The sequence below is a fragment of the Cavia porcellus genome, unplaced genomic scaffold (genome assembly GCF_034190915.1).
Source record: "Cavia porcellus strain 051 isolate PalLab524CR breed Dunkin Hartley unplaced genomic scaffold, mCavPor4.1 scaffold_29, whole genome shotgun sequence".
Classification (NCBI taxonomy): Eukaryota; Metazoa; Chordata; class Mammalia; order Rodentia; family Caviidae; genus Cavia; species Cavia porcellus.
This window is the reverse complement of record NW_026947512.1, coordinates 19020329-19090451: the sequence shown is the minus strand read 5'-3', so window position 1 is coordinate 19090451 and position 70123 is coordinate 19020329. Positions and strand designations below refer to the sequence as shown.

Here is a 70123-nt window from a genome sequence, read left to right as displayed (position 1 = left end):
GGGGCCGGCGCGCCCGGCCCTCCCCGCCCCCCGCGCCCCCCGACGGGCAGGCGGCCGGCATTCCGGAGCAGCGCGTCGGAGCGGCAACTTCGCTGCCCGGCGGGCGGGAGACAAAAGCTGCGGCGCCGCCGGAGGCCGCGCGGCCAAGGTGTGCTCGCTAATTGTCAGGAAATGTGTGTGTGCGCGGCCGGGAGCCCGCAGGGGCGGGGTGGGGGCGGCCGGCGGAGCGGGAGAGAGGCAGAGGCGACCACACCGCCCCCAGCCCCCGCCACTCGCCAGCGCCGGGCACCCGAACCGGGATTAGAGAATAAATTATCAGCTCTTCTCTCATTGGGCTGTGGCTGAGGACGCCGTCGGCGCGCCGGGCTGGGAGCTCGCTCGCCCTGCGCTTTGCATTCACCGCACAGCTCCGGCTCGCCTTGCTTCGCGGGGGCCGAGAGCTCGGCCTCGGCTGCAGACACCGGAGGACACCAGGCGGCTAGCTGAGCCGCCCCTCCCCCGCTCGACCTGCTCCCCCTCCCTTTCCAATTCTCTTGGTGTCGCGGGGATGCGGGGACTGAGGAGAGAGGCCCAGGGGCTAGGAATCGCTGTGTTCCTCCCCTTCCCCTGTGTGCCACGTTTTCTACTAGAGAAGAAGATTGTGGAAGGGGGGGAGGGGATCTGGGGCCAGTCACCTGAGCCAAGCCACCTCATTCAGAGAGGGCACAGAGAACCCTGCAGGAGGGCATAGAGCCTTCAGTGACAGAGGCCCATGTTTGAGGCCCTGTCCTGCTCTCTCTGCCAGTGACAAAGAGAAGGCAGTAAGGATCTTTGCTTTTCTCCTCTCTCCAGTCTGCTCACCTTCCCCACTTCCCGGGCCCACCTGGGAGCACAGTACCTTAGCTGCGGAATCCCTGTAGGAATTCCCTGCCAAGAACTCATTCATTCATTCATTCGTTCATTCATTCATTCATTCATTCATTCCAGAATATACAGGGCTGCCCTGGGCAGCATAGGCAAGATACCAGGAGCAACGAGGGAGCAGGTTCAGATGAGACAGTCAAGTGAAACGAATACCAGCTGTGCAGGCGCTGCTGTGCCACGGTTCAAGCAAGGTTTGAACCTAGAGGCAGAACTAACTCATTTCAACCACTGTGCCACACAGAGCTGAGCATCTCTTATGGGCCAGGCTCTGTGCTGGGCTTTGGAGAACCAGAGGGCGTGGTGCCAGTTCCCTGGAGCACACAGTCTGATGGACAAGATGGACACTGACCCATGTGGTATGAGCTCATCAGGAGGCATGGAGGTGTGTGAGACTAATAAAGCCTCTTCATCCACTCCAAGAGAGCCCACAAAGCCTTCTCTGAGGAAATGACAGGTAAAAGATGAAAGAGGAATGGCTAGTAAGATGGGGTAGGAAGTAACAGTCCTGGGCAGAGGGGACCTATAGAGAAGCCCCAGGCTCCTTAGCAGCTTTACAGAGATGGAGCAGAGGGGAGCCCCACACCCACCTCATATTTTGCTTCTGGACCATGTTTCCTGTGTGTGCTGGAGAGAACCCAAATTAAAGAACATAGCTGATGACATTCCTGCTTCAAACTTATCACTTAGCTCACGATATGGAGGATTTCTACTTTCCAGGAGTCTGGGGCCTCATGGGGAGAAGCCATCCTTTCTATGGGCTGACTTCTTTCCACGTGCTGGGATTCTATGCCTTCCTGGCACCTACACCCTTATTACTGCTAGATACTCACAACAGCTTGGTGAGTTAAGTTTACCTCACTAGACAAATGGAGAAACTAAGTTAACAGGAGCCAGTGGTCTTCCTAGTGCCATGTACAAGTTCAATGGCCAAGAGGAGTCTGGGACTCCCCACTTCTGTGTGCTAGATTTCAGACGCCTGCCAGCCTTTGCAGCTCTTCAGGCCCACTGAGTTTAGGGGCTATGTGATCCCCTGCCTCAGCTGGACCCTTCAGCACCTGGGACAGGGCTCTGTGCACCCAAGCTCTGCCACCAGTTCTGCTGTGGGGTGAATGGCTGTGCTGAGAAGATGATTAAAGAGCAGATTTGGGAGCCTATTATAGCAGAAACTGGAGTAGCTTTGGACTTGCACACAGCTTGATTGGAATTGTCACCATTACTAACATGTTCTGCACTGCACTTGACTTTCCTGAGCCACGATTTCCTCATCTGCTCAGTGGGATTCCCGATAGCCATTTGTAAGAAGGTTGGCATCAAGTGGGCGTGCATGCGAGCAATCCCAGAACTCTGGGAAGACAAGGATCACAAGTTTGAATCTGGCCTGGTCAATTTAACAGCTCAGCAGTACTTGTCTCAAATTAAAATTAAAAAATAGAAAAGGACCAGCACAGTACTACCACCATCACCAAATAAATAAATAAATAAATAAATAAATAAATAAATAAATAAAGGCAGTCATAAAAGTAAGTAGGATACATGTATACATGTGTGGGTGGGCTATGGAAAAATACATGAGACAGTGATAACAGTAGTTACTTCTGGAAGGGAGCTGGGGGAATACAGATATGACATCTGCTCTTCATGATTTACCTTCTAGTAGCTGGGATGTTGCATCAAGTGTGTGTGTTACCTATCCCAAATGAATAGTGCAACATAATAAAGCAACACAACAGCAACAAAAGAATGCACTCCAGCACCTTGGATAAACTAGGTGGAGAGTCATAGTTTGAAAAATCAGGATTCGCTATCAAGAAAAGTCAGTCTCCATTAGAGGGCAAGGGCGGCTGAAGGGTTTTCACACTAACATCTCCAGGCAAGTGTATGGGTGGCTAACCAGGTATGATCTTTTCCAGCCTAGCAGTTCTATGGTTCAAGCCCTCAGCCCTCAGTCACAGAGGGAAACAGCATCTCAGCAGGCCTGCTGCTCTAGTGGGAAACGCAGATCCCAAAGGTAACAGGTGATTGGGGACGACGAGGAGGAGGAAAGGCATATATGAGCAGCCCCTCGGCATGCCCCATTGTGTCTGGGAGGGCAGGGCACGGAAGGACTCGGTCTGCTACGCTGATGCCACACTTTCAAGGCCTGGACAGCTGGCTACCTCCCAGGACACCTTGTGGGCCCCGAGGAAAACTGAGAGCAGCAGGTGCGCAGCCTAAGGAGGGGAGGGGGCTTTCTCCTGTTACCCTGCAGGTTTTGAGGGCCCAGGACAGGACAGGGCGGCCATTCATAGCCAGCACAAAGACACACTCTCAGCTGCTCAGAGACCAGGCCAGGTCACCTCAGACACTGGGACATAACATCAGTGGGAACGTTAGAGGCCTAAAAAAAAAAATGAAGTTCGGACTCTCTAACTAGTGGTACTAGAGGAGGGCCGGGACAGAAAAGAAGCATTTTCTAAGAGATCCTGGGGAGGGAAAGGTACACAGTGACCCCAGCCTCGATAAAACAAGGAAGGGCAGATATGACCAGAAAGAAAACCCTAGGAAAATGGGAACGAAAAGAAGTTAACTAATTTATTCTGAAGAAGAAACAGCTAAAGAGAAAAGGAAGGAGCCAAAGGCCCAGGGCTGGAATGGCCATCTCCAGGTCTAAGGAAACCAGATGCCACTGCTTCTGCTGAGAACTTTGCAGACAAGCTGAGATACTTCCATCTAGACCAGAGAGGTCCAGCAGCTCCAGCGCTGGCCAGGTCACCTTCCTGACCTGTGTCTTTGCCTCTGGCCCATCTCATTCTAATTGAGGTAAAACTCAAGTGCAGGCTAGTCTCTAGTTAGTCTTGAAAACAAAAACGAACAAAAAAAAAATGACTTTCATGGAAGGAACAAACAGTCAACTATTCCCTAACAGGCAGTCAGAGGTGCTGAGAGACTGTCATCATGCCCAGGATTCTGAGCACTGTTATGTGCAGTGCAGGGCGAGGTCTGCTCCTGTTATGTCACCAGAGCATCAAAGCTGAGATAGGAATATAGAGGTAAAGCCACAGTGTAGATCAGTGATATGCCGTGTACCTAATACAACACCAGACACCGTGAGGATCCAAACATTCATTTCATTTATCCTTACGATCAGTATAGTTCTCATATTTGCCAGCCAAATGCTTTGGACTATATGTATCTGTGTGTATGTCTGCATTCACACTATGCCCTTCCTCGTGCTCACCAAGAACTCTACCACTGAGCCAGCCACACTTCTAGCCCTTGATGTATCTCTAACTGATCACCCACCTTCCTCAGTGAAGTCAGGATAAGTCCCACTGGCCCATGAATTACAATTCCCAGCATCCTGCCTCATCTGCAATCCCAAAGCCTGGAATTCCCAATGCACTCTGCACAACAATCACCAGGATCCCATTACCCATCTCTCCCTGTGTCCCCTGAAACTATGGCTGCTCCTAGCCGATGCCCTTCTGTCCTGAGACTGTTCCCTGAGTATTTCTGTAAGCCTTGTTCTGTTGATCCTGTACTCACCCTGCAGACATGGCCCCTGCAGCAGCCTTGCCCTAGGCAGATGTGGTGTGAAGAAGTTTCCACAGCTGCTTCGTGGGCTGCTGGATTTCTTCCTGCGGCAAAAACTCAGCGTCCTCACCAGTCATCATCTTCTCCAAGCCTGTGACCAGATCCTGCTGTCTCCTCCCCATTCTCTGTGTCTTCAATAACCTCATTCTCAAGCATCTGTCACCAATGCCTCACCCCACTTGGAATTCAGTTTTGTTGAGACCGTCCTTCCGGCAGTGCTTCCATCTCTTGGGGACCTAAACCACCAGCCAAATGTACTGGCCATCCACCCTGTCTGTGACCACATCTGTGTCCTCCACCACTTACTCCATGGCCCTTACTCTCTCTCCCTCATCTTCCTTGCCTCTCTTTCTTTTGTTCAATTGTACTTATTGTGGAAAACCCCAATCCTGGTTAAACCCAGCTGCCACCTACATGTCATCTGTCCCCAAGGAGCTAAACATTACTAAGAAAACCATGCAATGTGCTTACAGACAGGTCTCATTCTAAATTTATCCCTTTAAATCTCAAAAGAGCACCCAACTCTACCCAGCAAGCTTTCTACACGTCCTTGTTGTATTTCTTTTTCCCTTTGTCTCCAAAAACTGTTTTGTGTCCTCTCTTTTATTTTCTCTTTAGACCTCTAGCATCCCCCATACAACACTGCCCCACATTTTTTTTTTTTTATCAGTACTGGGGATCGAACTCACGACCACCTGCTTGCAAGGCAGGCGCTTATGCCACTGAGCTAAATCCCCAGCCCCAACTGCCCCACATTCCATTGACATAATTAACACAAATCAGTGAAAAATGATTAATATTCTTCATTCTCCCATCACAAAGTGCTTTGAGATCTCCACTCATGCACTCCACCTTCCTTGCAGGCATGAGCAATGAAGTCTGTTGCTCTCCGGAGCCGATCTCCACTGTGCTGTGGATTCCTCCTCCTTCTTCCTCCTTGCAATTGGCCCCCAAGTCCTGAATCATCAGCCTCTTCTTCACCCCTGGATTATAACAACCCATGTAAAAATACACCTTAGGATGTCCCACCTTAAAAAAATACCCTCTAGCTGGGTGTGGTGGCACATGCCTGTAATCGCAGCACTCAGGGAACTGAGGCAGAAGGATCCTGGTGAGTTTGAGGCTAGCTTAGGCTACATAGTGAGTTCAAAGCTAACTTGAATTACACAGCAAGATCCTGTCTCAAAATAAAACCACACACACACACACACACACACTATATATATATATATATTCATTCATTCATTCTCTGGTCAGCTCACTCCAGGATGATTTTTATCCCCAACACCTGCTGAGACCTTTCTTGTAAAAGGTCATCAATAACCCCCATCTCCCCAAAGCCAAAGGCAAAACTGGCCTGGTTGTACCCATCATCAGTGAGTGACATGATGGACTCTCTTCTTGAAACACTCCCACGCCTGCTTTGTGGGCCCTTCCTTTGTCTTTCCCTGGGTGCACTTCTCTCCCTACCACAATCTCTAGGCAATCACATTTCATCCAAAGACTTAAAAACAAATACCTGCTTGATCATCCCACATGGATGTTGGATTAGCTTCCCAGGGCTCCCATAACAAAGCACCTCACACAATACATCGTCTCACAGTTTGGGTGGCTACAAGTCTAAAATCAAGGTGCTGACAGGGCCCTCCTCCCTCTGCCTGCAAGGGGAGACTCCTTGTTGGTCTGTTTAGAACTCTTCCTGTGTATGTGGCAACATCACTACAGCCTGTCTCATCCGCACCTTTGCTTGGTGGCCTCTCTGTGTCTTCACATAGGGTGTCTGCCGTGTCTGCCTAGATCCAGTGCTCATCTTCTTATAAGGACAGTTGTCGTATCTGAGGAGGGCCATGCTTGGGACTCTGTTATAACTTGATCACGGTCACAAAGACCCTATTTCCAAAGAAGGTCACATTCATTGGTATTGGCAACTAGGACTCCAACAGGTCTTTTGAGGGGAGCTGTAACAGACGTCTGGTGAGTATTTCTAGCTTACCATGTCCATAGTGGAATTCATGATTTCTAGGCCTCTCATCTCCAATGTGTCATCTTCTGTCTCATTTACTGGTACCCCGGGCTCTGCCCACACCTAGAGCGCACCCGATTCCTTTTTCTCACCCTCTATAGCGAGCAGGTCTAGGTTCTCCCACTTTCCTGGACTGCAGCAGCCCTTCCCCCTCCCTCTGCTTGCCCTTCCCTGGACGTCTACTTTCCTTCTAAAAGCCAGAGTGAATGTTTCAAAGCATAAATCAGATCACATCCCTCCCACTGCTTAATTCCTCCCAAAGACTTCTTACTGGAATTAGAATAAAATCCAAGCTTCTTAACTTGGCTTATGAGGTTTTCACATGATCTGACCCCCTTCCTCTCATTTCCTACAATTCTCCCCACACTCAGCTCCTCCCCAACTGTCAGATCTTCTCCTGGCTTCCTGGAGTGTTCCAAGCTTGTTTCTGCCAATAGGCTTTTACAACTACTGTTCCTTCTGCCTGAAACACCCTTCTCCCATGTTGGCATGCACACCTTCCTCATCAACCCAGTGGCAAGTCCCAGGTTGCCTGCTGAGAAGCTTAGCTGTCCTCACTGCTGGCAGTGACTGTCCCATTCCTCTGTCTTGTTTTAGTCACAGCTTTCTGACAGCATCTGCTGGCTTCCGTGTTTAGGTCCTGACTCTTTATTAGCATCCAAGAGCAGGGCTTTCAGCTGCTTTTGTCACTCTTGTCTCACCAGCACCGGCAACACAACCGGTAAGCACTCTGTAATATTTATTAAATAAATCAATTTGCAGCCAGACATGACAGCGAATGCCTGTAGTCTCAGCACTCCAGGAAGCTGAGTCAGGAGGATTGGGAGTTTGAGCCTAGCCTGGGCAATTTAGCAACTGATACCCTGAATCAAAATAAAAAATAAAACTGGCCGGGGGCTGTAGCTCAGTGTGAAGGTCCTGGGTTTGATCCCCAGGACTGCAATAAACAAAACAAAACAAAACAATTTGCTCTTATACACCAGGTACAACAGTACACTACCAGTAGTTGTAGAGATTCAATAATAAATTTTATTTTTAAATCTGTTTTTTTTTCCATAAACAAGGCAGAGTCCTTTGTTTTGCTACACATCAAACAGAAAAGCTGCAAACAATTTTTAGCAGCACCATCTCCAGGGATGATGGCTGCCCATTCTGGAGCACTGAGCCACGCAGACTTCTCCAAACCTGCACCCTGGTCCTCCCTCGCCTCCCACCTCAGCAGATGGTCTTGCTTTCTGGTTCGCAGAGAAGGTGAGGCCTGGACCAGGAACTCAGATCCCCACCTCCTGTCCTCTCTCCCCTGTCTTCCTTTCTGCTGGGCTCTGTATTCAGGCCGGTGGAGGTGCTCGCTTGGCTGGTGAGGGACCTCGGAGCGCTGTTTATCTCCTGCGTCTCAGTGGCCTCCCTTGTGCAGTGGTCATGGTAACACCTACTTCCTCAGGCCAGCTGAGAAATTAAGGAGCTAACCTGCGCCACCACGTGCCTGTCTTTTCATCGATGCCTGTCAGTGTCCACTCCACCCCTACCCTGCCCACCCTGAGAGATCAGTGTTATCTTGCCTGTTTGGTGGAGATATCGAGACTGACGGCAGTGTGCTGACGTCCGGATAGGTTGATTTCCTCACCCACAGTCACGCCCTGCTCAATTCAAGCCCGGGACTCAGGCTTCAGGCCCAGAATCACACTGCTACTGCAAAAAACAAATATAAACAGAGTCTAGTGGTGATTGTTGTTGTTTTGGTTTTTTATTTTTGTTTTGTGTTTTGGCTTTTTGAGACAGGGTCTCACTATGCCATTCAGGCTGTACTTGAGCTCACTTTGTAGTCCAGGCTGGTCTCAAACACACAACACTCCTCCCTTCCTGAACGCTGGGAATACAGGCCTATACCACCACACCCAGCTCTAGTGATGTTTTAATGAAGTCAAATTAATTCGATTTAAAGGATCCTTTAGTTCTGACATTTTGTTCATCTCTGTGTGTTGTGTGTGCCTGTGTTGTGTGTTAGAATGTCCTTTATCTTAAGATATTATTGTTGTGCTTTTTTCCTTACTTGGAAAGAAAGTAACTACACAACATCCATCATCACTAACAAAAATAACTCAAATATTCTAAATAGGCCGCCCCACATTCCTCTCCAGCAGAAGGCTGCCCCCAGCATTTCTATGTAAGACAGGCTAAAGGCAGTGGTTTTGATGGATGTTGGCATATTTTCTTGAATCTGGTTTTATAACTTTTACATGTGGCTTGGAAGGAGTCATGGAGAACTTAGAGAAATCAGAACCCCCGCCTACCCCCATCTCATGGCAATGCCCCAGGGCCTCAGGCACAGCTTTGTGGAGCCAGAGAGCTGGAGCACTCTGCTGGGACCGACAGCATCCTCCCTGTGGTTCTCCTTCCTACCAGGTGGGAAGATGGTCTCTGCCATCCTCTTCTGGATCACTCTCAGCAGGCCCCATGGGGAAAACTTTGGATTTGAATGAGGGACATAAAAATGTGATCAGAAAAAAGGGGGGATGGGGCTGGGGATTTAGCTCAGCAGCATAAGCACCTGGCTTGTAAGCAGGCGGTCGTGAGTTTGATCCCCAGTACCGATTTAAAAAAAAAAAATGTGGCTAGCATATTGGCCCTAGTATTTTATTTTCTTTTTTCCATGCAACTGGCTGCAGGAGCTGACTGACAAGTTGGGCCAAGAGCACTGAAAGCCTTGTCTCAGCTGACCCATAACTCCTGGGTTGCATAGACCCCAAAGGACCCTGCAGTCAGGCGGAGAGGCTGGAAGCAAAAATCCAGCAGGCTGGAAGCAAAGAACTCACTGAGTGCAATGGAGAAGGGGCTGCTCAATCCCACAGCTGCACGAGCTGCAGAGAGCAAAGGTGTAACAGCAACTTTGGGATGAAATAAAGTGATAGAGAGATGGCAGAGGGCTGGGGTCTTTTCACCTGTACAACAAAGGGGCTGGATTCAGTTCATCTGAAGTCCTCCCATCAAAGAAATCTGGGGTGTCCTTTGTAATGCAGGTCAAATGTAACACAGCTGATAAAAGAAGACATCAAGACAGGAAAGGTTTTGAGGACTCCAAAAAAGCCAGAAGAAGCATGGCAAGGAAAAGGAGGCATCTCCAGTTACCATCACATTTATCCTCAAACTAACAAGTAAGGTCAATATGATTACCCCAGTTTTACAAAAAAAAAAAGAAGCCAGGATACAGAGACTTAACTTCCCAAGATCACAGAGGTGAGCACTCAGGCCCAGGTTTCCAAGCCTGACTGAGAGTCTGCACTCTCTCTCGTGAAGTCATCTTGCCTGAGTACACCGCGTGACCAGGAGACCTCTGGGGAACACACGTGTGCAGTCCTTATCTCTTTACTCAGAAGGAGAAGCATGGCAAACAGATGTTCACCATGGATTGTCTTTTCCAAAACACACCTTTGTGCAGAGAGGAATTTGCGCATGCATGTATGTGCGTATGTGTGTATTTGTGTGTGTCTGTATTTGAGTGTGCGTGGAAGTAGATGGAGCAGACACATCCGAGAAGCATATGTATGAACATATTCAACAGGAAAAACTGAACTCCTGCACAGGGACTGCACTCCTGAACTCAGGGATTGCAGGGGACTCAAAAGCATCAAGTCTAGAGACCTCACCTGACAGAAAGCTCGGGTTGTCAGTGTGGCAAGGCTTCTAGAAGGTCCTACCACAGGGCCACATCCATAGAAGGGAGGCATCTTGAGCCCAGGCACATGTTGGGATGAGTTGCAGGCCCCTTGCTGCCAGAGAGGCAGGGATAGGCTGGAGAGGATGAAGAGAATGGGGCAGGGGATGGGGGCCTTTAGGAAGAAATGAAACACTCAGGATCAAAAGAACCACGTGATGTTGTTCAAGTTATGCCATATTCCCTGCCTGTCCAGGGCTTACCAGTAGGGTCAGCACGGAGACTAAATTAGGCAGTGCATACAAAGCACTCAGCTAGGAGCCCCACAGCTACATAGCTGTTGTGAACACTGAACACACCCACCTCCGACAAGGGGAGCCAGCAGAGACATGGCTGAAGGTTTAAGACAGGGTTCTCCATGGCATCACTCCACGGCCTCCAGCTCTGAGGACTTGGGTACACACACAAGGTGCTAGGTGTTGTCCCTTGTCCTACGATGTTAGTGCTGCTAAACCTGAGCAGGCCATTCTTCTTGGTGACCTTGGTGAGCCCTCTTGGTGGTCAATCAGAGGAGTGAATGCTTAGGAGACAGGAGCATACATCTCAGGTCATAGGAACAGACAAGTACCTCCAGGATCACTAAGCTCTATCCTCAGACTCAGGGCTTTCTTGCTGTACTAAGCATAGTGTTATTGGGGAGCTCACTAAAAATACATATTTCTCCCTTTTCTAAGAATCTCATTTGTCACTGGTTCCAGTGAGTGATAAGCTGGCCACCAGGGTGGATACTTTTACCACTGCTGACTGCTGAGTCCTGAGCTCCACACCGCCTGTGACTACACAGTGACAAAGCCTTTGCCCTCAACAGTTCACAGTCCAGCTGGAGAAAGATGATGTCTCCAGGGGCTGTGAGTGCTAAGGCCCTGGCTGTTGGCCTTCCAATGAGAGGTCAGAGGCTGCCTGGCCCAGTGGAAGGCTCCAGGAGTTGAGGTTTGAGCAGGGATATGGCAACCAGGCAGTTTTCTTCTCCAAGCAGCTAAACTCTGCTTCTTAGTGAAGGTGCCCAATTAACCAAGCTCATGAATTCTGCATGTCTAGCTGACTTTCATCCACCTGCCCCTCCTCCCTTCAGCGGAGCCCTCTGCTCCCTGGGACATAATTACAATCTCTGGTCTGTTTTAATGAAGGCAAAAATATTCAGTATTTGTATGTAGTTTCTCCCATGCTGGAGAGGGCTGGAGGGAGGCAGGGTAAGGAGGCAGTGCTGTGGGAGATGAGAGAGCAATAGCCTCTCACTTCCTCCGAGCATCCCACCGTACAAACCTTGGCCATATATATTTTCTGCAGCCTTATCACAGCAGCCATGTGCCTTGGAGCCATTTGTGCCTGAAAGGTATGCCCGGGTGATTTCCGAAATGATGTTGACATTATGTCAGCTCTAGTAAACCAGCATTTCCATCTCAACCAACTCATATAGTTGGGCACTCCCAGGCTGGGACATGGGTTAGCATACATGATGCTATCGCCAAAAGGATTTTACTAAGGAGTCAGTTGTATTTCTCTTATTGTTCGTAGTGATATTCACTGAGTTATGTAACCCTAGCATATTCCACTGAACTTCAACACTGATTGTAATAAGCAAATTACTTTACAAATCATCACAAAAATAAGGGACACTGACAATTATTATATGATTAGTGGTTGTAAAATGGCTGCCATTTCAAAGATACTAAAATTTGAAAGAAATGCATTTAGAATTTATTAAATTTTCTAGATGACAGAGAATACAATAGTATACATTAGTGCACCTGACTTAGGATATGACTCTGTTGAGTACTAATCCCAACTCTACAGCAAATGAGAACAATGAGAGGAAGTATGCAGTTCATCAAGCTGTAAGACCATAGATGATTTTTTCTTAAGAGCAACAAGAGCTCTAGTGATAAAAATATTATAGTTCCATTGCACAGATAAAATTGTCAAGGCTCAAAGATGTACCCAACTACTCAAGGCCACATAGGTAAGACTAATGCAAGACTCACTGTTTCAAAACTGATTCCCCTAAACACTCCAAACATCTGCCAGCTGATGGATAGATGGGTGGATGAATGGATGGACAAAACATGCCATAATGGTACTGCAGAATATTTAAAGGCAGAAAAAAGAGACTGAGGTACTGATTCATGCTGCAGTATAAGATATCAGAGAAAAAAAAAAAAGAAGTCAGACATAAAAAGTCACAGTACGTATCTGTTTATGTGGGATTCTCAGAACAGGCAAGACCCTGGGTACAGAAAATAGATTAGCGGTTTTCAGGGTTTGAGAGGAAGCGGAGGCAGGAAGTAACTTTTAATAGTATGGAGTTTCCTTCTGATGACATGCTCTACCTGACACCCAGTGATAATGTACATCATTGTATTAGTCTGTTCTGTTACTATGACAAATATTTGAAATAAATCAACTTAGAAACAAACTCTATCTTGGCTCGCAGTTTTAGAAGGTCTGGTCCCTGGTCTGTGGGAACTGTTGGTGGGGGCCTGTGCTGGAGCAAAACTCCTCACTTTGGGGTAAACAGGCAAAAAGGAGAAAGGGGAAAGAGCTAGGGTCCCCCTGTCCCACCACACACAGCCTGAAGAAGACCGACAATGTCCCTCCTCCTAGACCCCATCACCTCCCACAGCAATGCTAAGTGGGCAAGCATTTAACGGATGGACCTTTGTGGGGGTGCTCAAGAATAAAAGTATAGCAGTTGTGAATATACTAAATGTCATTAATGATAAATTTTATGTTTTTTTGTATTTTGCCATAGTTTGAAGGGTAGGGGAGAGAAACACTCTGGAGGGCTGAGCAAGAAGATGGAAAGTTTGAGCTCAGCCTGGGCAACTTAACAACTTATTAACACCCTGCCTTAAAAAAAAAAAAAAAAACCAGACCCTGCCTCAAAAATTAAAATAAAGGGTCAGGGATATAGCTCAGCAGCATAAATGCCTGCTCGGCAAGTCCAACATCCTGAGTTCAACCCCTGGAACCAAAAAATGGGGGAGTGCTGGGTGCAGGGAGCGGCAGCTGTATAGTGAGCAGGCGTTGGCTGTGGTCTAGGGAATTGCCAGAGGCAGGAAACCCCTAAAGGATGGCTGTCAGCTGCTCTGGAGGTCACAGACAGGAGGCCAGGAGTGGGGGACGGTGGGGGCAGAGCAAGGGAGAAATGAGCAGGAAAAGCTACAGACAGACAAGGGCAGAAATGGAGAGAGAAGGAAGAAGAGCGAAAAATGGAAGAGAAAGGGCCTCTTCCCAAGAAAGCCAGGCAGGGAACAGAGAAGAAGAGGACGTAGAGGGTGGCAGGGGAGAAGGCTGGACAGCTGGAGAACTTCGAAATCAGAGGAGAGGGCACTGGGCACTTGGCAGCCCGCCCTGCTCCTCCAGCAGCAAGATGCACAAAGCTGGCCCAGGATCATCTGTCTTCATTATACCATCCCCACCAGCTCCGTCACTTCTTGCCTGAAAACTCATCAATATTCCCCTGTGGCTGGGCAGAGCCACCCTCCTTCTTCCCCTGTCCCCATGCCGCCCCTCCTGTCCTCCCATGCGCCTGAACCAGCTGATGAGCACACTCTGGGGTCCCTGATGCTCTCCGGCCCTGCCCTCCTCTCTGGCTCTAGGTGTCTGCTAGGGAGGAAAATGACATCTTTTTTGGAGGTGAGGCCAGTGTTTCCCAGGACAGCCTGGAAGGTGGGTGTCAGGGTGGTCTCGGATGTCTCGGAAATCTCAGAGCACCACAGCCCTGTGTGAACCCTATGGCTGCTTCATTCTGGAGTCTAAGGCCTCCACCATTTCTCCAGTAGACTCTCCAGGAATGCTTTTGTTTTTCCCACTTCTCCCTCAGGACAAGGGCCCTGGAAGGCAGGACTCAAGCAAGCACACTCAGTGACCAGTGCCCACAACAGCAGAAGAGTGCTGGGGACACAGTAAGTGGACAAGAACCAACGTTGGGAGCCAGGTCGGCCCCGTAGCAATATTAAACACTCTTGAGGCCTAACAGTCCCACTGAAAGCTGGGGTAGGGAGTCTCTCTACTCCTGAGATCCAGTAGCAAGAAACTAATCAATACATCAGACTAAAAGCTCTCTACTCTCACCACCCAGTGGCTTTTGTTACCTTTGAACAAAATCTAATCTATTTCCAATGCTGCTCGACTTGACGAGGCCCCTGACTGTGTCTCTGATCTTGTGTCTTAGTGGGCTCTGCCTCATTCGCTAAGCAAAAACTACTCTGGTTCCGACAAGGTGGCCCCAACACGCTGAAGTTCCTCCCCACCTGCTCCCTGCCTGGTACGGTTTAATCTGGAATGTGCCCCCCATATCCCATGTGTTCAGATGTGGGGCCTTATAATCGTGATTAGATCATGGGGTGCTAGACTCTTCCTTAAAGTGAACCAGTGAAGAGTTCATAGCTAAATATACTGTTGGGACATGAGCCTTGGTTGCAACAAGCAGGTCACTGGGGTGTGACCAAGGAGAGTGTAATGTGTTTCTTACCCCAGCTCCTCCCTCTGCCTCCTGGCCACCATGAGCAGCTTTCGCTTGCCTGGATCTTCCATCCTGCCATTTCTGCTTTGGAGCCAGCTGACCCTGGAATGAATCCCTCCAACTGTGAACCAAATAAACCTCCCCTCCTTTAAGGGCTGGGTGTCAGGTGGTTTGTCCCATTGATGGGAAAGTCAACTCACACAAAGCCTTCGCTCTTGCTGCTCTGGTAGCTATGCTCAAATGCAGACATGCAGCTGGCTTCAGACAGCCTTTCGCTCGTTTCATTTAGATCTCAACTGAAATCCTCAGGATGCTGCCCTGGCCTAACACTGCCTCCCACATCTCCCTCCTCCCTGTCATTGCTTTATTTTCCTGCCTGGATACAGAGCACATGTGTTTGTCTGCAGCTCTAAGCACACCGTAGCTCCTGAGGGCAGGAGCTCTGGGGCAGGTGCAATGGTGCCCACTCACCTCTGCCCTAACCACAGCAGGCTGAACTCCCTCTGCCAGCATCTGTGTCTTTGTCAGATGACTTCTACCTGCTGTGCCTACTTGGCTTGCCTCAGCATCAAGAAGAAGAGAATTAACAGAAAATTAACAGACACAGCCAGAAGCTCTCAACCAATGGCTGCTGGAAGTTGTTGAAAACGTCCCATAGCCACCCGCCTGCTCCTCAGGTGGGAGAACTCCAGAGTACAAGTTCAATGCAGGCTGCAGAGCCGCTCCGCTGATCTCTGGCTTCTATGACTCTCAGTGGTAATTGCCTGATAATGATCCGCTATTGGCTGCCTTCCCTTCTTTCTCTCCCTGCCTGTTTTAGTTACTTTTCTCTCCTTACTGAGACAAAATACCGTCACCCAATGTTAAAGGGGGAAAGGTTTATTTAGCTTACAGTTTGTAGAGGTTTTGGTCCATAATTGGCAGGCTCCCAGGTAGGGTGGTGTGGCAGAGAACAGTGTATGGCCAACAGAAGGTAGCAAAGCAATAAGGACCTTCACAGCATCTTTCTGTCCCTTTTATATTACATCTAGACTGCTGGGATTAGGGCAGTGCCAAACCAATCAGTGGACTGCTTTAGTAAACACACATTCTTAATTCCAGCATCACACATTCTAGATCCAGCCATCTCCAAAAAAGCCCCAGCTGTGACCACATGAGGTTTTGGGGGACCTCTAGACATAAGCCATAACACTGCCTTATGCCTCTACCTGTGTTCCTAGGATCACTTCCTAAGCAAAATTTTACAGTAGAAATCTTACCTCAAATTGCCTCATACATTACTGGTGGAAGAGTAATGTGGTGCAGATGCTTTGAAGTTTGGCAGTTTCTCAAAATGTTAAACATGGAGTTAGCATATGATCTGAAATTTCTACTCCTAGCTACACACTCAACAGAAATCAAAATATGTTCAAACAAACACTTGTACACCACTGTTCCTAACAGCATAATCAACTACAAGCATAAAGCAGAAACAACACAAATGTCTCTCAACAGATGAATTGATAAAATGTGCTACATTCATATAGAGGAATATTATTCAGCCATAAACAGGAATCAAATACTGACATGGGTGCACTTAGATATCCTAGGAGAAAGAAACCAGTTACAAAAGGCCACAAACTGTATGATCTGATATAAGTTTCTTAGAATAAGCCAGGCATGGTGGCCCATGCATGTAATCACAACACTTTGGGAAGCTGAGGCAAGAGAATCCCAGATTTAGTCCAGTCTGGACAACTTAGGGGACACCTACCAGCCCCCTTCATATTTCTGTATGGCTCATGAATCCCTAGCTGCAGAATTCCTGCACTGGGGTTCCCTCAGGAGGTCACTGTCCGTTCTATAGGGCGGCCTCAGGCAGCAGTCTCTCAGCTATCTGGTAGCCCTGTCTTTCGGGGGTGGGCATGGAGGGCAAAGAAGAAAAAAGGGAACCAACTCTGAGTAGGTGTGGTGGTCAGCAGCTCCCCCAAACTCCAGTCATTTGTGCACTCCTAATGATTAGGGATTGTACTCAGAGCCCCGCCCACAATGGGAGAGGAAAAGCCTCTGCTTGGTGGACTCTGAACATGGTCACCTGCACAGTTCCACCTGTCCCCACCCAGGGGTGAGATCAGGGTAGCTGCCTGTCCATGAGGCTGCACTGTGAATGGAAAGGGCAGGGGTGCCCGGTGTGGGATCCCCATCTCCTCATTGCTAGCTGGGGCCCAGAACCCTGCGCTGCAGACATTGGGGGCCCTGTCTCACGTGGGGAGGCCCCTCCCTTCCATCATGTAGCTGTCAAGACTGCCAGCCCTGACTGCAGCCCTTCCAGGGGGAGAACCAGCAGTGTCTCCTGAAATCCACGCCATGTTGGAACTGAGGACGCTGTGAAAACAAATAACCATCCAGCCTCCCTGCTTAGCAATAGTGAACCTACTGCTACATGGCCTAGAGTCAAATATCCCACTTCCCCTCTCCTCCTTCTCCCCCCCGCCCCATTAGCAAATGGGAACCAGAAATCTGAGCATCTCCTGGGACATTGACCATAACAAATAAGGGGGACTTCCTTCTACCATTTCTTTGAAGGCAAATATTTTTATTACTGTTTTGCTCTTTTCTGATTAATGGTACTGCTCTATTCAATATTCTGTTTTGATAAGTTCTATATTTCATCTCATTTTGATATAGGTGATTGAAAGAACAACTATTATAAAGATAACAAAATATTCTGTGATACCTATTACTGTTATCCCGGTAACCTGCCGTGAAGTTCTGTACCAATTTCACTGTACGATCTTAGTTGGCTTTATTCTGACTTGTTCTGTTGTATATTTTCAAAATAAAATAATAAAAAAAAAAGACTGCCAGCCCTGTCCCTGCACTCCAAGGCTCCAGGGCTTCCCTCTGCCCTGCCCTGCTTTCCTACTTGTCCCTCAGGGTCACACAGGCTGTCCCCGAGCCAGAAGCTCAAATCCCCCACTCTGGCTCCAGACTCTAGCTCGCTGGGCTCCTGCCCCAGAGCAGATTACCTGCCCTGGCCTGGCAGATGGCCAGGGCACCCTCGGGTCTGAGAGCAGGGAAAGAAGCATAGCACCATGATCAGGTGGTCCCTGCCTCCTGCAACCCTGGCATCTTCCTTTGGACCCCAGTGGCACTGGTTCTCTAGCCCTATCCACTGGAGCACACACTGACTATTGTTTAGTCACTCATCACTCAACAAATAGTCTTGGCTTGCCTGCTCTGCTCTTGCCTGGCAGAGTGCCAGGGAGGGACCAGGAAGTCAGTGTCCTGCACCCAACAACCTTGGGGGTAGGAAGAAAACTAACTGTGACATAGTGTCAAAAAGGCAGTGACAATGCTCAAAACACGGAGCTGACTGGGTCATCAGTGGCACAGACCTGCAATCTCAGCTACTTGGGAGACTGAGGCAGGAGGCCACGTTTTAAGCCATCCTGAACAACTTAGTGAGACCTTGTCTCAAAATAAAAGTTAAAAAAGCCTGGGTACGTAGATTACTTGCCTAGCATGTGTGAGGCCCAGGGTTTGATCCTTAGTACCCCTGAAGTACAAAGCACACCTTGTAAGCACCTTAAAATACAGAGATTGGGGTTGGGTTTATAGTTCAGCAGCACAGCACCTGCCTGGCAACATAAGTCCTGAGTTCAATTGCTAGTTCAAAAAAAAAAAAAACCAACAGAGCCTGGTTTTTTGCAAAAGTCTTTGTGTGTGTGTGTGTGTGTGTGTGTGTGTGTGTGTGTGTGTGTTTCCTTTTTATCGGCACTGGGATCAAATTCACGACTGCCTGCTTGCAAGGCAGTTGCTTATGCCGTTGAGCTAAATCCCCAGCCCCCAGAGCCTGGTTCTTTGTTTTGTTTTGTTGTACCAGGAATTGAACTCAGAACCTTGCACTTGCGAGGCAGACACTTAGCCTCTGAACTATATCCCTGCCCCCAGAGCCAACCTTTTAAACAATACATGACTGCACCAGATGAAAACAGAACCCAGGGCATAGAGGTGGATATCCCAGGGCGTGGAGGATGGCAAGGGGTTGCTGGCTGTCGGCCCCCTCTTCCCAGACACCCTGAGCTGCTTCCCCAAGGCTCTGAGGACCTAAAGCTGGTAGGGACCTGGAGCCTCCAACTCAAGCCCTTGACCATTCGAAGTCCTGAAGAGCTGTAGGGGGCAAGGTTAGCTTGGCATGGCAGGGTAGGGATGGTGGGGGTGGTTCCGGGTGCCAAGCATCTGTGACCATAAGGCATCGTGCCTTTGTCACCGCTTGAGCAAAGGGCAGCCCTGGGGGGTCCCAGCGAGGCCTTTTTCCTGTTTATTTCAACCACTCGACTATAGTCCACACTTTCATACTTTATTCCTTTTCTTGGTGGTGGTGGTACTGCAAACGGAACACACAGATTTCACACTGAGCTCCATCCCCAGCCATTATTATTTTTTATTTTGAGACCGTGTTGCCCAGGCGGGGCTCAAACTGGTGATCTTCCAGCCTCAGGGTGCTGGGATTACGGTGGGCACCATCACACCTGACTCTTCATTTTAATTCGCCACACTTTATCTTCATCGTTTCTGTGCTGGTATGTCTCATAACTCTCCAGGTTCAGCAGGTGGGGGCTGTGCGCTTCCAGGGCCTCTAACTGCCTGGTGCGTGCCTCACATGGGAGATCACAACCTTCTAAAGTCTCTGAGCAGACAGGTGGAGCCAAGAGGAATGGACGGAGGATGAACTGGAGCCCCAGCCTCACCCTGGAGGTACAGAAGCCATCACGGTCATCTCTCCACCTGGCGGGCTCAGGGGAGTGTGTGGCAGCTCAAGCCCAGGGAACTTTGTTGGGTTATACTATGACCACGTCCCTGGGGTCCTAAAATCCCAACGACATTTGGGGACAGCAACTGTCTGGATAAAACAGGTCTCATTTTGTCACCTCTCTCTGCCTGGTCCTCTCCTGCAGGCCTGGGGAGTGGCGGCAGAATCCACAGATCCCAGAAGGCTCTGGTTCCCTTCCGATGGCCCATCACTGTGTCCTTGACACTTGTCTTAGTCACTTCTCTATTGCAAAACGAAATACATGACTCCCTCAATTTAAAGAGGAGAGGTTTTGGCGCCAAGAAACAAACATCAGGGCCGGGCCGGGGATATAGCTCAGCGGAACAGTGCCTACCTAGCAACTGCAGGGTCGTAAGTTCGAGTCCTGGTACCAAAAACTAAAAAATAGGAAGAAATAAACAAGCCTCATGGGAAAGGGCCTGGTGGTGGAAAACAGCTCAACTGAAGGTAGCCAGGAAGCAGAGAGCCCGAGAGCGAGGAAAGAGACCCCACCCAGGCCACGGCTCCACCCACACACTTCCTGCAACCAGGCCCCACCCCCAATAGATTTAGTCTTCAGTGAGGGCTGCATTGAGGATGAAGCCCGAAACACATGGCGGTACCCACCGCGTCCCTCTAGGCACGCAGACCGCTGGCCACAGTCCTGAGAGAATAACGCTGCGCTCATTTATCAGCCCACAGGGCAGAGTTCTGGCAATGGGAACCCAGGCCTGGCCCCAGAAGTGCTCTGTCCTGCCACAGAGATGGAAGAAAAACTTAGCGGCTGCAGGTGGCGGGGGACGACAAGAGCCACGCTGGGGAGAGCAATATGGACACTGAGGTGAGAAAAACAGTCTGCAGTGAGATCATGAAAAGAACAGCTGAGCTGCAGGGCAGATGGCGGGAGGCAGCCCAGAGAGGTTTGATCACTTGCCCTGAGTCACACAGCTAGAAAGTAACAGGCAGCATTTGAACCCAGGAAGTCTGGCTGTAACCGCTGAGCTTCTGATCCCTTTGCACTACTTTGCCATGGAGGAATCAAGCCATAGATGTCCTCTTGGTCATGCTAAGGTGCCCCCGGGGTGGCAATAGGGAGACTAGACTCGCCACCGCCGGTAGCGCAGCACAGGATGGCTTTAGGGGCAGGGCTGCTAGGTGAGCACTGCAGCCAGCCCAGAAGAAGGAGGGCCAGCTGATGGCGGTGGATGGAGCCCAGTGCCGCTGCGAGGGTAAACTCCTCAAAATGTGGAGACTGGCAGGAGTTGGGAAGAAGGAGGCGGGAAGGGGGCTTCTGGTTGGGGGCTGGGTGCTAGGAAGGTGCGGAGTTCTGGCAGTGGGAACCCAGGCCTGGCCCCCATTGGGTGCGGAGCCAGCGCTGAGAGCCTCAGGTCCCCTTCCTCCGCCCACCTGCCCTGCCTGCCCCCTCCCATGCCCGGCTCCTGGAAAGCCCCACTCCTGCTCTCCAGGCCCAGGCCCTGCACTGCCCGTATAGCTCCGCCCCCAGGTGGCGTTTGGCTCCTAGACGGGCATGACTGATCCTGCCCAGCTTCCCGCACCCCAGGTCCTCACAGGGTGGAACAGGACTTTTCCACTCCGTTTCCTCTGGCACTCTGAGCCCACTCTTCTTCCCCGTGCCGTGACTGCGGCCCCTGTCTGCATCCCCAGAAGTCAACTGACACCAGCTGAGGAAGACCCCATGCCAGTCTGCACGGCCTCCCCTCAGGGAGCTCTGTATGGGGGAGTGAGCTGGAGGGGCGCTGTGGCTGGCAGTGCTCTGGACAAAGATGGGGCCGCTCTCCGGAGGGGAGAGGTGGACCCGGCCCTGCGCCTGACTGCTACGTGACCTTGGGCAATGCATGGTCTCAGTGCACAGTGTAGGCTGAGGCCATAACCTGCCAGCTGTGCCCCTTGTCCTCGCATGAAGCACTGGGACTCCAGAGCATGGCGTTTAGTCCCAGAGGGGAGGGAGGGCGCTGAGCGGAAGTCTGGCAAGGTGCTTTAGCAACAATTGGGACAATAGAGCGGCTTAGCGCTGGCAGCTGATTGGGCCTCTTGCTCGCAGTGTGCCTGGGCACGCTGCTGGGTGGGTTGCTTTGGCTCCCTTTGCTTGGGCTCCCTCTCACTACAATAGCCTTCTCCGCAGCTGCAACATCCGGACCGTGCACTAATCCGCTCAGGAAGGAGCAGGCCCTGTGGCAGCCTGGGAGGCCGTGTCTGGAGCAGGGTGCCCGCCGACCTTTGCAGCCACTCCCCTCATCCAGTGTGCTGCCTTCAGACACCCCCGGGACCAGCCAGTAGGCCCGGTCACCCGGGGAGAAGGACTGAGACACAAAGGGAAACCAGCCCAAGGTTGGGTGGTGAGGCAGGAAGAATGTGGTCGCTTTTTTGCCCATGGAGATACCCATTTATCTGAGGTACAGGCTAGGGGAGTGCTGTTTGACATGGGTTTGGGCATGACCACTAAGACTGTGTGCCCATGAAGACTCCAGAAGTTTCTGGAAAGGAACTGAGCAAGACTTGGGGGATACATGGGAGAGGGAAACCCCCAGGAAGAGCTCCCCAAGGACCCATTACCCCTCTCCCTGATGTATAGGGTTTGAACATCTTGACTCTGGGCATAGTGGCAGCCTGAATCTAGAAGCTTCTGTGTCACACATGTCACACAGTTTTAGACAATTACCTGTCTCTGAACTGACACTCTTGGAATTGATCTCTTTTACCCTACTCTCCATTTTGAAATGTTCTCTCCCTTTAGTTGCTAAACATCAACACTCTGGCTCCTGCAGTACGCTGGGAATCTTCCATATGCCAGAAACACAGAACTCAACCCACCTGGATCAAACAATAAAGCACATTTGTTCCTTCACAAATGGTTCAGGGCCTGGAGGAGCAACTCAGGGTGTCACCAGTGCCACATTTCCTCCTGTCTATCTTCCTCATCACTGGGGCCCCCAGGAAGGTCCCCGCTGTCCTACTGGGGATGAGTGGTGCTTGATGCTCCCTACCTCTGTCTCTGTTCTGACTGGAAGAGCATCTTTGTCCCTCTGTCCATCCAAAGTCTTATCATAACCCGATATGGAGGCGCACCCCTGTAATCCCTGCACTCTGGGAGGCTGGGGCAGGCAGGAAAATCTTGTTTGAGCCCAGTCTGGGCAATTTAGCAACTTAGCAAGACTCTGTCTCAAAATAAACAATAAAAAGAGGTGGGGATGTAGCTCACTGGAAAGGCCCTGTGTTCAGTTCTAGTACCAGAAGGAAAAAAAGAACTTTTCATTTTGTCTGACAGGACGCTGGAGAAATATCACTGTGAACCTGTCGTGGTCACTGTGCCTGAGGTGTCAGTGGGGCCTCCAAGCCCCAGGTCCTGGACCTTCCCAGTGGAAACCTGCTGGAATCAAGAAGGGCTTGGCTGGCAGGAGACCCCACATGGCCCTTCCCCTGGGGCCTCCACCTCCAGCCCCTCCTCTGCTTCTCCTCCTGCCAGCCCTGGCTCACTGCTGTTCACATTCCCCTGGGGCCTTAGAGTAGCTTCAAGGTGGGTCTCTCCTTACCTGCAGCAAGCCCTGGCTCCTCTGACATCCCATGCTGTACCAAGTCTCTTCTCTGAGCGTTTGTATTGATCTCTCCTTCACAGAACAGAGAGAACCAGGGTTCTGCCGGACAGAATCGCGCCTGCACGCGTGCGCATGGGGGCGCACTGCTCACTGTCCACGCGGGCCCTTGTCTGGCTCACTTCGACCCTGAAAGACCCTGAGTGGCCCCGTCTTTCCAACCCCCCGTAGCTTCCCCGAGTTCTGACCTCCACACAACCTATGTCTGTCTGACCCTTGAATCCACTACCTGGCCACATAACTGTGTGTGGATCTTCCCATCTCCTTCTAATTGTTTCCAAAGCTCTTAACAGACAGTTGCAGCTGGGCAGGGAGGCACAGGACTATAATCCAGGTTACTCAGGAGGCTGAGGCAGGAGGATCACAAATTCAAGGCCGGCCTAGACAACTTAGTGAGAAGCTGTTCATCAAAATAAAAAATGAATGTCCTCTGATTCCCTGGGTATCTATTCTCATAGGTGTGGGAAGCACCTGTCAGTGGTGAGCTGTGTTGCCAGCAAGGAGGGCAGGAGTGGGGTGCTGTGAGAAGCTGCAGAAGGTGGAGTCTCCTCAGAGAGTGGTGGTCACTAAGGGCAGCCTGCTGTCCAGGAGAGAACCACTGGCTGGCATTGGATTATACTGGCTGCAATTCTGCCAAACTGCTTAGCAGCAGTGGGTCTTTGGCAAGTCACTTCACCTCTCTAGGCTTCAGTTTTCTCACCTGGGCAAGAGGGTATCATGCCACCTGCTCTGCCTGCCTCCCAGGATCAGAGTCTAGGCTTTGTGGAACCTTGCAAACAGAGTGGCAGGTCCAGGAGCGTTTACCCAGTGACCTAGCCTCATATGCCCTGCCCCAGCAAGCCGAGAGAAAGGGCCAGAAAAAAGCCTGGCCCCATCTGCAGCGAGAAGCTCTGTACCAGTCTGGCCCTCAGCAGGCTGTGGAGAGAACAGGAGCTGATCAAAGACCTCAGCTGTAAACGGCAGGGAGGGCTCACTCCTCAGGCCAGCTGCTCCACCTGACATCTCCTGGAGACCGGCAGGGCCTTTCTGCCCTCTAGTGGACATATCGGGAGGTGCGCCCACTTGTGTGGCCTGGCTGCCTATGGCAAGGTAAGTGGCAAGGTCTGCAGAAGGGGAAGGTCCCACCGGCACCAAGGGCACTGACTGCGGCATGAATATGCTCCCTACAGAATCCTCCAGCAACCTCCTGGATCTGCATTATTGCCCGTGGTACAGGTGAAGTACCTAAGGCTTAGAGGTGTGCACTGCTCAGGGCCTCAAAGGTCACTAAGGTGAAGCTAGGTTTCCTTTCCAGGCCAGGCTCTGTGCACCAAAGGCTGGGGAGATGCAAGTTTCTTGCTGGGCAAAATTCTCTCATGCAAAGTCAGGGTAGCTGCTCTGTCAAAGACCTCTGGACAGTGCATCCTGCCTCCTGCTCCGATGTTGCCCACTATCTGAAGCTTAAACTTGCCTGGGTAGCTCCCTTCCAACATGGGGCCAAACCTGCAACTGGTGACCCTTCTTCTCTAAGAGACGTATGGGTGAAGCTTTCTGTCAAGAGCCAATCAGTGGCTGTTTTAAGCTTCCTGTTGCTGCTCACCTCTGCCCCCATAGCAGGCAGCAGAGACAATGAATTAGTGAATGAGCTTGGCTGTGTTTAAACAAAAGTTTATGCAAATAAATTGAAATTGCAATTTCATATCATTTTCATACATCATTAGAAATCATGCTTCTAGAGAGAGAACAAAGTCACACCAGCAAGGAAACCCAGTCTGGGAACCAGTGCCATGTGTGGGCCACTGCCAGTCTGGAACAGACAGACCCCAGCCCCTTCTGGTGCGCAGGCTGACAAACAAGAAGTACCAGCCCCACCAGCACCAGCACCAGCACCACAAACACACACACACACACACACACACACACACACACACGCGCGCGCGCTGTAAGCAAGCAACTGGCTTCTCCGGAGAAACACAGGCTGTGATGACCGCTACTAAGGTGAAATGCAATTGGATGCCTGTGGTGCTTTGGTGTTTCACTAACACTGCAGGTGTAGGGCCAGTGGTCTGATCTCTTGGCTTCAGAGAATAGTGGTACGCGGTGGACATCTAGGAAAGATTTCTTGAGGATTGCAGCCATTGTTGATTCCCTTTGGGCTTGTTTTGAGGTCCTGTATTGTTTCCATTGTTTTTGTTGGGTTGGGTTTTATTCTCCCTTGTTTTGTTTGATTATGTCAAATCTAATGGCAGGAGCAGCTGTTTCAAAGATAGCAAGATATATTATGGTGGCAATTTCGGATTCACTCTAGGCTTGTTTTGAAGTCTTTTATTGCATTCATTGTTTTGTTTTATTGTTTCTATTCTGTTTGATTCGCAGTATATCTGAAGTTATCTGTAGCTATTTTAAAGACATCAAAAGGCATTATGGTAATTATTATTGATTTTGTGATGTTTTGAAGTCCTGTATCTTGTACACCAGTTTGTTTTGATTAGTTTTATTGTTTTATCCTCTTAAAAATAAAAAAATCAATTTTAAATTTTTAAAGAAGAAATAATTGTTCTATTGTAGTTTTTCAGCTGAAAACCCTTGTATGAGGCTCTGGGCTCAATCCTTAGCACCAATAAAAAAGAGACAGAAAGGGACCCATCCTTAACTTGTAGGAGTGCAGAAGTGGCTGGCAGACTGGCATCTCTCAGGCCTGCTCTGTGGTGTGGGGTGTAGGAGTCTGACTCTGTCCTGCTGCAGCTCCTCCCATCTATTGTCCCTTTTCCTTATTCATTCCTTCTTTGTAATCCCCTCCTTCCTCCTGCCTGCCACCTCCTCTCTTCTCTTCCATGGGACCCTCTCATGGAACCTCACTGTTTCTGCAGCCTGGTGTGAACGTCGGAACCCACCCCTTCCTGCCACTCCTGGGCCACAAAGTCTGTGTCCAGACACTGCAGCTGGTCAGGGGCTTTCTGCTGCCCATACTCCAGAGCCCAGAAGCCTTCATACCTCCAGGAGTGACACACAGTGTGCTAGAGAAAGAACCTGGCTTGGTCACCACTCTGATTGGAATTCAGATCCTGCCTCTGCCACCAGCCAATATTGATCGTTATCTTTTCCTTCTCTGGTACTCTCTGTGCCGCTGTCTGGGGCTGTATCTCTGGAAATGTGAAGATCCAGTTGGCAGCCAGGAAACCTGGACCCAAGTTCCTGCTCTGCCATTTAGGAACCCTTGTCACTTACGGGGTGTCAGGGCCCTGGAGGATCAGAGGTGATTGCGTCAGGAGACACAGACCTGAATCCTCAGAAAAGGGTATCATTTGAGAGTCAACAGCCTGTAGATGGTCCCTTCACAAGGGAGGATGACATCACCCAGACAGAAAAAGAGGGAAGCTTGGACAGCCATGAGCCTGTCTTACCCCAAGTGGCCAGCAAGTGGCAGCAGAGCCCACCAAGGATCTCTAAACCCCTGCAAGAGAAGCAGGGCTCCAAACAGACCGATCTGGCTGGGCAGCAGTGCCTAACAGTGTGCAGGAAGGGAAACTGAGCCAATGGAAAGTGGTCCAGGTAGCTTTTTCCAACTAAAATCTGGGAGAAGCCCGAGTAGATGTTATATTGGAAGAGCGCTGAATTGGAAGTCATAAGGGCCACACTCATCCTAACAGGAAGGAGATGCGGGCTTCCACCTCTAGGCTGCCCTGGTCCAGACCCTAGAGCCACTGTTTCCCAGCTGTGTGGCCTTGGGAAGGTTACTGGGCCTGTCTGTGTCAGTCTCTTCAGCCATGGGCTAGGGACAATGGTGATATCTATCTCTGTAGGCTTCTGTTAGCTGATAGCATGTGACAGGCTCTTAGAACAGGGCTTGGCACAAAGCAAGTGAATAGAAACATTAACAGTTAATATTATCATCCTTAAGATCATCTCTGAATAGGAGCCCCACCCCGGTTCCTGCTTCCAGAAGTGGCCCCAAGATTAAAGGCCACTGGAAAAGATCCCAGCCACTGAGTGCTTTCATGCCATCTGGTGAGCCTCTGATTTCAGACACCTTGTGCTCCATTCTTGGTCCCTGATGTCCTCCTACCTCTAAATTAGGGCTGGAGTATACATGTGTGTATGCACATGTGTGTGTGTGTGCGCGTGCACATGTGTTTGTATACCACCCCAGTTTGTTCCTGAAGTCCAAGGGTCAAATGCAAAGACTCCTGAACTGGGCACTAGGTGACCTGGGTTGCAGTCCTGACCTGGCTTTAGGACGCCCTCTTCTTGAGACCTCACTTTCTCCAAGTTCTACTTCTGATAGTTCATCATCTGAGTCACCTGCAATTTTTCTTCCCAAATCCTACAGCTCAGGCCTCAGGCTCTGTTTCTCTGTCCTCTTCCTCGGTCCCTGTAAAAGATTCAGGTTAAATCCAGGGGAGGGGCGCAGAGAGCCCCTCAGCCTCCCTGTTTTTGCCTTCCCCACTGCACCACTTCTCAGGGGTCAGTCAGAGGGCCCAGGCCAGCAATTTAACCACTGATGGACCCCTGGAAACAGGGATCTAAAAACAACTGAGGGGAAGATGCTGCTGAGATCAGATGGTTCTGCTCATTGGAAAGACAAGAGGTGGGGTGGGGCTCAGCCGGCTCCTCACCCACGGTGGGCAGTGGCCACACCATACTGCTGGGCCCCAAGGAGCAGGTGAGTCCTGGGCCACTGGAGCCGGCCATTGCTTCAAGGCATTTGATACCTCCCTGAGCTGGTGGTCTCAAACCACTCTGGACTGCCAGGAATGGGAGCCTAAGGTGTTCTCCGTAAAGTCCTTCTGCGTGGAACAAGGGTGTGACCTACTACTGATGCCCACTCCAGATGAGGCTAAAGCCAAAGGATGAGCACAGTGCCGCCCAACTTGGCCTGATTCTTGAAATGTGTGCAGGGTGGCCAGAGGAGCACTGCTGGGCCTGGAGAACTGTGGAGGGGGGAGATGTGGCTTGGTTTTGATGAAAGGCACGATGAACCTTCCCAGATTCGGAGACCAATCAGAAGCACAGGCTAGAAAATCTAGGGGACCCAATGCGAAATGAAAATACAGAGCCTCTTGTTCAGAACTATTAAGCATATCAAAGAAGGGCTGCAGATTTAGCTCAGTGGTGTAAGTGCCTGCCTGGCAAGCACAAAGTTGTGAGTTCAATCCCCAGTACCAAAAAAAAAAAAAAAAAAAAAAAATCAAAGAAGTGACAGTTGAGCTTTCTGCCAAAATTGGGGCCTTCTGAGTGCAGGACCCTGTTTGACAGCAAGATGGGATATCCCTGAAGCGAGCCTGGCTAAGAATCTCTCTTTTATATTGCACTACTGGGGAATGAACCCAGAGCTTTAGCCCTGAGCTACATCCACAGTCCACTTATTTACTTACTTGTTGAATGTTTCTTTTACTTTGAGACAGAATCTTGCTAAATTGTTAGGTTGCCCAGGCATTGAACTTGGGGGTTCTCCTGCCTCAGCCTTCCAGATTTCTAGGATTATAGGCCTGTACCACCATACCTGCACCTGCCTGAACTATCATTTCTTTCTACTAAGACTTTCTCTTTTTTTCGGTGGAATTGAAGTCATGACCTTGTGCTTGCCAGGCAGGTGCTTATGTGCTTGAGCTACATCCCCTGAACTATCATTTCTTAAGCATCTATGATGTTTTATACACATTATCTCATTTAACTCTCCACCCCATGTGATTCAGCCCCCCTTCCTTTGCACTTCAGGAGACTGAGCCCAGGTTCTTGCACCTCTTAGCCAAGCAGCCTTCCACTGAGCTCACCCCAGCCCATGGTCACATTCTCCATAAATGAAAGGGCTTGGAGAAATTCGGCCACGGGCCCAGGGCACACGTGGTTAGTGAGAAGCACAGGAGCTGCCCGCTGCTCATCTCCTGCACATCTGCCTCTGCTGGACACAGCCTCCATTGCAGAGGAGGGCCGCAGGAAGCCTGGCTTCTGGGCATGGCCACCCTGAAGGCTGGCAAGGACTCTTTTCCCAGTGCGAGCTGCCCTGTGCTGGACTGCCAACTGCTGAAGGGGACCGGTGGCTAGCTCCAGGGTAAGGCAAAAGGAACATAGGGTGCATCCAGCTCTGCCTTACACTAAGAGGCTGCAAAGTCACCTCTGTGAGCCTCAGTTTCCTTGTCTGTAGAATGGAGCAACCACACCTGCCTCGTGAGCATGAGCACTGCCTGTGACTGGTGTATACACTGCCTGATGCAGGGCAGGTGCCCAAGGACCTTAGGGAAGCACGAGACTCCCCCTCCCCACTTGCCCCTTCTCTGCCTGCATGAACCCCTCTAACCCCGGCTGCCTCGGCCCCTCCTCAGAGCAGCCCCAGGTCCCTCTACCTCTGTGCCTTCTCCTCATGGTACAGCTGGCAAGGGAGTCCGTCGCGCCTGCCTCCCCCTTAAATAACCCGGCACCATCCTCTGGGGTTCATGCCAGGGAGGAGATCAAGATGGCAAACGCAGAGAAATCACCCAGCTTCTGGATTCTTACAGATCTGCTGGGGCCCAACTCCTGCCAAGGGGGTGCTGCCTACCCAGGAGCTCTAGGGACACCTGCTTCCTCCTCACTCCACAGTAAGAGCCTCACCAGTGACTCCCTTTCCTCCCCACTCGGGAAGGAGCTCCCTGCCCCTTCCTGCAGGGGTCCCGTCCCTCCAGGGGTGCCTTGTCACAAGGTGATAGTTTAGGTCTGACAGCCCCTGGCCAAGTGAGGTCCCTCTGTTCGCAGCTCGCTCATCTCAGGATGGCTCTCTGGTGACAGAGGCCCTTCCAGTTCATCCCCAGCTCATGCCAGGAGAGAAGGTGATCAGATAGGCTGGGCAGACACCTCAGGTCTAAAAGAAACCCAGGTGCTGCCCCCTGCAAGAGAGAAAAGCCTTCCTCTCCCCCCCCCCCCGCCAGCCCAGCTGGCTGCACTGCCAGGCTGTGGGGTGTCGCCCGCCCCTTGCCCTCTCTCCAGGAGTAAATATTGGATCAGGTTTAGTCACCAGCTGTTTCATGAAGAGCAAAGTCAGTCGTGGGCTTGTGAATGGCTGGCATCCAAGGGAAGGAGCCTGGAGAGACATCAACGCCCCGGGGCAGCAGCAAACTCCTGGGCAGACAGTGGGCTGGGGCAGAACAGATTTGGACCGGCCAAGTCCTGCCTTTCCCTGGCTGCCACGACACTATTGAGTTCCACTGGCCTGCAAGGCTGCCCCTGGAGTATCTGCCCTTTGGGAGGGGTCTTTCTTGCCCCCCTACATGGCACCACCCAGCTAGTCTTAGCACCACTGCAGGCTGCTTGGGGGCGTCTCCCCTGGGAGTAACAGACACATCTGGAAGCATGTTAACTGACCACAGCTGTCCATTCAGGGGTGGGGTCCCTGGGCCTCGCTGATCACCTGGGTGGGTCCCAGCTGAGCAGACCCCTCACCCAGGCAGGCTGTGTACCTGGGAGACCCTGGTAACTGACACCTCCTGGTCACAGGGTTCAGCCAGAGAAGAAGGGTAGTGGCCTGACCTGGCCTCTGCCTCAGTCCTCCTGATGTCTGCCTCTGCCCTGTGCCAGCCTGGCTGCTCCCCATTCCTGACCCCTGCTGACCCCTCCCTGCCCTGCCAGGCCCTGCTCCCACCCTTCGGGCCACACCTGGCTATGCTGGGGCCCCAGAGCCTCCCAGGCTGCAGGAAAAGGGGAAGCTGGCCTGGGAGGAAATCAGGGAAATGAGCTGTGACTCCACGGAACAATGGACCCCAGGGCTAGGTCCGCTTGGTGTGGTGGCAAGGGATATCCTGCTGGCCCAAAGGCAAGGGCTGAGGTAGAGCAGGACAGCTGTCTCCCTCCAACCTGAGCACACATCCTGAGCCAGGCCAAGGGCTCCCCGGGAGCTGGGATCCAAGTGAGGGGTGAGAAGGGCACGGTCTGCCCAGGCATTTGTCTGGGCTGTGCTAACCACAGAGGACAACACCGTGAGTCACCCCCTCACAGCTGTCCTCACCTCTCCCACCCTACACGGGGGCACAACAATCACAGTGTCGGTCTGGGGCCAATCAGAGCCAGAATAAACCTGGGGGAGGGGAGGCTGAGGGCAGCCAAGCAGTTTTCCAACCCTTATCAGGGTCAGGTCTCTGGGCTCTGCTGGATGCCAGCCACCAACCCAGCAGCTCAGTGCTATCCTGAAATGCCAGGCACACATGTGTCAAGCAGCACCCACGACTGTCCACGCCTCTGCAGTTCTGGGCTCCAGCCCCGGCTCTCCCTTGTCCACCTAGTAAATTCAGCTTCTCCTTTGTTTTCTCTGCAGCTCTGTCCTTCCCATCTTCCCAGAGCTGGAGCAGGAAGCATCATGCTCAGGGTAACAGAGGCCTCTGGGATGTCCTAGGGGTGCTCCTCTCCCCAGGCCCAGGCAGTGGCCGCTCCTCTTTCCTGCTCCAGGCCTCATGCAGGGCAGGGGGCTTCCTCTACCTTCTGGGGGGGTCAGCAATGGCTAGAGACATAGGGGACTGGGGCAGGCACTTGTTCATCAGAATATCTTTTAAATATTTGTCCAAAATAAGTTCTGTGGGGGACAGAAAGAGGACGACAGCTAGGGTGACCTGGGCCCCTCCTACCTCTCCAGGCTGGTTTGTGCCCCACACTCCCCAGCAGCATAGAAGCCCTACTGTGTGTGGTGGAGTGACCAGCTCCACCACTGGGTCACCATTTCTCCTGAAGTCACGATTTCAAGGGGGTTGCACTTATACCCTGAGTGGCTTGGGAATGAGTTCTCCTGCTCCACGTCTTGTTCCAGGCCTGGGTGTTCTGTGTACCTGCCACTGGGCCCAGCCCTCTCGCCAGCTCCACTGCAAGGCCCCTGCTGATCTCCTTGTTGGCCTCCTCGGCTCCCTGCCGTCAGCCAGAATGCTTCTAAACCACAAAGTACCTGTGTGTATGTGTGTGTGCACGTGCAGGTTACATGAGTGGGGTGCCCAGTCCTTCCCAGGCACACTTGGGGTGCACACTTACAACCCCTTTTTTTGGACCTCACTTCCCAATTGCAGTTCAGAACTCCTGCAGGGTCTGCCTTGTGCTATGTGCTCTAGCTGGGTTCTGGGCAACAGGACAGGAAAAAGTGGGGCTCCCTCCTCTCCTTCCAGACCCTTTTACTTCCTTTGGGGGGGGGTGCTCCTCAAATCTGCTCCCCAGGTTTTGGGAGGGCCCAGGGCTGGAAGCCTCTAACTCCCACTTCCAGTTTCCCTTCTGCAGGCAGAGCTGGAAGCCAGGCCTCACCTCGCCGCCTGTGCCCCCAGCAGGGGCGGGAAGCCTTGAGACCAGAGGCTGGGCTCTGTGTTTAATTACGGAGCAGGAGCTCAGCAGTGAGGTAGCCGGGCAGGGTATGCCGAGTCTCTCGGCACCCTGGCTAATGAGATGGTGCCAGCCGGCTGACAGCAGCAGGCTCTGTAATTTATGGAGGCCTAATTGCTGTGGAGGCTATTGCTTTTAATGTGATCGGAGCAAAGGCCTCTTCTTTCTAACCCAAGAACCGACTGGCAACTGGCAGGGAGGGGAAATGGCGTTCTGGTCTCTCCTCCAACATGTTTCGACCTGGCCTGCTTCAGCAGCCCAGGGGTCCGCCCAGGTTCTTTACTTCTGAATGCCTGTTTAGAGTGAGTGCTGTGAGCTTGGCCCTGGGAGCTCTGGAGAGGAAGTTTAAGGTTCCTCCCCTGACTCACACTAAGGCCCCGTTAGCACCTAGCCCCGGTAGCTACCAGACTGCACATGGCTCACCTGCAGCTTTCGGGACCTTTGCTTTTGGTTCTTTAAGACAAAGTCTCTGTGTAGCCTAGGGTGGCCTCTGACTCATGATCCTCCTGCCTCAGCCTCCTGAGTGCTGGGATTATAGGCATGTGCCACCATAGCTAGGGAACCTTTGAAAATCTCACAGAATTCCCCCCCCTCTCTCTTTTTCTGTCTCTCTCTCTTTCTTTTTCTTTCTTTCTCTCAGCAACCTATGTTAAGGGTCCTCTTAATATATGCCAAGACATTTATTAAGTTGCTCGCACACATTTCTCCCCCGTACCATTTACCATGGCTCTCTGAGAATAGCTGGTCCCTTTTCTATAGATCAGGAAATCAGATGCAGGGTGGTGAATAATTTGCTCCCGTCACACAGATAGCACAGGAACGTGAGAATTTGTAGAGACTGTAAAACACCCCACATCTGTCTCTGCCTCCCACAGACCACACGCACGCACCCCCTCCACGGAGCCCGTGCTAGCCTCTACCCGTGCTCATCTGTAGGCTCGATGTTGCCCTGCACAGCCATTTGTATACCCCTGTTCAGGGTCATAAAACACCCTGCGTTCAGGAGGCCTGATCCCAGATAGAGGCATGCCCGAGGGCAGCAGCTGCAGCTGGCAAATGGAGCACAAAATAAACTTAATCCATGTTTGTGGACAGGAGGAAAGAGGGGAAGACAGAGTCAGGGAGCAAAGAAACCCCTGCTTTCGAGTTCCGAGTGGAAATAGCTTGATGATCTCTACAAAACGAAATGAAATTCATTGTGTTGGTGCTGGGGAGCCAGCCCAGGTTCCGAGCATGCTGGGTAGGTGCCATGCTGCTGAGCCACACCCCAGGCCCAGAGGAGACTTTAAATAACAGTTCCAAAAAGAAGAGCCGTCAGCGGCCCAAGCAGGACCTGTCACAGCAACTAGGCAAACCACAGGGCCGAGGGTGCCAGGGCAGCCAGGGCCCCCAGCATGGCGGGGACTCGGCTGGTGGCAGGACGAGTTGGGTGACTGGGGCAGCAGGCCCTCCAGGAGGAAGTCACCCAGTGCGCACTGGGTGTTCCTCATGCCTGTGGCTTTGTTTGCCTTCTCCCCAGAGCTACAGGGCAGGAGTCGCAGGCCGGGAGTCTGGCCCGGTCCTCGGCTCCTCCTCTTTTTGGTACCAACAGCTCAGAGTCACCAGGGCCACCAGCGTCCTTTCTGTACTTCTGTTCACCCCTCAGCCCACTCCTGTCTCAAGAACTGTCCTTGTTAAGGCCACAAATCTGGGGGACCAACCAGCACGGCCGGTACAAGGCTTTCGGTATGAGGGAGGAAGAGAAAAGCCAGGACAGCTGGTCACCTGCCAGGGGCTTCCTGACTGCCAGATTCAATGGGACCTTTTTGTCCCTAATTGCCTCCACCTCCGGCTCCTCCTGACTCCTGATTCCTTGATGCCCTCCCTTCTGGGGCTGATCTCACCTCTTCTCTCTCTTCCTCCTTTGCTAGCTCCACTTCCTCTACCATTTCAGGTCTGCCATTTTGGTTCCCTATACCCTGGCAAGAACCTGCTCTGTGCTGGGTACCTGGGCTACCATGGCAAAAGACATGGTCTCTTTCCTCAGGAAGCTCGAAGTCCATGGAGGAGACAGACATGGAGCCCTTGTGTCTTGGGAGACACGGAAGAGAGAAGTGTGCAGAACCGACTACAGAACAATCAATCCTGACTAGACAGCATCAAGGCCATGTGTATCAAGGAGGCGGTGACCCCTGAGCTGAGTTTTGAAGAGTGAATAGGAGTTTACTAGGTAAAAGGTCAAAGGAAATGACTCTCCATTTGGTGGGAATACGTGGAAAGACATGAGGAAGTGAAACAGTGGTGCGTGCAAGCGAGCATGTGGTTTGATGTGGCTGTACACATGATATACCATGAGAGGGAGGAATCAAGACGAGCTGGTGGGCCGGGCCACAAGGGACCACCTATGTCATAATACCCTTAAGGACCCCTGAATGTGCTTCAAAAGGCCTGTAGCTTCTGAACAGTATAGGAAACATTGGGCATGTGTGCTCTGATTCTGGGAGGTCGTCCTCAGGTTTTTTGTTTGTTGGTTTGTTTGGTACCAGGAATTGAACTCAGACCTTGCACTTGCCAGGCAGGCACTGTGCCACTGAGCTATGACCCTGGCCCAATTCCTCAGCTTTTATTAGATCCTGGAGGCAGCTGGGGACTCAAAGGCCCACTGTCGGGAGTTCCCAGAAACAGCGAGGGAGAGGACCCCGTCGGCACATTTTTTCTTCGTCAAGATCTTGGGCTGGGAATGCAGCTCAGGGAAGAGGGCTTGCCGGGCATGTGTGAGGCCCTGCGCTCCATCCCCAGCATCACAAAATCAACAAACACATACATGCATAAAACCTCTCTGGAGGGGACCAAAGAGAGGGTAGCAGGAGGCCAGTGTACTAGTGGGACCTGCAGAGTTCCAGCCTCAGCCTCTTCCTTGGCCTGAACAGTCTCCAAGGCAGCAGGCCACCTCCACAGACATGTGTCTCCAGGGCCGTGCGGCCGGCCTTCTAGATACTTCCCTAAGTCTCCATCAGATACCCCGCCACACTCTCCAAGGCTACTTGGCCATAAACGAACTCGGCACCCATGCCCAGCACGCAGCAGGGACCAGGGAAACAGTGCCACTGGACTTCAGTCCAGCTCTACCATGAACTCACAGTCTCGATTTTAGGGTTTGGGTTTAGGTCTTCCTAGAGATTGGTCAACTCTCTTTTATCCAGAAGTCACAAAAATTCTTTAAAGGCTTTCTGAAAAGAAAATCTATTTTCCTCCACCATCTTCTTTTCTTTCAACTGAAAAGTAACTGCGTGCTCTAGCACGTACTATGACACAACACAGGCTGCAGTCTTTGGCCCCATTCCTTAGACTGGCAAAACAAGGCCAGGGCTAAGAAGTGGGCTCAGAAAGCCCCGGAGAACCAGCTTCCCTCTGTCCCTCCCACCCTGCCTGGAAACCCTCAGTGACCCACACCGGCCAGCACGGGCTGCATCCTCACCCCAGCGACTGCTCAGGGTTTGTTGCCCAGGGACACTTTCCCATGTGCTCTGCCTCTGAGTGGTGGCTTTGTTGCCATGGCAATGCATCGGCCTGGTGTGTGTGTGTGTGTGTGTGTGTGTGTGTGTGTGTGTTAAATTTGGGAGGCCCTGCTAGATGCAGAGGTGGGGTTCTAATTGGCTTAATGGTTGCTAGGTTCAACAGACTCATGATTGGCTGACTCTTTACGTGACTGCCCTGTCCCAGAAGCTTTTGGGGATGCATCGGTTGCCCTGCTGAAGTCCAGAGTGGTCTTGAGTGGTGTGTGTGTGTGTGTGTGTGTGTGTGTGTGTGTGTGTGTATTTATGTAAACACATGCACATGTGCACACATACCTATACATTTAACTCAAATGGTGAAGAGAAGCTAGCTTGCTCGGTACAGTCATAAGACAGAGTATACTGGGCTCTCTGCTGGAATCACATGGGAAAGAAATAAATGCTATTTTTCTCCCAACTATACCCAGACTGCATAAATCACTGGAAAACAATGGCCTGGGAGTAAGAACTGGCCTGTCCAGCCAAGTTCTGCCCACTGACTCATACCCCTCCAACCAACGGGGCTGCAGTGGGACCATCCACGAGCCTCTCCTGCCAAGGACATACGTGCTTTTGGGTAAGCTTCTCTGTTCTTTCTTGGTTTCCCATGTAGCGTGTCTTCACTTGACTTCTGGAAGCCTGAGAAGGGCCCTAGGCCGAACACTAATGACCTCACACCCATGCAATAGCTTTCCAGTTTACAAAGCACTGGCCTAACCACAGTCACCACTAATTCTCATGTCCTGAGAGGTGTGTGGACACTCATGCGCTGCTCATCTGGCTGAGGAGGAAAACTGAGGTCCAGATAAAGAAGTGACTCCTGCATCTCAGGGGCAGAGCCAGGTTCCGCGCCTGCTCTGCGTGGGAGGGCCAGAGGATGGAAAGGCCGAGCGGTGTGCGGACAGGAGGGTCTCTGCTGCATGGAGGCCTTCCTACGTGGATGCTGTGCCTCTGGGGGGAAAGTGGGGCAGGCTTGAATTTGGGTTTCCAGAAGCTGGCTATTCAAATGTGCTGCCCACACAGTCTGAGAGGGAGAGCGGTTTCCAGCTTCCCACTCCGCCTTCAGGCTCCCAGGGAAGCCTGTCCTGTCTGGCATATCATCACAGCAAGCAGGAGAGGCAGGAACAGAGAGAAACAGGGAGAGGGGGCTGGCTGCTGCTGAGGCCCCTGCTGCCACGCCACACAGGCCTGCCAGGGTCACACTGTCACGCAGAGAGAGCACTAGCCACCAGAGGGAAGGGGCCTGCAAGGCCCACAGGAGGGACCCCAGGAGCCGGGGCCAGCAGAAACCCAGCTAGGAGTCTCTTCCCTGTCTAACCCTCTGAAGGAGGCATTTAATAGCCACAGAGGGGAAAGAGCAGAGAGCATCGATTGGGTGCCAAGCTTACATCTCACTGAAACGGCAGCCCCAGGAGAGGGGACTGTTACCATCCCAGGGTTATAGGCAGGAAGCAAGTCCTGGGAGGAACTGCCCAAGGTCGCATCGTGCCTAGGGCCTTAAAGCTCCACTCTTTATGGTGAGACAGTTGGGCCCTCAGACACAATCCCAACGAGGGTGGGAGGAGACTGGGGACCCCAGAGGTCCGGAGGGAAGTTTTGCAAGGGCACCGGCAGGGAGTGAAGCATGGGGGTGACTGAAGCACAGGTCACAGGCCACCATGTCCAAGATGCGCATGCGCATTGGGCTCCCTCTCCACCTCAAACCCTGCCCAGGCAATGCCCTCCCTCACTCTCAGCTGGACCCTTCGCCTCTGCCTCTGCTCCTGCCCTTTCTGGGGCTCCACATAGACACCCATCCACTGCCCATCTGCATTCCTGATGCTGATGAGCCACATTCAAAACGGACCATTTCCCAGGTCCTTGTGTGCAATTCCATGCCAGAGTTGGGGCCAATGTGACAGTTCCTGAGCAGGTGGCTGGCCCCACACAGTTCACTCTCACCTCTTCTCTGTGAAGTAGTTTCTGGGTCTCCCAGTCTGGGGCAGAATGTAGGCCTTCCTCCTCAAAAGCTGGCCAATAATGCCTTAGTGCAGGAAGTTCCTCTGCGCCCCACCCCCTCCCAGGACAATGAATGAGCTATTACATAAGGACTGAGGCTTAAAATCATCCCTATGGATAAGAATCCAATATAGTTCTCAGCACACTGCAGGACCTCCACAAATGTTTGTTGAATGAACAAATGATGGTAACTATATCTATCATATATTATGTTACTGTTTTGTACTAAGCCTTAAACATACCTTATCAACCACGTAGGACTGATTTTTAGTATCTTTACCCTACAGGTTACAAAACTAGGCTCAGAAAGATTAAGTTATTTGCCCAAGGCCCCCTAAGAACTTCCAAAGCCCCTCTCTACCTGGTGCTTCCAAGCTCTATGCTCTTCCATGCTTATCCCCTGGGCCCAAATGGGTATGAGGTGGCTGAGCCTCTGTCCTAACTACCACTCAAACTAGCTCCCACCTCTCCACCCTACCACTGCTCGAGGCTAAGCCTGCAGCATTTCTCACTAGATCAGCCTCTGAACTGGGGTTTGCCTCTCCAGATTGCCCCGCCCCCATCCTCTTCACAGCTGATGGAGACTGTCCTGACCTACAGATCAGTGACACCTCCCCCTTCTAGAATGCTCCATGTCAGCACTGTTTTTTGGAGACAGCCCTGGCTCCCTAGCCACCGTGCACGCAGAAGGATCTCGACCTCCTTCCTCATTGACAAAGTGAGCATCTCTGATCTGCCTCATGATCCCTGAGCTGCCAATGCCCACAAGCAATGGCACCAATTGATCATGAACTGTACCCTCCAAAACTGTGAGCCAAAACCCACTCCCTGGCACTGTCTTTTTCTCTGTCGGCCTACTGGTGTTTGAATCCAGGGTTTTTGCGCTGAGGTACACTCTTAGCTTTTTCATTTTTAGTTTTGAGACAGAGTCTTACTAAGTCACCAAGTTGTATAGGCTAAGCTCAAATTTACAATCCTCCCATTTCGCCTCTCACTGTGCCGGGATTTCAGGCATGTGCCACCATGCCTGGTTAACCTCTGCTTTACAAATTGATGATTTGTTATAGTAACATCAAGCTGACTAACACAAGCAGTTTACTTCCTTTCCCCATTAAACCATGAGCTTCGGAAGTTAGAGACCGGATTTTAATAATCTTTTGTATCTTGAGGCCCGAGTGTTAGTTGGCACATGAGAGATGTTCAAATAATGTTTGTTGAGACCTCTTGACCTCATCCCCCTGGCTCCCCAAAACTGTGCCCTTTGGCCCTATTTTCTTGAATCCTGTAGCAAACACAGTTTCTTAGGCCACAGACTCTGCCTCCTTCACTGCCTTCCCCCTCCTATCTGGCATCTTGTTCCCTGTAACACCATACACAGGGATCGAGGATGGTCCCCACAGTCTGCAGACTCAGGATCCAGCCACATAGCAGCCCTTTAACACACTGCAGCTTCCTCCTTTATAAACTACTCATACCCAGGAAATTTGCACACTCTCAGAGACAATGGGGGTCCTCCAGCCAGTGACCCACAGGTCAGACTCATGCATGGGCCCTGTGTCTGCCTTCTGTCACCTGTCTCCAGCTGAGGGCAGATCTCAGGCTCCCGGAAGGGAACTGTCCCATTGTCAACATCTTTCTCCCCAGGGACAGCATTAAAGCAGAAGTACACCCGTGCAGTATACAGGACACAGGCCCTGAGAGGATGCCCTGAGAGGCCCACACGGGGATGCTGTCCTTCATGTCAACCCAACCTTCTGTTTGTTTGTGACCCCTGAAGTCAGATGGTGCAAGTAGAATGGCCACTGACTTGGGTTATAATTATAACTCACTAACTCTTTGTGGAACTTTGGACCAGTTCAATCTTCTGGACCTCAGTCTCCCCTTCTGTAAAATGGGAGCTGACCAGCACTATTCTGTGAAACACTATTGCTTCTTCTCCCCCTAGCTCCCCTTCCTTCTCCTTCAGCATGGGAAATTGGATCCAGGGCCTTCATACTGAGATACTGTGGTGGTCCTTTTTCAATTTTATTTTGAAGCAAAGTCTTGCTAAGTTGCTAAATAGCCTAAGCTGGGCCCAAATTTATAATCTTTCTGCCTCAGCCTCCCAGAGCCTTGGGATCACAGGTGTGCACTACCATCCCCATCTGCATAGCCCCTTGGATGACTCCCAGTGGTTTGTGGGTTTGAGCCCTAGAAGACATTGAATCACCCCTCAGGGTTGGAGGTGGGAAGGTTAAGTGACACCTCCTTCTGGACAGCTAGAGGGAGAGCCCCTGAGCTACTGCTTCTGTCAAGAAAACAGAACCTGGGGCGCTCGGTGTCAGGTGGAGGACTGGACACTTAGAGATGGGTGCTCTGGGATCCAGTCCTGGTGACCCAGTGCCCCGTCCCGGGTGATCCAGTCCAGGAGCCTCTTCTTCTAGTCAAGGTCTCAAGGCCAGCCAGCCTCCCCAGCCTCAGAGAGGAAACGGAAGAGGCACTTGGACCCAGTATCCCAGAGTGGGCGAAAGGGGTGGGCACCCGGACAGAGAGAGCCCTGGGGATTGGCAGCTGCTGTGGGCAGGGAGGGAAGGGGGGAGGGGGAAAGAGGGAGGAGTCAACTTGTACACGTGAAAAACTCCGGCGAGGGCCGGGCTTTTCCCTCCCACCACCTCCTCTCGCCCCCACCTCCTCCACCTCCTCACTTTCTTCCCCGCGCCCTTCCCCTCCCCTCTCCTCCTCCTCCTCCAGCTCAGGTTGCAGCTTCTCCTGGGAGCCGCTCACCTTTCCGGAGTGGAGGCAGCGGCCCGGAGCTCGGCCGGGACCCCAGCAGGGCCGGGGCACCGGGCTCAGTCCCCGGCGCCCGACGCGCGCTGTGAGCCCCGCGGGTGGCGCGGCGGGCGGCTCCGGGAGGAGGTCGGAGCGGGGGCACCGCGGCGCCCGGAGCGGAGCAAAGGTAAGCCGGGCGGCCCTTAAAGGCGCCGGGCTGTTTGCGTTGGGCGAGAGGCTGGAGGGCGACCCGGGGAGACCGGAGCCCGGAGGCGGTGCGCGTGTGGGGGGCGGGGTGCGCTGGAGAGGCCACTCCCAAGTTCCAGGTGCCCCCGAGCCAGGGCAGTTACGCAGTTGCGGACCCGCGCCGCCAGCATTGTCCATCTGGGACTCCTTTTGGCCCCGGGCTCCCGTCCGAACCCTACAAAGCAAAGTTTTCCTTTCAGTTGCGAACCAGGTGCTTCCAAAGCGCCTTGCTTCAGGGAAGGGCAAGGGTCAGGGTCCCGGGTGACCAGGGGACCCGAGCGTGTGGGGCCCCGATCACCGCCGTGAAGGGCTTTCTGGGTCTGGTGAACTTTCCAGATTGGCAAGCTGGGGGAAGGGGTGGTCGGGGAAGGACTGGGCCCAGGGGAGAACGTGGAAGGACACCCAGCGCCGGGGTTGCAGGGGCCTCTGGGGAATGCGCCTCTTCTCTCTGGCTCCGGAAAATCGAAGGGGCAGTGTCCACGTTCTGTCTCCCCCCATCAGAAACAAGGAGTTAAAGCAGCGGTGGGCAAGAGAAAAGGCTGGAGGAGTCACTGTACTTGGGGGAATTTGGAAGTAGAATTGGGTATGTGCAGGAGGCATGTTTTCACCCTGCTGGGGACCAGTTTCCGCGAGCGTCTGCGGGCATGTGGTGGGAGCTGTGCGAGGAGACAGTGGCTACTTTTATGTAATGAGAGGTCCACACTGCCCTGGGCACCTGTGGTCTCTTTTAATACCCTCTGATCCCTTCCTGGCAGTGACCATGAGAGAGCTAAGGCTGCGCAGAAGGATCAGGTCCCCAGAACTCCCAGGCCTTGGCTGCTGCTGTCTCCCACATCATACCTTAGCCCAGCTCTCCACAGCCTTCTCCAGCTGGGGCGTATGGCCTGAGCCCTGTGGCTCACACCGCCACTGGGTGGCCTCTGCTATCAGCACACTGTGACATTCTGTGTGTTACTATGCCTTCCCACCCAGTTCAGGCATGAAGGACATTCCTGGTTGTGGCTTCAAGGAGTAGAATCCTCAAAGTGACTTGACCGTCAGGCTGACTGGCAAGTCCCCAGAGATCCCCCACCATTGGCCTGCTGTGGGCAGGGCCTGAGAAAATGCCACCTAGGATCAAGAGAAGGCAAGGCTGAGGTTTGCATTCCAAGAGGGGCCTAGAGAGAGGGTCACTTAGCCACAGCAGAGCTCCTGTGCCAGCCCCATTCTAGGCAGCTGATGATCTAGAGGGCATGGCCAGGTCCTGGCAGTGGGGTTCCTAGGACTGTCCCCATCAGTTGCCCACACCTCCAGAAGGGTGGAAGAAGTCTACCATTCACGCCAGGAGGATCTGCTTCCAAACACATGAGGATTTTTCAGAGCCAGAGTAGACTTCAGTAAGTCGGCTTTCTGAATGCCTTAGCGGCTACCATTTATTAAATGTGTCACAACAACTTGATGGAGCAGGTATTGTTATTCTCATTGGACAGGCCAGGAAATGGAGACCAGCTTCCCTAAGGCAGAGTAGAGGTGGGACCCAGCTCACTTCCACCTGTCCCCAAGCCCGTATCCCCAAGCCTTGCCCTAGTGCACACAGGTCCCAGCGCATTCTGGTGCCCTAAGAATGAGGCTCCCCTTTGTCCTGTGCCAGGCAGAGCCAGGCTTCATCGTGAGATTCAAGAGAGAGGGGCAGATCTGAGGTGCCAATGGCCCCCAGGGCTGGGATCTCAGGAGACCCTTCTGTGTCGCAGGGATGCATGGACTGGAGGAGACAGGGCTACCTTTGGAGCTGGATTGTTTCCTCTACAGACCATCTGTCCTCTGTCTCCTCAAGCCTTCCTGTGCCGGGGCAACAGGCCCCACGCTGTACAGCAAAGCCTGTGGCCCTGCCCAGCCAGCCTCTCTTTGTGGGGTTACCCTGTTAAGGACCGCCACCACTTAATTCCTTCTTTCTGTAGCTCAGCTTGCAACCTGAAAGAGAGAGCACTTGGGGTCCTTGCTGGAATCCAGCCCAGGCTGGCTTTGTGACTCCCCTCTCCCCAGCAAACTCCTGAATTTCATTGGTCTCAGTTTCCTTCTGTGTGCAACAGGGCTTCTAAGAGGAAGGGTTGTATTAGGAATTAAGTGAGGTCACATGCAGTGCCCACACCAGTCGCAATGGTGGACGTTCACCTGCAAAGGGACTGTCCCAGAGATGGCACCGGAGCTGGCTCAGGTAGTGCCCAAGGTAGGCTTTCCTAAGCCCGACAGGCCCTGCCTTAGGCAGAATCCTTTCTGCTCTTCCATGCTTCAGATAGGAGAATGACGGTGGTGGAAACCTGATGGGGGGTCTGGAGATCTGGCTGGGGGCCCCACTTACTGGCTTCCAGAGTGAACTTGGCAGCTGCCAGCCTCCTGTGCCCAGCGCCTTTGGCAGGGTGTCTCTCCCTGGGGAACGTGACCCTCTCCTGCTGCTTGGTTATTAGCAGCCCCATCCTGCTCGGCTGTCTGTGAGGGAGGGGCTGGCTTGGATCCAAACCCACCTGATCAGCTTCCCCTATGGGAGTAAGTCACATCTCCTGCCCTTGGCCCTGTCCCCAGGTGAACTCTTCTTCCTCCTTCCCGGAACCCTTCACCTTTGCCCTCCAAACATTCGCTGCTAAGGTCACCAAGGTCAGTCTTGACCTAGCCTCTTCAGCTACAGCTCTGCACACACACACACACACACACATACACATACAGAGAGAGAGAGAGAAAGAGAGAGAGAGAGAGAGAGAGAGAGAACCCAGCTCTGCACTGGTTAGGGGCCTGGGTCACCATAGGACTGGTGGCCAGGCCTGGCAGGAGCAGGCCGTGGTGCAACAGCCAGTTGGGACAGGTGAGGGAAAGCTGTGGGGGTGTCAGCCAGGCCTCCTGTCTGTGGGGGGGGGGTCCATCTGCCTCCGAAGTCCCCGCGGCTCTGTGCAGGAAGAGATCTAGGAGGGTGAGTGAGGTTTGGCTTTGCACTGAAAAGGGTCTTGGAGCTCTCTGGCCGCATGTGTAGCCCTGGTGTCTCAGGATGCCCTAATAGACATTGGCTAGGACTTTAGCAGGCACAGTTGTAAGAGCTCTTCCCTGGAACTCTTTGTAATGGTTTCAAGTGTCGGCCCCCTGACCCGGATGAGCCCCTGTGGCTGCCTGACGTGTTCACCTATTGTTTGTATGCTGCATGTTCCTGTCTGTGCTTAAATCCTGCCTCCACCAATCAATAACTGCTTGCTTTAGGCTCAGTCACTTGCTCACCCAAGTTTGGGTTCCGTCTGTTTTGGAAGGAGAGGGTAATACTATTGCCTCCGGCCTCCAGTGAAATCACGTCCTCTATACTCAGCTTTTTGCTTTGCCTGATGTCATTATTGAGGGCTGGTGACACACGGAGTTGGCAAATTCCCTTTGACAGTTGTTGGTACCTCTGGCTTCCACTTGATATTTTCTCTAAAGTCGCGTCCCTATAGATACCAGGGCGCAGGCCCCAAATAGGAAGGGAATTCTCTTCTTAAAATGTTTCTTCCTTTGAACACCCTCTCCATTTTTACCACTGTCACATGAAGTTTTGTCAAAGCTCTACAGTGATTTTTGCCTGCAAACCTTGCTTCCCTAAAGGAGCCTACCCCTTTCTGCCTGGGGAGACCAGAGCCAAGCTTTCTTCTTAGGCCCCAGGCACCCAGCAAAGGAGATACTTGTGGAGTGATGGAGCCCAGAAAGGGACACAGCTGCCCCTGCCGCCCTCTGTCCTGGTGGGTTCCAGTGCCTAGAAGCATTGTGTGGTATGTGTGTACAGAGAGTGTCTCTCATAGCCGAAGCAGTACGGGGTCTCCAGACACAGCGAGGCCAGCAGAGGGTTACAGAGCCCCTGCCTGACCCTGACGTGGAGCCCTGCTGGCAGTGTGCTTGGTCGTGGCTGCGCCGGGGTTCACATTCTGTGCTGATGGCAGACCCGAGCGTGCTGCTGTCTTCCTTGGTCATGGGGCCCAGTAGCCATGGGGGAGTGACAGAACACGTGAGCTCCACATTGCAAGCCCACAGTTCTGATCTCAGCTCTGTCTGTCACTGTGAGTAGCCTGGGGCAGGTCTCTGCCCTTTCTAAGTGCTGCCTTCTTGGCCTGCAAAACCAGAGCGTGGACCAGGGAGTTTTTCCAGCCCCATCTAAGGTGCTGGCTGGTGGCTTTGGCCGGTGACCAGGACCCCTGGACCTGGATGCAGCCTTCTGGCCCTCCAAACTTTGGAGCCCAGCTGATGCCTGGTCCCTGGTTCTGTTATAGCTTCAAGGGCCAAGGAACCTAGAAAGCCTCACCCCTGTCAGAGAGGAGGGCGGGAGTCCCTCCTAAAGAGGTGGATGCTGAATTTAAAGAGGCCCTGAATGCTCAAGGGCAAGGTTGGCGAGCCGTATTTTGGCTAAACCCTACCTGCTTTTGTGTAACCCATGAGCTAAGGATGGCTTTTGTATTTTCTTTTCTTTTCTTTTCTTTTTTTTTTTTTTTGTCTTTTTCCTTTTTATCGGTACCGGGGATCGAACTCACGACCACACACTTGCAAGGCAGGTGCTTATGCTGCTGAGCTAAATCCCCAGCCCCGTATTTTCTAAACTGGATTGGGGAAAATTTTTTTTAAAAAATAGTATTTTATGACACTTAAAGAATTGACTAAAGGGCTGGGAGTGCATTTCAGTGACAGAGAGCATGCCTAGGATACTAACAGCCCTATATTCAGTTCCTAGCACCATAAAAACAAAACAGAGCAACACAAATGAACAAACAAAATCCTATAAAATTCAAATTTTAGTGTCCTTGGGTTTTACTGGCACACGGCCACACTCATTCATTTACAAGGGCAGCTTTGCATAGACGTAGCAGACCTGCGAGACCCACAGAACCTAAAATAATGGTTTCTGACCTTGTACAGAAAAAACTCCTGACCCCTGCTCAAGATAATCATAGTTCTCTCTAGGCCTTGCACCAAATGCTTCTGGAATCTCAAACTCAAAACTACTTTCATTTAAAAAGAAGCATTGCCATTTTCTTACTAGGTAAGCAGTAAATGCTCATTATGGAAATGTTTGAAGATTACAGATAAGGAAAATGGAGACATTAAAATCACCTGTGACTCCCCCCTCCCCCCGAGATAACTACTGCTGGCACTTTGCCCTGTGCTTTCTGGATTATATGCGGTGTGTTGGCGTGTATACACGTGTGTGTGACTAGGATGCCTGTGTCTGTCCTGCACACATACAGATTGTATGCATCTACCTTCTTCTCTGGAAAACAACTGTCAGATGGGGCCCAGGATGGACATTCAGACAACAGTGGCCGGTTGGGCCTGCATGTCTGAGGCTCAGGGGCTGGAGGGGCTGGAACTGTGGATCTGGGAGTCATCGGCACATGGGTGGTGGTTTCTACCATGGGGAAGATGAGGTCACACAGGAAATGTACATCAGGGGGAACAGCAAAGGGCCCAAGAGGGAACTCTGAGCATGTGGCCACTCAGGGATAGGTAGAGGAAGTAAGTTCACCAGACTTGGGCGGGGATGGGGAGGCGACCCAGGAGGCTGAGCAGTCACGGAGGCCAAGGCAGTAGACTGCCTGGTGGAAGACAGAAGACGTGCCTCGCACTGAGAGATGCCTGTGAAGTGAGTGACTGAGTGACGGGAAGAAGCCCTTTGAGAAACCTGAGCCCTGGCTGGTGAGTGACACTGACTAGGAACATCTAGAGAACAAGTGTGGGCTCTTCTGGGGCTCCTCAGAGGAGGCCATGGCAGCTGGGAGGAAGAGTTGGCGGCCCTGGGGAAGGTGGACCATGCAGAATGAGGACAGGCCATCCAAGTGACCAGAGACCCTGGGGAGCTGACTGTAGGAACCTGGCTCTTGCAGGTCAGCCACTCAGCTTGGAATGAGACAAGTTGGGGGAAGACTGGCCAGGGGTTCCTGTCAGAGTGTGGACATGGGGTGGTGTGGTCCAGGCTGGTGGGGCCGGGGTATAAATAGGACTGTGGTTGAGAGATGCTGGGAAGTCTTCCCCGCCCCCTCCCTGCTCCTGAAACTTCAAGGTCCTTGGGGAGGCTGGGGTTTAAAGGCCCTTGCAGTTCTGTTGCTAAAGTTAGGCATGGAGAGGAAAATCAGAGTTGTGAATAAAGACCCATGACCGGCTACCAAAAAAGCTGGGCTTCCTGCACTGAGATGAGGGGAGCAAAAGGGTGCTTGAGCTTGGTGCTCTTTGTTTGTTGTCTAAAACCTGCGGGCCAGCAGTGTCTGTGCTGAAGCAGGCGGAGAAGAAACAGGTGGGAACTGTTTTTTGAAGATTTAAGGAGGACCTCGGAAGAGGCTCCAGGCTGTGGATTTAAATTTTTCATAGGTTTTAATTTGTAATTGACTATTAATAATTATATTATGGGGTATAATACGATATTTTGATGTATTTATATTTTGTGTAATGATTAAATCAGGATAATAGGCACATTATCATCTCATTTATAATTTCTCTGTAGTAGGAAAACTTAAAATCTTGCCTTCTAGCTGAGGACATTCCTCAGTGGCAGAAGCACCTACCTGGCAAGCTCAAGGTTCTGAATTTGATTTCTGGTACCAAAAACAATCTTGTCTTCTAGCTGTTTTGAAATGTAGAGTATATTATCAAGTCTCTCTGCTATGCAGCAGAATACCAGAGTCATTTTTCCTCCTTTAACTTTGTCCTCGTCCCCTTGAGTCCCTTCTACTTAACCCTGGTGACCGCCAATCTGCTTTCTACTTCTGTAAGTTTGACTTTTTAAGGTTCCACACATGAGTGAGGTCACTCTGTATTTATCTATCTGTGTCTGGCTTATGTCACTTAATAAAATGTCCTGTGTGTTCACGTCATAGTATCCCACTGTGAATCCACCATGTTTTACAAAGCCATTCGTCCGCATCCTGGTTACTGTGGATAACGCTGCAGTGAACGTGGAGGAGAAGGCATCTCTTCATCATACTGATTTTAGTTCCTTTGACATATGCCATCACAGGGATCGATGGATGGTGGACTGAGTGAGGTGGGCAAAGACCTACCTGGAGGGTCTTTAATGAGCCTCCTAAAAGGAACTGAGGACCCCTCCTGTGGCTGGGAAGGGAACAACAGGCTTTGTCTGGAGCAGGGGGATGTTACAGGTCAGAGCTGTGCATGCTCTGGCCCATTTCGGCTGCCTATGTCCTGTGTGTCCTGTACTGACAGAGGGCAACTTGCCTATCTTACTACTTGGAAATTCAGAGCCTCTTTGTAGGTTGCAGACCAGCTTTCTCAGGGTCCCCGCAAAAGTCAAAAAGATGATGTTATTTGTGGCTCTGTTCCTTGAGGCTCATGGAGCCAGAGAGCTGCAGGGCTGATGGAGAGCTCACTCAAGAGAGCTAGCAGTGAAGTCCTGAGGGGTCAGGAGAGCCATGTGCCAGGGTCGAGGCCAGGGCTTGAGCCCAAGCAGTGCACCTGCCCTGTGAGACTCTCGGAATCTGCTCTAGGTAGGAGGGGGAGGAGGAAGGTCCCATGGCCCTGCCAACACTCTCCCCACAAGCTCTGGAAGCCCTAGCTTGACACATGTTGGGTTGGAATCTTTCCTTTGGATTTTCTCACTGTGGTGTGGCACTTCCTGCCCAGAGACCTCCACCAAGATCTTGCTTGGGGAGCCCTGCCCCTTCTCCCCCAGGCTCCCTTTCCCCTGGCCATGGGGGCCATATAGTGGCTGAGAGTGGAGGGCTAGGTTAGGCCGAGGCCTCAAGTCTAGCCTTCATGTAGTCATTCACTGGTCATTTGCAGATTCACTCTGAGCCAGGTGTCATGTCAGACACTGGGTCACAATGACCAGGCAGACTTGCCCCTGTCTTCTCATAGGCAGACTAGGGAACCAGAGCAGTAAACCAGTACAGTGTGGTGAGTCAGGGACTCTGCGGGGACATCACAGTGCTATGTGGGCATAGGAGAGACACCTCACCTGGGGACAGCAGAGTTCCAGGCAAGAGGAGCCAAGAGGGGCAAGTGTAGAGGTGTACGCCTGTAATCCTAATGCTTGGGCACCCAAGGCAGGAGGATTGTCATAAGTTTGAGCCTAGGCAACATGATGAATTCAAGGTCAGCCTCAACCACAAAGCCAGACCCTGCCTCAAAAACAAAACCAAACACAGAGGGCACTGTGGAGGGCACCTGGGCAGAGGTCACTCCTGACCTGAGCCTTTTGCTGACTCCCTGACCCCTGCCAAGGACAGGATGCCAATCCCATGTTCGGTTGCCTCTGAGGCCCAGACATCAGGGGGCCAGTGCTGCTGGATGGACAGCCCCAGCTTGCTGCATTGTAACCAGAGAGTGATTAGGGCCAGGCCCACCCTAGCATACTCCAGCCCTGAGCTGGCCTTCTGGGGACAAGATAAGCCTAGAATAGATTTCCCACTGGTGGAAGGTGGAAGCAAGGACACATTTACAGCACACAGCAGCTTGTTTGGAGCTTGAAGGTGATTAAGACACACACAGTCTTTGTCCTTGCGGGGCCCAATATTTGGGGAACTATTGCAGAAAGAGGTCTCCTTTGGCCTCTTAGTCATTTCTGTCACAGACCAAGTACCCGTTGGGTTCTGTGCCCTGTGCAAGGTGCCAGGGCAACCAGAATGACAGCAACCCTGTTCACGCCCTGAGGACAGCACAGCCTGTTACAGTACACACAGGCTGCCGTGGGAGCCACAGGGAGGAAGGAGATGTGGCTGTACCCAGCTTTCCAGGGGAAATGATCAGAGTTGAGTCTGGGCGTGGCTTTATCAGGGAAGAATTGAGGAAGGACATTCCAGGCCACAGAGCTGGTGTGTGCAAAACCATGAGTGTGAGTGTGGGGTTTTTCCTGGGAATGTCAAGTGGGTTCACTCAAACTGGCCCTTCTGGGGAGGGGTGAGAGCTGACACTCAAGAATACTGAACTGAATTCCAGAAGCCTGGTGTGTTAGGCCATAGAGTCTGGGCTTTTCCTAAGGGCAGCATTAGCCTTAGAGGACTGGAGGTAGCAGTCAAGGACACTGAAGTATAGAGGTGTCTTCCCTGGTCACAGTGCTAGTAAGTGGGTTCCTCCCATGACATCCATGGTAGAGAATTTTGGGGCTGGACACATACAGCCATCAGGATGTTTCTAACCAGAATAAGACGCCGTACACACTCTACCACTGAGCCAGCCACCCCTACCCCCTCTACGCATAGGGAAAAAACACTGTAGGGTCCAGGGCTGCATCTCTCCAGCAGAGACACCTCTGAGCGCCACACGCTTCACTTCCTACCCTGGCCTCTCCTAGGTTTCTCCTCCTTGTCCCCCAAGGCCTTCCTGCCTGCTTCCTGTATTCCGAACAGAGGCTGTGGGAGGATTCCCCGAGTTCTATCACCATCCAGAGCTCCATTCCTAGGCAGGGTGACTGCAGGCCTGTCTGTCCACCTCTGTGCTGAAGCCCCAAGTCTGTCACCTCTCCCATCTGGGCTGGGACCCGAAGAGGTCAGGGAGGGGGTTGCCAGGCTTCTGCTGCTGTCACTGCCGAGGCTCTGCACAACCTCTGGACTGCCTCCCCCTGAGGTTTGCTGGCCCTTGCTGAGCAAGGTCAGCTGGAGAATGCAGGAGATGCTATCTGCTGGCCCCCTGCAGGCGCAGCTCTCCCTGGGAGGAAGAGGACGGAGCACCTCTGACATCTGCAGACTTGGGCAGCCAGCCTTGCCTATTGTGGGTCTTTGAAGTTCAGGCCCAGAGTGGCTGAGCAACCAGGATGGGGCAGGGAGTAGGAGGCAGAGGATGCCAGAAGGGTCATGGCCAGCGCTCAGCATGTGGGATTGAGGATCAGACTCATTGGGCTTCCTGAAGTGGACAGCTGTATCCTTCATCCCCTGCCCCTGGGCCCTCAGAGACCGTGATGCAAAACAGAGCTCAGTAAAGAGAAGGACCTGGGGCAGCATCTGATAATGGGTGTCTGGGACACAGGAGGTACCCACGTGTGCCCGGTGGGCCAGGGCGGGGGAGAGGCAATCAGTGAAGCAGAAGCACTGTAGTGGGAGTGGGAAAAGGTCAAACCAGGAGCATGGGGGCCAGACCTTCCAGCCTCGGGTATGGGCTTGTTAGGTGGAAGGGAAGGAGGCGTGGAAGAAGTTGGCTGAGCCAAGTACCCAAACCTGGCCCTGAGGCAAGGCAAAGCTGCCCGCCAGCTTTCCATGCCTAACTGCAGCTGGGGCTTCGGTGGGCAGAGGCTATTTCAGGGCCCAGATGCTCTGCTGACCTCCTGCTCTCCTTCACCTCCTCCAGCCAGAGAAGGGGCAGGCGGGGGCCGGCAGAGGTGTCCAGGGCAGAGGGCTGGGAACCACAGGCTAAGTGAGCCCCAGGCTCCTGATGCATGTCAGAGCCTTTCTGCTCTCCTAAGCAGGGCATGAGGCCTGTCCCACTGGTAGCCACATCTCACTTCTGGTGCTAGCCCTGCCCTATGTGGCCTCATGGTGCCATCCCCTGTAGGCCTTTGAAGCCCTCACAGTCTGGTGGTACAGCCTTGCTGAAGCTGACCATGCCCTTCTGATTCCTGGCCCCTGTTTATGTCTGAGCAGACACCTGAGAGGAGAGAACCAGCATCTTCTGGACGCTGTCCCTGGGCAGCACCATGCAGTGTGGGCTCCCTCGTTGGATGTTGAAAACAACTTGCCCAGTACCATTCTGGTCTCTCTGTATTAGTCAGTGTTTCATTGCTGATGTACTAACTAATGGGGGAGGTACTTGCGTTGGCTCACGGTTAAGAGGGTTCAGTCCGTGGCAACCTGGCTCCATGGCAGATCCAGAGGGGCAGAAGAGCCTGGTGGAGGAAAGTCACTCACTTCATGGCATCCAGGAAGCCAGGAGGAGAAGAGCCGAGGAAGGGATCAGGGACAAGATGTAGTCTCTGCCCCTCTAACCAACTGGGCACATCTGACGGTGCTTTACTGATCTTGTAGGCATCTCTCAAGCCAGTCAAGCTGGCAGTCAGATGAAGGCTCACACTTCCCAGCAACTCTTCCATTCGCAGGACCCCTGAGCTCCACCAGTGACCAGGCCATCCTTCTGGTTGCTCAGCTCAGTCCTCTCTGTTCATGTCTGTGTGATTGCTTTCTTGCCTCCTTGTACAATCTAGACACCTGAAAATCCTTATGACTTTCAACTAAACCCTGAATCCAGTCACTTCTTACTAGCCACTGCATTCATCAGTTCAAACCTTTCTGTGGCTTTCAAGGCCAAATACAGCTGCTCTGCATAAACTTCTGGCTTCCTCTGTAGCAAGATGGCTGCTCTTGACAACTTACTTCTGCCTCAGGACCTTTGCACCTGCTCTTGTCTTGCTAGTCTGCTCCCCTGTCTTCTCTGGGAGGCCTTCCTGACCACAGTATTTTAACTTGCAACACTGCACATCTCACATGTGCACCTCTCTCCTGCACGATTTTCCTTTATCATACCTACCACCACCTATTATTTTATTGTCTGCACTTCTTTACCTGCATTCACATGTAGGGGCAGGAAACTGGAGACAGTACTTGCCTAGCATGCCTCAGGTGCTAGGTTCTATCCCTACTCCTCACCCCCCCCCAAAAAAAGGACAGGGGATTCTCAGTGCCTACCACTACCAAGCATGTAGTAGATACTCAATAAAAAATTATTGATTGACTGAGCCAAAGTTAAGATCTTCACTGTGATCACATGGCCTATACGTGAGCAGTGGCTTCAGAATCTGAACCTGGGCTCATAGGCTGTTGATCAGAGTGGGAGGGAGACCTGGAACACTGGCCAGCATCGCCAGCTGAGACCACAGGGAAAGTACAGGGCTGGGGAAGGCTGCAGCCAGAAGAAAGGAGCAGTACGGTCAGAGTCTGCTCTTGGCAGCAACCAGGAAATTGCTGCGTGATTCTGTGCAAGCCCGTCGGGGCCTCCGCATCCTTGCTCATGAGGGACAGAACGAAGGCCCCTCCGGCGTTATCTTCCTCTGCTGGCCTCGCTGGAGTCCACCTGCCTCCCTGGATGCAGGGTGGCTGCCACAGTGCTCTAGCTTCTCCTTCCTCCTCCTGTGCCACCAGCTTTTCTGGCCCCATTGAGAAGTGCTGGATGGCTGATGCCTGCCCAGCGGGAAGTAGCCACGGCACATGGACAGTTCTACCCTCTGACCTGGGAGGGAGCAGTGGACAGGCTGGCTGGGTCTGCCCGGCCACCCGCAGCTCCAGGGGCCTCTGCTGCCGCCCCTGCCCCACACCACTCCTCTGCCCAGCACCCCTCAACACCCACTGCCCTGACACCAGTTGCACAAAGACAGCTCCAGATGTCTCCCTGGCCGGGGGACAAAGGCCACACTGTGCCTGGCCCTGGACTGGCCTCAGGCTGTGTCACACTGAGCCCTTCTGTCCCAAGTTGGGGGTGAGAGGCAGACAGCACCAAGGTGACAGGCCTTTTTCCTGTTTCCCTCCCCCCTCCGCCCCCCAATCTGAGAAACTGACTCTCCCAAGAGGAAAGTGACAGAAGCATCTTGTGTCTTGAGCTTGGGAACAACAGACCAGTCTCTGCCCAGTCTGCCCTGTCACACCCAAGACCCTGCCCAGTTCAATGCCCTGATTGTCCCCAGCAGAGAGACATCCCCCTGTGCTTCACTCACCACTCCATCGCCTGCCTCCCGTCCCCATCGGGAAGCCCATCCCTGCATCTGACCTCCATCCCTCGGTGGCAGTGACAGCCACTTCCTCTTGGTCTGTTCACCAGCAGTGGTGATGCACAGGTGGTCCCCATCCCTTTGGTCACTGTGACCCATGTTCCTGCTCCAGTCCAGGCCACCTGAGCTGGTGCCTCCTTGCTTCTAATGGAACTGTGGGGAGAGCAGGTGCGATTTGGGGCTGGCTATCCTATCCTGCAGAAAGTGGGGTCCTCCCTCCCCAAAGATTTGGGTAAGCTTCTCTCCCCAGGGGCCAGATTCATGGCAGCTCCTGGTAGAGTCCTGAGCTGCAAACACAGCACACCATCCCATAAATCCCAGGCTGGAGGATGGCTTAATGGGGAAGCCCTGTTTTTAGAAAGGGGTGTAGCAGGTCACTCTTGGCAGAGCACAGCCCTCCAGGAGCCATGTCCCTGCCCCCCAGGTGACCAGGACGGAGCCTGGGGAGTGAGTCTCTGCAGTGTAGATGTGCTGCTTCCAGGGCAGAGGCGGCTTTTCTTATGGGGGTCTCCTCTTCTCCTGGGCCTCCCCCACTCCTGCTCAAGGGGTCCCGCCTCAGCACAGAGTATAGTCCAGCCCGGCAGAGAATCAGCCCTTCCCTGCACCCAGAGTGTTTCCAACCATGGCTCCGAGTGCAGATCATGGGACGTGCTGCTGAGGACTGTGCTCTCCCCTGCACACAGCAATGCATGCCCATAGTCTCAGCCTTTTGGAGGCTGAGGCAGGAAGGTCACAGGATGGAGGCTGGTCTGAGGAAGTTAGAGAGCTTGCCTAGCATGCTCAAGGTGGGTCCTGGGTTTATCCCCAACATGGGTAGTGGAAGAGAGCAGTTCTAGAACCTAACAGTGAAACCCAGGAACCTGAATGTTCTTTTACACTGCTACGGTGATGCTAATGTTCAGGCAACTTGGCTGACAATGATTTGTACTGTATGGATATCGCTATGGTCCTGCCTGTGGGGAAATGAGAGCCACTGGATAGGATGTGTCTTTTTGTCCCTGGGACCTATCCCTCTCCACAGGAGGCATCCCTATGTGCCCCTGGGTGGAAGCGGGTGCCACTTCCTGTCAGACCAAAGGCTGCACAGCTCACAGAGCCCTGCCACAGCTGAAGCTGGCTGGTGGGAGGGTGTGATAGGGACTCAGGACCCTCCTGGGCTGGCAGGAGGTGGCAAGGGGACTGTGCTTTACATGCCTATGCAATCTCAGTGCCTCCCACAGGCAGCACACAGTAGGTGCTCAACCCTTGGTGTGTTGGGCTGAAATGCATCAGCCTTCAGGGTCCCCGTTCGGCTGGCGGTGAGTATCCGAGCTTGACTCTGAGATAGCAGTCTGGACCTCGGGAGCATGCAGGGTCAGGGAGCAGACCCTTTCCAGGCTGGCTGAGGACACAAGGACGTGATCATTAAGTAAAGCAAACATGTTACTGACCCATAATCCTTTAAACCAGGAGGATTCAGGAGGGCCTGGTTGCCTTGGCAACTAGGTGTCGGCCAGCAGCAGGACTGAGCATCCTCTAGGCGTGGGCTCTGGTGCGTGGGTGGAGCTGGGAAGGTGGCCAGTCAGCCCCCCCCCCCCGGGGCTGGCCCTGTGGCCTTGGCAGGTGTGGGGGTGGGTCTTTGTGCAGCCCACCACCCTCCTTGTCCCCATGGCAGCTTGGCAGAAGGCAGTGTGACAGAGCAGGATGAGGAGGCGGCTCGTTGGGAGCTTAGGGAACCGAGGGGAGGCGGGACAGCCCCACTGGGTTTTCAGGACCAGAGGAGGAGGGGAGTCTGGAAGGAAGTGACAGGGTGTTCCCTGTGCAAGAGGCTGAGCAGCCAATGGGGAGCTGCTTCTGCCTGGGGAAGGCCCCTGGGTGAGCAGAGCACCCCCTGCATGGTGTTCTCCACATAGGGTGCCCGGTCTGCTCAAGGCACTCTGGCAGGGGAGGGACTGCAGGGCTCCTTTTTCCTGTCCCTGCTTCCCCTGAGACCTTCCCTGCCCCTGGTCCTCACACCTCAGCTGGAGAGAGGGTGAGGCTGAGCCAGGTTCCCTTGAACCGGTGGCCCTTTTCGTGGCTCCTGGGGGTGCAGGACAAACCAGAGGGGTTTGCTCATGGTGTTGTGTCCAGAGAGGGTAGGCCGAGGTGAAGTCCCTGAAGTCCCTCCATCAGCAGAGCTCCCCAGCGACTGACACAGTCACTGGCTTATGAGGTAGCCTGGGCCCACCAGGTCGCCCACTTCAGCAGCTGAAGTATTTGCTGTTCCATCTGATGCAGGTTCTGACCATCTCCCCAGGGGAGGGGAATCTGAAGGGCTGAGTCACTGAGGAGAGGAAGTAGGTGGGGTCCTCCCAGAAAGAAGCTTGGACTCTGGAGAACACACAGCTCCCTGAGTGTAGTGGCACGCGTCTGTAATCCCAGCTGCTTAGGAGGCTGAAGCAGGAGGACAGCAAGTTCTGTCCACCTGGGCAACGGTGAGATCCTGTGTCAAAACGTTCAAAACAGAAGGGGTTGGGGTGCAGTTTGGTGAGTGAGCACCTGGCTTTGATCCCCAGTACCAGTGAGAAGGAAGAAATGTTTTGCAGCATGCAGGACGGCAGGCTTTATGAGAAAGGACCCTGAAGCCACACCTGAGATACACTGGGCACTGCCTTTTCCTCTCAACTCTCTGTCCTAGGACCCCCATCCCCGCGGGCCCCTGATTATCATGAACAAGATGAAGAACTTCAAGCGTCGGTTCTCCATGCCCCGCACGGAGACCATAGAGGAGTCTTTGGCCGAATTCACCGAGCAGTTCAACCAGCTCCACAACCAGAGGAATGAGGGTGAGGGCCCCACCTGCACCTCTCTACCCCGTTGTCCCCCAGGGCCCTGCAGACCTATCTTCCCCGCCTCCGAGGGGCGTGGCTGGGCTGGGGGCGGGGCAGAGCAGCAGGGACGGGAGCTTATGGCTGATTGGCTGATTCCTGTGCCTTTCAGACCTGCAGCTCGGTCCTCTTGGCAGAGACCCCCCACTGGAGCCCAGCCCCTTCTCCCCCACAGATGGCGGGGAAGAGCCTGGGACACTGTCCCCTGGCATGCAGTACCGGCGAAGGCAGAACCAACGCCGCTTCTCCATGGAGGTGAGGACTGCCCTCCTTGGCTTGGCAGGCCCCAGCTGCAGAGGTGTGCCTTTGAGCCATACTTTGGGGATTCAGATCCCTGTGCTGCTATTCCTTAGCTGTGTGACTTCGAGCAGGTTACTCCACCCGTGTCTTATGGTCTTCTTGTCCTTAAAACGGTCATGGTGAGGATTAAATGGGTTAATATACGCTAGATTCTTGGTACATTCCTGGGATAGAAAGGCCGAGCAGGACCGTTCTTTGCCCCATATACGTGTGCCAAGCATAGGAGAACTAAAGTCACAGAACTGCGGTGTCTGGGAGGGCAGGGGATTTAGGTTCCCCTTCTGTGGAGTGGTAGTGCCGTGGTCGAGAAGGAAAGCAACTTTCTAAAGTCACACAGCAATCCTAGGTGTTCACCTGTGTCTCGGGGGCACCCCCAAAGCAGCTGGGAGCCTGGAGTTCCAGCCTGGGATTTGGCCCTGCTGTGGTTGCTTTACCGGGAAACCAGTGAGAGGCAAGACCCAAAGCCCTGGCTCCCCTCTGAGCCAGCAGGGTGTCCTTTGTCACTGTAGGACATCAGCAAGCGGCTCTCGCTGCCCATGGATATCCGCCTGCCCCGGGAGTTCCTACAGAAGCTACAGCTAGAGAGCCCAGACCTGCCCAGGCCACTCAGCCGCATGTCACGCCGAGCCTCCCTGGTGAGTCCTAACCTGGTCAGAGATCTTTAGGGTGGGACTCTGTCCTGGCCCAGCCTGACCAAGGCCAGTAGTGGTTTTCAGAAAGCTTTCTAGGACTCTGGTGCCACCTGCTGGCCACAGTGACTTCAAAGCACTGGTCTTCCCAGATTAATAGGCATTTCCTCGCTGTTCCCAAGGAGCTAAGCTCTAACCCCTCTCTGGGCTTAGTGTCCCCATGGTGGACCAGCTGCCCTGTGCTTCCCAGTCCTGGCCACCTGTCATGTTTTTAGGAGCATTTTACAAACACAGATCCTGGGCCTACGATGTACACCTGCAGAATCAGCCTCTCTAGACGGAAGCCCAACAGTCTGTCCTGTTAAGACTTGGCTGCACCTAGCTAGAAGGAAGGGGTGTGCACTGAGAAGTGGGTTCCAAAAGGACACTGATGTGATGAGAAAAACACACCGCACCTGTGGGGAGGAGATAGCCATCTGAACAAGACAGAGATGGAAGCTGGACAGCCCTGTGTCCCCAGTGCCACGGGAGGGAGACATCACACTTCTCAGGGGCCCTCTGTTGTCATGGGGATGAAGGGAGACAAACAGAAGGGGATGAGTCTGTTCCCTTCCCTCCTGGAACCTGGAGGTGGGGGAAGGTGGAGGGATGTGGGGGCCCTGGGGCCGCTGGGACCTTGGCTCTCACAGCACCCTGTTTCTTCCTCCAGTCAGACATCGGCTTTGGGAAACTGGAAACATATGTGAAGCTGGACAAGCTGGGCGAGGTAAGGGCTGGCTGCGTCTTCTCCGGTGACAGACATGGGCTCTGCCCCCCACAGCACCGCCTTAAGAGAGATGCACCCCCGCCCTGGCCATGCATCCTGGCCCAGCCTTCTGCAGGTGTTGCTGGGGCCCCAGGTCCTGAACAGGGTTCGAGGACAGAGTAGCCTGTGGGCTCTGGGGTACTTTGCTTCTGCCGGTGCTCACACCTGGATCAAAATGCCAAGTCTGCCATTTACTAGGTGTGCGAGTGATAGGCAGTGATGTGACCTCTCTCTGTGCCTCAAGTTCCTCCTCTGTCGAACAGGACTAATTGTTCTCTCCAGGGTTGTGGTGAGGATTGAAGATGCATGACAAGCACTTAGCCAGCTCCTGGCACATAGCAAGGGCTGTGTCGCTGAGCTAATTCTGCAGCACTGTGTTGGTCTGTGAGCAGGCCGGGAGCAGGCTCAGACTCACAGAGAGGCGGAAGGCCCTTTCCCAAGGGGGAGACCCCTGCCTCCAAACATTGGTGTGATACGAGAGAAAACAACACTGGCATTATAACACAGGATGTCCAGGGCCAGAGGAATGAGCAGTCCATTTTGACCCGGAAGCTATTAAGGGTACTTCACAGAGGAAGTGGGCTTGCAGGAAACAGAATTTTGTGAAGGGAGGGGTGCACTGATACTAAAGGGCCCAGCCTAAGCCCCAGATGTGGGGAGGGTCCTGGGCTGAGGGGAGCAGTGACTGAGGGCTGACAAGTGGTCACTCCCCCGACCCAGGGCACCTACGCCACAGTCTTCAAGGGGCGCAGCAAGCTGACAGAGAACTTGGTGGCTCTGAAGGAGATCCGACTGGAGCATGAGGAGGGAGCACCCTGCACTGCCATCCGAGAGGGTATGTGCAGGGGCCCGGGACCCGCATTCCACCCCCGGGGTGAGGGGAGGCTCAGTAGCCTGGGGCAGACACCATTGCTGACCCCAGGGAGAGGACACCAGGGACCCAGGCAGGCCTGTCTCCCCAGTGTCGCTGCTGAAGAACCTGAAGCACGCCAACATCGTGACCCTGCATGACCTCATCCACACAGATCGGTCCCTCACGCTGGTGTTTGAGTACCTGGTGAGCCAGACTACAGCTGCTGCAGCAGGGCTGGGGGGGGGGGGGAGCTGAGGGAATAGGAGTGGTCTAGGGGAGTCGCAAGCCTTGTTCTAGAATCAGGTTTTCAGATGCTCCTGGGCAGGAGTGGACCAAGCACTCAGGCCTAGCAGTAACTAAGAGCCAGGGACCTGTGTTGCAGGACAGTGACCTGAAGCAGTATTTGGACCACTGTGGGAACCTCATGAGTATGCACAATGTCAAGGTGAGGGCCTCACGGTGGCACCCCATCCTTCTTGACACTGCGTCGCCTCAGCCCATCATGCTGGCCTTTCTCACCTGCTGAGTACACTCACAGCTTAAATGCAGGAAGGATGGATAGGATGCTACCAGTCAGTGAGTCAAGGACCTGGGACTGGCCCCTTGCCCCTAAGAACCCAAGTCCTCCACCACAGTCTAGTTACATAGCCCATCTCTAATGAAAAGGACCAGTTTTCCCATCTGTCAGGTGGGAGCATGAGCTACCTGCCAGGATGCATGGGGGAAGACTTCCAGGAAATTCAAGGGGTGCAGGACCCCTTCCGGTGTTTGCAAAGAACCAAGTGCACACATCCCACACGGGTGGTTTCCTGCCCCACTCTACCCCGTCACACTCTCCAGCTTGAGGATTTTGGCCTCCTGCAAATTCACTGCTCTTCTACACAACTGGGCCTCCCCTCTGGCGGGGATTCCCTTGTGTGCTGGGGCCCGGGATGGGCGGTAGGGTGTTAGGAACCTGGCATCCTCTCCAGAGATGTGCTGCACCCCACTTCCCATGCCTGCCCCCATTTCAGCCCCGGGCTTGAGGCAGAGGCTTGAAGTCTCACAGGTGCAACAGGCCCCCGAGTTCTACTTCTCCTTTCTCTCCCTGCTTCCCAGATTTTCATGTTCCAGCTACTTCGGGGCCTGGCTTACTGCCACCGACGCAAGATCCTGCACCGGGACCTGAAACCTCAGAACCTGCTCATCAATGAGAGGGGCGAGCTGAAGCTGGCTGACTTCGGTGAGGCCGGGGCAATGTGGGGGTCTTATGTCACTGAGGTGCCCAGCCACCCCAGGATGTGGGTGCTGTGGGGGAGGGTTTAGCAGTCAACACTGAGCAAACATTCAGTAACATGCCTGTCCCTAGGGCTGGCCCGGGCCAAGTCAGTGCCCACAAAGACCTACTCCAATGAGGTGGTGACCCTGTGGTACAGGCCCCCCGATGTGCTGCTGGGATCCACAGAGTACTCCACACCCATTGATATGTGGTGAGTGTGACTGAGGGTTGTAGGGGGCTCCCACACCTAGACTTCAGAAAGAGCCACCTGATCTCCCTGACCAAAGCCGTGTGGTTCGTTGCCTCTGCGGATGTTGAAAGATGAGCCTGCAATAGATGAGGGTTCCCCATCTTACACAGCTCCTCCAAGCCTGTGTGTTTGAAATACAGACCTGCCCGAGGGTACAGGAGAGTCCTTCCTATTATAAGGATAATGGAATTGCCCCCAAGCATCAGTTCTAGTGGTACTTTTGGAAGGAATACTTCTTTTTATGTTAAAATTAACAGATCAATGATTTGGCATAAATGAAAAACCAGCCCAAATTTGAAGCTGAAATTTAGATGTCTGCCAAATGCTCCTGTGCCTGTGCCCAGGGCTTCCTAGGAGAACCCAGGTGTGGGCCCTTCTTCCAGTCGGGCCACACTCCAGACCACACCCCAGAGTAAGAGCAAGAGGTTGTACCTTGCTAAGGACCAGGGCATCCTCCAGAAAGGGGCTGCACTGGGGACTGGGCAGTTCCGGGAGCCTCCTGCCGCCAGAGGCAGGGTGTCCTCGGTACCTGGGCGAAGCAGCCCTAGGAAGGGCGTCTGCTCCTCCCTGACATCTCCTGCCCCTTGCTCCCTGTAGGGGCGTGGGCTGCATCCACTACGAGATGGCCACAGGGAGGCCCCTCTTCCCCGGCTCCACGGTCAAGGAGGAGCTGCACCTCATCTTTCGCCTCCTCGGTCAGTCTCTTGCTGTACCCGCGCTCTGGCCACCAGAGGGCGCCAGCACTTCGCCAGCTCAGGCGCACAGAGGACCCGGCGGCCTCGCGGCCGATCTCAACCCCGCAGGATTCCGGTGCCCTCAGCCGGTCTTAGCTTCCTTCTCCGGCTTTGCACCCCTCACTCACCCCCTCTCAACCCCTTCTCGTCCTTCTAGGGACTCCTACAGAAGAGACGTGGCCCGGCGTGACGGCCCTCCCAGAGTTCCGAGCTTACAACTTTCCCGCGTATCTGCCGCAGCCGCTGCTCAGCCACGCCCCCAGGTAACAAGTCCCCCTAGTAGCCACGCCCTTCTAATAGCCACGCCCACTGTCCCCTCCACACCCCAGCCAGCCTGTGCAGCAGCACCTACCCCTTGCAGGTTGGATACTGACGGCATCAACCTCCTGACTGGCCTCCTCCTGGTGAGTGATCTGGGGTTTGGGGACGGAAGCCCCAAGCCCTGCCTGCCCTGGGCCCCAACTTACATGGTTTCTGTGCTCATCACCACGGGACTGTGTGCCTGACACCTGGGAGGAGCTCTGCTTTCCATCCTCTGCCTTCAGTGCCCCAGCTTAAAGCCCAGACCTTAATGTGGACTGCTTACTAGTGGGGAACTTCTGGCCGTGTTCCCGAGAACCTGTCTGTGCCTTCGTTTCCTCACCCGAAAAGTAGAATTGGTAGTTCATTGCTCATATAAGACGGTAATGAGGTACACTGAGGTGCACCAAGACACCTGTCTTGCTGCAAACACACCAGAAAGGGAGAGTAGTTTTCCTGCCAGTAATGGCCACGCTTGGTTGATGATGATGGTGGCCCGTGCATCTGAACCTTCATTCCCAGAGGAAGTCCATCCTTGTAGTCCCATTTCTGGTGGCTGGACACGTGGGCACCTGAGGCCTGAGACAGTCCGGGTGGGGTCAGGTTGAGGACAGCAGCTGACCCAGGCCCTCCACCTTGGCGATCTAAGTTATCATGGAGGCTGCATTGCCCGGAGGGGTCCCCACAGTGCCCAGTAGCCCACCCTGTGTGTTTCAGTATGAATCCAAGAGTCGCATGTCAGCAGAGGCAGCCCTGGCTCACCCCTACTTCCGATCTCTGGGAGAACGTGTGCACCAGCTCGAGGACAGTGAGTGTTCTGATGGGGCAGGGCCACGCCAGAGCCGGGAGTGCGTGAGAAAGCAGAATGAAGAGGCCCGAGGCCAGGTCCACTGAGGTGCCTTAGGCATGTCGCTTCACCCTATAAATTCTCCTTTGGATCTAAGGGGCACAGAGTCTGTGGATCTGACTGTGGTCCTGACTGAAGGGCTCCCCAAGCCAGGGTGCCCCAGCTCCACCCTCTTCTTTTCCCCCAGCTGCCTCCATCTTCTCCCTGAAGGAGATCCAGCTCCAGAAAGACCCAGGGTACCGTGGCTTGGCCTTTCAGCATGCAGGTAGGGTCTCGGGGGACCTCACCACCACTCTCGCTGCTAGAGGAGGTTAGGCGGACTACCTGTCCCCAGTGAGGGCTCCTGCTGCGGGGAGCAAAGATGGGCCCAGCAGTCTGCCTACGATGGGGAGTCCCCCACAGGGAGGCTGGGAGGTTTCTCTACCCTAACAGCACCCCATTCAGCATAGTTCTTGCAAAGGTGCTTCTTCTGGTGCTTGCACCCTGTAAACTGTGAGCCCCCTGGCCAGTCTGCATCCAGGAGAACTGTACTGTCTGGGCCAGCTGATGGCCTTGTATTATTTCATTTAATCTTTAAAACTCTCCATGAAGTTGGCACCATCCATATTCCGCAGTTCACAGCCAGCCTCTAAAACGTTAAGTCACAACTTCTTATAGCTTGTAACAGAGATGGGATTTGAACACAGGACTGCCAAACTCCCAAGCACATTTCTTTGCTCACTTGTTCAGAGTGTCTGGAGGACAAGTGTCCCTCCTGATCTTGGGCAGCCTGACTCCTCCCTGAAGTCCCGCCTGTCCCCCTCCATTCTCCAGGACGCGGGAAAAACCGGCGGCAGAGCATCTTCTGAGCCGTGCACCCTCTGCTGTGGCACAAGGGACATTCGGTCATGTGAGGGACGAGGCCTGTGTGGCTGTAGGAAGACTGAGGAACAAGAGCCAGTGGCCAGCCTGGAAGACCGTTGGCCCTGCTGGGCGTAGTTGTCTCCTCTCCCTGCTTCCCACACAACCTTCCTGGTGGCCATGCCTGGACACCGAGCCTCCGTCACTCCCCCTGGGGCTGGGAGTGAGCCGCTTCCCTGAGAGGAGAGGAGAGGAGAGGAGAGGAGAGGAGAGGAGAGGAGAGGAGAGGAGAGGAGAGGAGAGGAGGAGCAGGGGAAGGCCAGACCCTCTCCAGCCTGAAGTGCTTGAGCACAGGAAAATTCAGGCATCGAGGAGAGCTCTGGCCCAGAGTGGGCTCTACTGTGCCTCCCCCAGGGCCTGCCTGCCCCTCCAGGTTGGCAGTTCTCCCTTTGCGCCCAGGATCCTGCACACATTTCACCAAGAGAGGATGTGGCCCCTCATGTGGGACTCAAGGGCAAATGCAACAGCAGAAGAAACAGCAGTCCTGTCTCTCATCCTCTCCCTCTTCTTCCCTCCTCACCAGAAGCTGTTTGTGCCCTTTTGGGCCAACGCTGAGCATCACAGGGATGCCAGCTGTCCCTGAGGGTGGCCAGAGAGCCCATCGGCGCTCCTCCTGCCTCTGGTCTGGATAGAGTCGCCTTAACTTGGCAGGTGGTGGTGTGCACGCTGCCCTCGGCACCCCGACCGGCTCCTGCCTGCCTGCCTGCTTTCCGAGGACTGTTCTGCCTGTCTTATCCCTAAGCACCGATAAGTCAGAGCGGGGATGGTGATCTGAGTGTGGCACCCAGATAATGCAGGGTCACCCTGACATTGGTGCCAGGCCGGCCTCGGCACCTTAGCACTGACACGGCTCCCCGTCCCCTCCTCCCCAGCCTTGTGCTCTGTCCTCGTGATCTTGACGCAGGTGTGCCGGAGGGTGGTCATGAGAGGAGGCGGTGTGAATGCCGCAGCGTCAGTAGAGGCAGGGAGCGGGTTGGATGGTGAGAGTCCCCTCCTTAACACGCAATGTTCCCAAGACCTCCTCAGCCTGGCTGAATCCTAAAGCAGAGGCCAAGGGGACACCTGGCCTGGCTTCCTCCACAAGCCCTGCCCCAGCCCAATGCCTTCAGCCTGAGGAGTGGGGTGGGGGTGTAAGGGTCTGGGCTCCCCCAGCCCTCATCCCCTCCCCCACTGTACTGTGAATGTCCTTTGAGTCGGCACAGAGACAGATAATATATTTAATTCATGTTGCACAGGAAGGAGCACCCAGTCTGGTACAGAGGTTGATGCCAAGGGAGAACTAAAGCCCTGCAGACCCAAGGATGTGGCTGGGCCTGGTTCCTATGTGCCCTGGGCTGCCATGGAAGACGGAGTGCACCAGGTCCAGTACTCCCTAGACGCCTCAGCAAATTGTGGGACCATGACTCAGGGAGTGTTTAGTGGCATCTACATGGGGCTTTTAAGCTGGACCTGAAGGAGCCTGTATTTATTAAGCTCTCAGCCATATGCCAGACACTTGTTTTATTAAATTTGCACAAGAACCCCTTTCTCCCTGTCTTGCATACCCTCATACATACAGTGGGTCCTCAAGGACTGAGTGACTTCCCCAGGGTACACAGCAACTTAGAGTCCCCAGCCCTCGCTCGGTCTTTAAGGCAGGAGCTGCACACAGCACAGAGGCCCAGGAGGCAAGAAGCAACTCTAGGAAGGGCCTGGGCAGACCTGTTTTGCTGGAATCCCTTAGAGGCCACCATGAGTCACAGGCATTGTGTTGCTCTAGGGGCCTAGGAGATAAATCCTACTGGACAGGCTCACCCCAGGCCTTGGGTACAGGTAAAGATAGTGGCTCCAGAAGAGAGAGTTGGATTCGGGAGCAAAGACTGGATATGAGCTGCCAGGGCTGGTGGGCTGCAGGAGCCATCCTCGAATTCCCCAGGGACCAGGCTGAGCCGCATGTCCTGGAGCCCAGGGTTTCCTGCATGCCTGACAGTCATTTCCAGATGCCACATGGCCTTTACAAACAGCAGCCTGCCATTCCACCAGAGTCCTGAGTCACTGACCTGCTGGCCTCACATTAACTCTCTGCTCCTGGGATGGGTCGGGAATGCCTGGGCTCCTGACTGGCCTTCTCTACCAAACTCATTTGGCAGGAGCATCTGTGATTTGCAGCAGCCCTGCAGCTGCTGATAACAGGTCTTATTCGATGACTGCTGCAAGGTAGAGGTGATACCAGCTCCCCACCCTACTGTGACCAGGAGCTGGCTGTCCCGAGCCCCAGCCTTCCTAGGAGCCCCAGGCACAAGCCCAGGGCTGATGCCAAATGAACCTGGGCCACCACACACTGATGCTGTAGCGAGGCCTGCCCCTTCCTTCCACTCTAAGCAACTCAGCCCCCTTAGGCCCATCCTGCCCTTTGCTCAGACCCTTGCGTCTACATGTGACACTCCACAGCACCCCCGCTGAACCATCTCTCTCCAGGGCAAGTCACCAGCTGGCCCTGCGTGGTACACAGCACTCCAGCCCTGTCCAAACTGCTCCTAGGCCACAGCAGTGAGGAAGTCAGCCAGATCACAGTCCAGTGGGGTCAAAGGCACCCCTAGATCAACACAAGGCAGGCACCTCAGAGTATCTGCAGTTTAAGAATCAGAGTAAAACAGGGTCAGGAGATGAGAGGCTGAGTGAGGGTGCAGAGTGGGGATCGGATACACCGGTTGAGGTACAAGTGTGGTCAGGGGCATCTGATGGGGTCTGGGGGAGCATGGCTTCAGAGGGAAGGAACCAAGTGGGTAGTCAGGGACAGACCATCCCTGGAAAGGCCCAGAAGGGAATGCGCTTGAGGAAGAGCAAAAGGCCACTAGTGAGACCAGAGCCCAGCAAACCAGGAAGGGGAACAGGAGGGCGGCCGCGTGCACGTGCCTGTTAGGTCCAGCTGGAAGCACTAGGGCCTGTCTACTGGCTCCAGCTCAGATGGACGCCTGCAGATTTGGTTTTTCTTTTTTTCCACCCTGGGTTGTTCCCCTCTCCCTCTTCATTTTATTTTATTTTATTTTATTTTTTGAGGTAAAGTCTGCTAAGTCTTCAGACAATGTTCAAGCTTGTGATCCCTTTGTCTCCACCTCAGAGGGTGCTGGCATTCTAGGTGGGTGCCACCATATCTAGCTAACATCAGACTGCAATAATGAGGCCAGGAATTAGGTTTTTTTAAATGCCCCTAACCTGAGGGGTAGGAATGTAGCACTCTGGTGGCATATTTACCAGGCACAGACCTGGCTTTGCACCCCAGCACCACAAATACAGAAGGTCCCACAGCACCTATATGTGCTAGGCCTCATTCTGTGGTGGCTGCTGCTAGTCTTACTGGCTCAGGAGGAAGCTGGGGGAGAAGCCCTCGGACTCCTGGCAGAGAAGGGAAGGCCCCAGGGAAACCCATACTGCTGCTATGAGGCAGGGGCTCTCAGTGGTTCCATTTTGCAGCAGAGGCCCTTGGGGTTAGGAGACTTGCCTGGTCCCCCAGAGAGCATGGTGGGTGGACTGTCCTAGTGGAATCCCGCTGGCTGCCTGCCTTCACCACGCCAGCTATATGGGGCAGGAGTGGAGTGCTTTATGTAATTACATGGAGGACCTGGGTCTCCCCCTCTGGTCACCTGAGAGCATGGCTGACAGCCAGCCAGGAGGCACCAAGGTTGGCCACCATCACTGTTCCCCCACCCCACCAGGTGTCCCCTGCCATCATTCGCCTTTTCCTCTGAACCCCCATCTTCCCACCATCAGCCATCTGGAAGGGAAGTGGTCCTGTCCCTGCTCCAGCAGCCGGGGCACTGTGGCTGGTGTCATTTCTGATGATCAGTGTCCAGCTCCCAGCAGGAGTGTAGTAGCTGTCCTCAGATGGGTAACCCGGGCCAGGAAGCACTGCTGGAACTGCAGAGCCACCTGCCACTGGCCTCTTGTTCAGCAATGTTTTCTCTCGCTTTCTCTCCCTTTCTGGGGTGCTAGGTACTACTCAGTATATATCCCTGAGTGACGCTTAGACCCAGAGATCAATATCCTGACCCAGCCAGGTGTCGTGACTGACTCAGCCGCTTGGGAGGCTGAGGCAGAGGGGGTTGCTGGAGCCTAGGAGATTGAGCCAGCCTAGGCAACATGGCAGGAGTAAAGTGGGCATGGGCGTGAAGCCCCACACTCTGCTGCTCCCTGGACTAGAAGTGGCAGCCCAGTTCCTTGTCTTCTGGTCTGCTGGGTTCCTCCCTCCCCAGTTCCCTCACTCCAGGCTCTAACTTGGTACCACAGGACTCACACACTGAGCCTCCTCCCTGGAGCTCAGAGTCCAGCTAGAGTGGCTTAGGATGTGATCTTTGCTCTCATAAGGTCTCAGGGTTTTACAAGATGAGGAACTTTCCATTCGTCATTCTATTAAAATTTACTGGGCTGCAGGTGCAGCTCAGTGGTACAGTGCTTCCCTGGTGTTCATGAGGTCCTGGGTTCTGTCCCTAGCACCACAAAAATAAATAAGAATGGATAAATAAATAGATAAAATGTTTTACCATTTCTGTTTTGTCTGTTTTTTCATAGCAAATATTTTTGATGGCATCCATATTATCCCCGCAGGAGGGATTGGCTAGGCCTCCGGCCTAGGCAGGGGCTCTCAGTGGTTCCATTTTGTGCATTCATGCACAAAATTTTGTGCACCAGCCTCCCAAACCAATCGGACCCTGATTCAGATCCCAGCTTTACTTCTTCGAGCTACATTGTGTGCCACAGTGTCCGTTTCTTTTGTTTTATTGTTGTTTGTTTGTTTGTTTTTATCTTTAGGTCTTTTTGAGACAGGATTTCATTATGCAGTTTAGCCTGGCCTTGAGCTCACAATATAACCCAGGCTGGTCTGGAACTCACAATGATCCTCCTGCCTCAACCTCCCAAGTGCTGGGATTACAGGCATGCATCACCACGCCTGGCTTCTCAAAGATTTTTAAGGATTCAAGAGAGAAATTGTGTAAGGGGCCCAACACAGCTTCCTAGCTTAGTACCTCTGCTCTGCACATTACTCTCCACCATGAAAATTCTAGTTCCCTCCCTCCCCAGGGATCCCAGTCCTGGAATTAAAATTGAAGACCGTACTGCTCTTTTCCTTGCTTTTTTCAACTATGCTAAGTCCTCAGCAAGAAAGTCTTGAGTACATTCTACTTCAAAGATTTTGCAAGACTTAAAAAGTTGACCTCGGAGCAGGGTTGCTGTGTGGAGCTTTACACCTTGAGAAGGGAAGGTGTGTCACAAGTTTGTTTCTTAGGGAGACTAGCTGTCTCCTGAGGTAGGGAGAACCCTGAGCCCAGAAGCATTCAAGCAGAGACCGTGGAGTCACCTATGAATTCCAAGTTGCAATTCCAGTGCAACGTACAGCAAGTCCCTGAGGAGAGGCTCTGCTTCTGAACTGGCCCTATTCCTCCAATCCTTTTTTTTGTTTGTTTTGTTTTGGTTTGGTTTTCCATGTGAGGCAGCAAGATAAAATTGGCATATGAGACATATTCCTTGCAAAAACCGAGGGTTGGGGAGACTAAATCATGGCCCTGGGCTTGCGAGCCCTCTTCACTCTGGATTCCAAGATACCTGGGTCATCGTCATAGCCCTGCCGCTGGCTTCAAGGTGAGGTTACCTTAACTTTCCAGCGTCTGGGACTGATGGGCAGCGTAGGAATGAACCCAGCTGTGATTCCCAACACCTGGTGGTGAGGGTAGGGGGCTCCTTGGGGAGATAGACGGGACAGGGCTTAGGGCCCTGCACTGTCCTTCTTAGGCAGGTGTCCTGAGTGGTCACCCTCAACCTCATGTGACTCTGCGCCACTGGGGTGAAGCTGAGGCCCCCAAAACAACAGGCTGTACATCTGGAGGTCAAGACTAGAGCTCCAGGGCCAGCCTTACTTGCCCTGCATCTAGGCATAGCCACCCTACATGGCTTCTTAGTGCCTCAGTTTCCCCATCTGCTGAATGAGATGACCAGAGGATAAAAGTGTGGAGATCAGAAGGGTTATCACATGGCAAGCACTCAAAATTCACTGGCCGTACAGAAAGCATGACATACATATTAGCTATTGTTAGGTCATCTGTCCCTGAGGGTAGAAGCAGCCAGCCATTGCTTGCCACCTGTTTCACTGAGGGCTGTGACCAGAGGCCCCAGATTCCTGATTGGAGGGGGAAGGGTAGGATAGGAGAACAGGAGTGGCTGCAGCGCCTTCTGTTTGTGGAAAATCATCTATTCTCCACACTGCTACTAGGCTGTGGGATTCTGATGCCCTTTTTAACAGTGAGCTAGATGTGATGAGTCCCACAAACATTACCTAAATTACACTTTCTTAAAAAAATTAATAGACCTTGGTTAAAAATCTCCTTGACTCAAATGGCTCTGAAATGCTAGAGTCAGGAACTCTGTGTGAGGGAGAGAAGCTGACTACAGAAATGCCAAGAATGCTAGGCTGGGGGGCACCGTGCTTGTCTGCTTGGCCCAGATGCAGGCTGATAACCAAAGAAATCAGCAGCTCCAGGGGTGCAGTGGCTGGAGATTCATCCCCACCACAAGTCCCTGAATTGCCTACCTGTTTTGCAAGCCTCGTAAGCCTCATAAACCTCTCTACCTCAACAAGATCACAGTGTAGACAAAAATCCAGTGAGTCAATAAAAATACAAACTGCCTGACTCATTAGGGCTCTGCTCTTGGACCCCATTCCTTTGGGCTCTGCCCACCAGACTTCAGTGCCCATTAACAGCTACGGAGCGTGTTAATTCATTTCTAGGTGTTTTCTGGGGTTCCCCAGCTGCAGAGGGGCTCCAAGAGGCATGCTGCTTGCT

General features: G+C 53.1%; 1 protein-coding gene across 8 annotated transcripts; it reads left to right on the top strand.

Annotated features, from left to right (window-relative positions):
• Positions 1-40717: 40717 nt before the first annotated feature.
• On the top strand, positions 40718-67832 carry Cdk18 (cyclin dependent kinase 18). Of its 8 annotated transcripts, none has more exons than XM_063240107.1 (17): positions 40726-40851; positions 55843-56039; positions 56243-56390; positions 56608-56687; positions 57242-57367; positions 58071-58127; positions 58887-59001; positions 59129-59223; positions 59402-59464; positions 60118-60241; positions 60368-60488; positions 61125-61222; positions 61419-61524; positions 61623-61665; positions 62279-62369; positions 62596-62673; positions 64544-67832. In XM_063240107.1, the coding sequence occupies exons 3-17, from the start codon at positions 56273-56275 to the stop codon at positions 64759-64761; spliced, it is 1533 nt and encodes a 510-aa protein (XP_063096177.1). In that variant the 5' UTR covers positions 40726-40851; positions 55843-56039; positions 56243-56272; the 3' UTR covers positions 64762-67832. The 8 variants fall into 8 exon arrangements, with proteins under 8 accessions (XP_063096178.1, XP_063096180.1, XP_005005925.1 ...); XM_063240105.1 differs by having other exon boundaries at positions 56545-56687; XM_063240112.1 differs by having other exon boundaries at positions 63222-64828.
• The last annotated feature ends 2291 nt before the right edge of the window (positions 67833-70123 follow it).

Coding starts and splice junctions, on each gene's coding strand:
- Cdk18 (XM_063240110.1), top strand. CDS start 56,273: ATGAACAAGATGAAGAACTTCAAGCGTCGGTTCTCCATGCCCCGCACG. Junction 58,128..58,886: donor AGCTGGACAAGCTGGGCGAG/GTAAGGGCTGGC, acceptor CCCCCGACCCAG/GGCACCTACGCCACAGTCTT. Junction 60,489..61,124: donor TCCACACCCATTGATATGTG/GTGAGTGTGACT, acceptor TGCTCCCTGTAG/GGGCGTGGGCTGCATCCACT.